Source organism: Manihot esculenta, chromosome 3, assembly GCF_001659605.2.
Source record: "Manihot esculenta cultivar AM560-2 chromosome 3, M.esculenta_v8, whole genome shotgun sequence".
NCBI lineage: Eukaryota > Viridiplantae > Streptophyta > Magnoliopsida > Malpighiales > Euphorbiaceae > Manihot > Manihot esculenta.
In genome coordinates, this window is record NC_035163.2 from 11,908,517 (window position 1) to 11,980,605 (window position 72,089).

Below are 72,089 nucleotides of genomic sequence, written 5' to 3' on the forward strand. Positions count from 1 at the left end.
TAAGGGATCCATCCTTCTTTCTTACGAATAAAACTGGTGCACCCCAAGGTGAAGTGCTCGGTCGGATGAAGCCCTTTTCTACCAACTCTTGCAACTGTTCTTTCAACTCCTTCAACTCTGCTGGGGCCATCCTGTAGGGAGGGATAGAGATCGGTCTAGCTCCAGGCACCAACTCTATCTCGAACTCTATCTCCCTAGCAGGTGGTAAACCTGGAAGCTCATCAGGAAAGACATCCTGAAACTCTCTGACAACTGACACCGAGGCTGGCTCCCTGACCTGCCTGTCTAGCTCTCTCACGTGAGCTAAGTACCCCTGACATCCCTTCCTAAGCAACCTACGAGCCTGAAGAGCTGATATCAGACCTCTAGGTGTGCCCCTCTTGTCTCCTCTGAAGACGACCTCTGACCCGTTCTGATCTCTGAACCTGACTACCTTGTCCCTGCAGTCCAAGGTAGCACCATGGGTAGATAGCCAATCCTTCCCTAGAATGACGTCAAAGTCTGTCAAATCTAGAACCACAAGGTCGGCGGAGAGACATCTTCCCTCAACAAAAACTGGACTGTACTGGCAGACTGACACTGTCACTGACGGGTCACACTTGGGTCCACTTACCCATAGGGGACACTCTAACCCAGAGACTATCAGACCCAACCTCTCAACGGCTCTCGGAGCAATAAATGAATGAGATGCACCCGGGTCCATTAGTGCATACACATCAGAACACCCAATGACGAGATTAGCTGACACCACGGTGTTGGATGTGTTAGCCTCCTGCTGAGTCATGGTGAAGATCCTGGCTGGAGCTGATGGACCTTCACCTCGGGAACCAGAAGAAGAGGCTGCCCCTCTCCCTCTACCTCTGCCACTGCCCTGAGTTGTGGCTGGAGCTGCTGGCTGTGCCACACTACCAGAAGCTGTCTGCTGGGGCTGGCCCATAAAAGGCGCTCTAGGACACTCCCGAGCTATGTGTCCCTCCTGTCCACATCTGAAACATGTGTTAGTCCCAGCTCGACACACTCCCCTGTGCGGTCTTCCACATCTCTGGCATTCTGTACCATCTGAGCCTGAGCTCGAGCCACCGCCAAATCCCAGACCGGATTTCAACTTGTTCCAAAACTTATTCTTCTTCGGCTTCCTGGTGGTGTTATCCCACCTCTTCTTACCTAAGCTCTGAGAAGAGAAACCTGGTCCTCCTCTGATTGGGGTCTTAACCCTTGAAGACTGGGTCACTGACTGCTTCACTGACCCCTCAACTATAGCACTTGCTTCCATTCTTCGAGCCATATTCACCACAGTGTGGAAACTTTCTCTCTCAGCTGACTGAATCAACGAGGAGTACCTGGAATGCAGTTTCATAACATACCTCTTGGCTTTCTTCGTATCTGTATCTAGAGCTTGCCCTGAAAAAGGCAATAGCTCCAAGAATTTATCTGTGAACTCCTCTACACCCATGTGCTCTGACTGCCTCAGCTGCTCAAACTCAATCATTTTCAGTTCTCTGGAACTGTCTGGAAAAGCCCATCCAGCGAACTCATTCGCAAATTCCTCCCATGTCATACCTTCTAGTCTTGGGTCCACATAACACTTGAACCATTCCCGTGCCTTTTTGCACTTTAAAGTGAACCCTGCCATCTGAATGGCCCTGCTGTCACTTGCCCCTAGCTCATCAATGATTGTCTTCACCACTCTCAGATACTCAAAGGGGTCATCCCCTGACTTGTATTTGGGAGCATCTAGCTTGAGGTAATCTGTCATCTTTACCTTGCTCCCACCGGCTGAGCTAGGTCTGGAAGGTTGAGTAACTGGGGCTGCTGGTTCTGTAGGTGGTGGAGGTGGGGGTGCAGCATTCCCCGAGGTGGGGTTTGCCGGGTTTGGATAGAAGGGTGAGGGTGGATAAGCTGGGTACTGTGTGTAAGGTGGATAGAAAGGTGGATAAGGCATGTAGGTAGGGTAGGGGTTAAAGCTGGAGTAATCCGATGTGCCTCCCATCGGATACCCTGAACCCTGTGGGAAGGGTGGATAATGGGGTGGAAAACCATACCCCGAGGCCTGAACGCCTCCCTGAGACTCCCCTGTCCCTTCTTCCTCCATGCTGACATCCAGGTTCTCATCCTTCCTCTGATCCTCTTCCATAACCTCCCTCACATCTGAAGAACTTCCTCCTCTATCTGTCCCCCTTCTGCTAGCATCAAAAGACCTTCTAGGGTCCCTTGACACTCTCTCTCTGTTGGCTCTACAAGACATTGCCCTAGGCAATGTAGGAGGACAGGCGCTCGTGCCCTCATCCTCAGGTGGCACTCCAGTCAATCGTGCAGATCGACGAGTTTCTCTCATCCTGTTTTCTGAAAAACAGTACACATCATACAAACATTAGCATCATATGGTTCATGTGGGCACACAAGAACCCTCATCACATATATCACATAGCATAGCATATCATTAATGCACATGCATAAAGTCATGGCATTTCACATCATCATACAAGACAGGACTCCACATCCTATCCTAGTGGACATGATCTTTCCTATTGTGCTTGACCTTCTAGAACATCTATAAGCCCGACACTCTAGGTCCGATCCTATGAACCTAGGGCTCTGATACCATTCTGTAACGACCCGAAAATCGGACCGCTACCGGCGCTAGGATCCAGATCGGCTTAAGGCCGCCGAGACCCGTAGCAAGCCTGACATAAACCTGTAAACCTGTATAATCCCATACATGATCAACAACATGCATAAAAATTTAAACTTTTCTTTCATACATCCAACTCAACCTGAACATACATTACATAACCATAATCATGACACCTCTGTGGGATCTCAACAATGCCCCAATGAGCACTATAACATGAGATGAGTTGGCTTACATCTGTATCATCAAATATCTAAGATCATGCATCAACAAGGGATTACAATACTCATAGGGTCAAGCACATCTATAACCTCAAAATACCTCATTACATAACATATTGTAATCTCCTACATTACATCATAGTACAATTGTCATGTCCACAATCTAACTATTACATAGACATACTTCAAAACTCTGGCTAACCTCCTGGTCTACCCTGTACCTGCACATCTGGGGTTAGGGGAGAGGGGTGAGCTACAAAAGCCCAGTGAGCAGAATAATAGAAAATAATATTTAAAATCTCATGCCATTATGTAATGCAACACATCACAACTAATCACATCTCGGATGGTATTGTCACCAATAGTCCTCTACATAGTCCAACTGTGCCGGGACGTAGAATGGGTACAACCGGTCTTTCTCTTAACATAACATATCATACAGTCCAACTGTGCCAGGGACGTAGAATGGGTACAACCTGGACTTCCTCTTACATCGTGCCAGGGACGTAGAATGGGTACAACCTGGACTTCCATACCATATCATGCCATAACATCATCATATCATATGAGGACTAAAGGATCATCCAATGACCAATCCACATCAACATCATAAATGCAATGCAACATATTCGTGAATACTAATGCAAACAACCTACTATATCTCATGGCATTCATGATGCATGGATCATGCTCAAAATTCATACTTCATTTATTTTAAAACTTTAAGGTTTATTCCACTCACCTCTGGCTAGCTCTGACAAAATCTGTAGCAGCTGGCTCACTGCTGGGGTCCTCGGTTCCTCGGGTCCGAACCTACACAGGTGGACTCTAATGAGGGACCAAACATACATGAACATAACTCTAAAACATCCCCCAAAAACCCCCTAAAACATCATAAAACAACTACATAAAAACATGCAAGAAATGGCTGGACAGGGCACTTTCGGCGGCAGGTTCGGCGGCTGAAAGTCCCTCCAGAGCCGAAAGTCAGGCAGGTTCGGCGGCACCTTCGGCGGCCGAAACTCCCAGACAGAGGCGAAACTCATGCATGTTCGGCGGCACCTTCGGCGGCCGAAAGTCCCAGACAGAGACGAAAGTCTCTTTTCGGGGGCAACTTCGGCAGCCGAAAGGCCTGCCTCCCCAGCCATGTTCGGCGGCCGAAAGCTCCTTCAGCTGCCGAAAGCTCCTTCAGCTGCCGAAAGCTCCTTCGGCTGCCGAACCTGGTTTCTGCCAAAGGGCAGAAACTTGGCTCCCTTATGCATTTATGCCTCCAAAACTAACCAATCATGCATAAACCTATTCTACAACATTCCCAAGCAAACATACAAGCTCCTAGGGGCATTAAACCAACAAAAACCCCAACTACAACACACAAGCAACTCACATTGTTCAAAAACATAACATTTGCTTAAAAACTCATACAACCCTATACATGCCATTCTACCCCATAAAATCACTTAAAATTTACTTAAAACATACAATGAGCTTAAGATCGGCTCTTACCTCTTGAAGATCGAGAGAGAGAGACGTCCTAAACTCGGAGATCCAAGCAAATGAGCTCCTGAGTTTCCAAAGCTCCAAAACTTGTCTTAAATGCTCAAAACTTGCAATGAGAGGTGAAAACTCAAGAAAAATGGAGGAGATTTGGAGAAAGAACACAAGATCTGGGGAGAGGGAGGTCGGAAGCTAGCTGTGGCCGAAAATGGGAGAAAGCTCGCCCATTTCGGCTAAGTGACCCTTTTATAGGTGGCTGGCCAGGCCACGTTCGGGGGCCGAAAGTGCCTCCGCATGCATGCCATGTTCGGCGGCCGAACTTGACTTTCGGCGGCCGAACCTGGACTTCCCTCCCTTATGCTTTCAGGGGCCTAACGTGCCTCCAAAACGCATGCTTGTTCGGCGGCCGAACTTGACTTTCGGCGGCCGAACCTGGGTTTTCCTCCAAAGACTTTTTCATTCAAAACTCATTTAATTTTCTTACTTAAAACCATGAAATACCTTAAAACATTTTATGAAAACATGTTTCTACCCTACTAGAGGCTTCCGACATCCGAGATTCCACCGGACGGTAGGAATTCCGATACCGGAGTCTAGCCGGGTATTACAGGGACGAATTCTTTTTTGATTGTTCAATATCCTCTATATAATTTATATTATGCTCTATCATAACCTTTATGATTGTCCGATTAAAGATAATGTTTGGTTATGTCAAAACATAACAGTCCTTATATTGAAAACTATGACAATCTCAAGTCAAATGATTAAGACATAACTATTTTGAGATTCACTAATGACAATAACCCATGTAGTGATCTCAATGCGGGTCCATCCAATACTTTTTCTTCTAACAAGTATCTATGATTATTGAATTATATCAACATATACATAATCATCTCATGATTATTAATAAATAATTATACTAGTTATATTTTATTATTATCAACATAATAATAAGTAACCAGAAATGTTAATCATTATTATATAACATGCAAACAAATAATAATGATAATAAAATTTCTTTTATTAATAACTAAAATGACATATAAAAAGGTCTAAGATAATGACCTAGGGCAAATAGAACAAAGCTCTCCTTCAGTATTTTGAACAATGGTAATTCCGATTTTCTTTGGGACTACATGGATAGGGCTTACCCATTAGCTGTTAGAGATTGGGTAGATGAATCCGATGTCTAGAAGTTTGACTGTCTCTTTCTTAAAGACTTCCATCATTGGTGGATTTAACCTTCTTCAGGCATCATGGACAGGTTTGCATTCTTCTTCCATAAGAATTCTGTATGTAGGTTGATAGGGATATGCCTTTTATGTCTGTTATGGTCCACCCTATAGCTTCCTTGTGTTTCTTTAACACTTGTATGAGGCTTTCTTCCTCTTGGTGGCTTAGCTGGTTTGACACTATGACAGGTAGTTTTCTGTTTGTCCCTAAATAGACATATTTCAGATGACTTGGCAAAGGCTTCAGTTCAAGCTTCGGAGCTTTTTAGACTGATTGTGGCTGTTTGTCGTTTGATTTGGGCAAATCACTAAGCAAACGAGCATAGATTTGGTCTTTTGTAAACTCTAGGTTGCATGCTATCTCCCATATTTATGCTTCTGCAATGCTTCTTCTGCCTTCCTCACTCTCGAGATTGATGTTCCTGCATAAAATAATGTTGATCTTGTCATCTTGATTCATTTCAAAGACCTCTTGACTTAAGCAATCAATAACATCTAAACCATATTCATGAGATATATCATTAGGGAATTTCATTGAATCATAAACATTAAACTTGATTACTTTCCCTTCAAATTCCATGGCTAGTGTGCAATCGTGCACATATATCTTTGTCTTGGCAATGCTCAGAAAGGGTCTTCCAAGAAAAATGTCTAATTTGCATTGCTTTTGTCCTCCTCCATATCAATCACATAAAAGTTGGCTGGAAAAACCAGCTAATCCACCTGCACCAAAACGTCTTCTACGACACCTTTCAGATAGACAATGACCTGCAGGCCAACTGAATGACGATGCTGGTTCTTTTCAATGTTCTTGCATTCAATGAATCATAAATGGAGAGGGGTATAACGTTAATTGATGCCCCGAGGTCACACATGGCTTTCTTTATGCTAATGTTACTTATCTTGCATGAAACAACAAACATTCCTTGGTCTTTGAACTTGGCTGGAAGTTTTCTTTGCATAATAGCCGAGACACATTCTCCTATACTCACTTTTTCATGTTCAGCAAGTCTCCTATAGTTGGTGCATAGTTCTTTCAAAAATTTTGCATAGCGAAGTATTTGTTTGACGACATCCAATAAGGATATGTTTATTTCCACCTTGCGAAACGTCTCAAGCATTTCTTTCTCTTCCTTTTCCTTTTTGGATCTTGCTAGCCTTTCTGGAAATGGACGTAGAATTTTGAATTGGTTTGACAATCTTTCTTTTTCTGCTTTCTTCTATTTTGATGGAGCTTTCTCAGTCTGCTTCTCAGTGGTTTGCCCCGAGGTTTGGGCAAATCGCGACTCAAGGATGTCGCTCTGCAGCTCTTTTTCGACGGTTTGCCCAAAGGTTTAGGCAAATCGTTGTTTCAGTCTGTCATTATGTAGCTCTTTCTCACTTCTCAAAGTTATGGCACTGGCATTCTGTTTTTGGTTAATCTCGGTTTGGAAAAGTAATTTTTCTTGGCACTCTAGCTTACTCACCGATGTGGCAACTTGACTGATTTGCTACTATAGGTTTTGAATTGTGTTTGTTAGAGATTTCACGATCTCTTCTAGAGGTACACCTAATTTTTGAGGGGGCTATTTGGCCAGAATTCCTTTGCTGATAATTTTGAAATTGGTTTGCCGTAACATAGCTGAAATTTGGGTACCCCCTCCAACCTGGATTGTAGGTGTTAGAGTACAAAATTAGTCAGAAAAATATTCAATTTAATGCTAAGAATAGTATAAAAAATAAGTTGAAATTACGTTCGATCACGTGACTCTGATACTAATGTTGAAAATAACACCATGTAACCATAGTCTCATATATAATCATAATATCGAATCATACAATGTTAGTCACAATCTAAGAATTACCTCAAATACAGTGTAATTCCTCGAAAAGACAAATCTCACTCGTTGAGAATCCAAAGATGCCCCTGGATATCAATGATCGACACCCTTTTGTTCCTCACGGATACAGGAAATCGTCCGCATGTACCAGAGAAAAACTTGATTCCTACATAGGTGATAGCCCATAGATAAAATAATCAAGAACCAAAAAAATGTTTTAGAAAAAAATATTTTGATTTTTACTAGACTTTTTTAGAGAAAGTAAAATTCTCAATCAATATCGTCAAAAATAGTTCTAATCACTGCTTTAGAAAGTGAGAAAAAAATTTTAAATCTTAAAAGGGCCAGTGAGTAGTTACGTTCACCACTCACTATATGCAGTTGCATGAATGCAATATAATTTTTATTAAAATTAATTTAACTTTTTCAATTTATTTTAATATCTAGGGATGAATGCAAAATTGAATGTGTAAGGGGCTCATATTTCAATTGAAAATTTACATACTAATTAATAAAAATTAAACCAAGTAAACTTTAAAAGTAAATTTAATTGATGAAAAAAATTTAAAATTACCTGGAGAAAAGTTAAGAACAAAGAAGTCGATGCGTCGTGCCTATTAAGGTTTTTTTTTTCACTCTTTAATGGGATTTATTCCCATTTATTATCAAGTACTCTTGTTTTTAAAATTTTTTTTATTTTATATATAATAAAAGTTGGCTATTAAAATATTTTTAAATTTGAGAACCTTCAATAGAAATTGGATATTCAGATTTTTAAATTTGACAATTGGATCAAATTTAAAAAAGTTATTACTGAAATTCATTAAATCTTAATTTTTAATGGGATGGATCAATCTTCATACTAAAATTTCTTTTAATAGAATATAAAATTAATTTTTTTAAAAAATTAAAAATTTGAGAGGCTATGGTCACTCCAGTATCTATGTGGATTTGCCCCTGCTTATAAAGTAAAATAAAAATTGAACTACTATAAATAAGAAATTGAATTTTATTACAAGTCTTTATTTATTTATTTATTTTTTGAACAGATTAATAACATAAACTTTATTTACAACAAATGCTTGAAGAATGTAGTGATAAACAATGTGAACTAGATTGCTTAATTTAGCATTAATTTAATACTTTCGTACTAATTTGCCAAGAAAAGAAAATTTTGCGTTTATTTTGGCCATGAACAAATGGTACAAAGATTTATTTGGAAGGGACTCAGTAAAAAAATACAGTGATGACCATGTGATTTAGATGGCTTAATATGACATTTTTTTTTTAAAAATAAAAGAAATATTATTAACTCAAAAGGTATATGAACCCAAATTTATTGACCTAACTCAGAATGGGCCGATATTGCTAAAACATGAGCAATATCATTCGCAGACCTATGAATAAAAGCACGTCTTGCATCCTCATAACTTGATAGAAGTAATTTACATTCATTACTATCGTATTTATTTGATAAAAAAAATGATTTTGCGCTTATTTGTCTAGGAGAAATAATATAAGGATTTTTTTGGACCTTTTCCTTTGGCATGTAAACGGGAGTGCAAGCAAGCATGTAGAAAGAGCAATTGAAGTCAAAAACTATAAAAGGCCTAAATCTGTCCGCCACTCACCGCTCCACACCTCTCACAACACACACCTAGTTTCTTTACCTTGACGATTCTCTTTCAATTTTGGGTGCTCTCTGCCTCTCTCTACTACTTCCAACTCTTCTACGCTTCTTCGCTTGCTGGCGATGCGTCTGCCCTTTGGTAATTGCATCCCCAATTTTATGATATTTTTCTTCATGTCCAAGTTTGGTGCCTTGTCGTCTTCTTGATATGCTCACTCTCTTTTTCTTTTCTTTTTTCTTTGTTGTTCTATTGACGGATTGATTCTCTTTTTCTCTTCTCTTTGCATCTTTTCGTTGTTGATGCTGATATTATTTACATAATTGTAAAATGGGAATCATAGCGCTTGTTCGTGCATTCTGTGTATTGCTATGCCGTAAATCAGTTTTATTGGAATTAGCTTTAATTTTTAGGTTAGAAGGATCCAAGAATTGATTATGGTATTCGATCTCTGTTCAATTCAATTGGTTGTTTTTCTTTTTCTTTTTTTTTAACTCCTCTAAGATTCAGTTCTCTGTTTTCCCTATAGATGGAGCCCGTGACCAGATTCAATCCAGATATGAAAGACTTGGCACAGGGCAATGCTGATCCTAATGTCTCAGAATTGGAAGGGTTTAGCCATCACATTGATGAATTATTAGCAAAAGTTAATGAGGTGAGTTATACACACATAAAACTTTGTCTACTTTCTCTTGTTAAAAATTTTAATTTCAGCATTTTACTCTCAAATTCACATTAATAGACACGGGTATGCTGTATAGAAAAATTTACTCTCAACTCAAATTAATAGAAAAATTTTAATTTCAGCATTTTACTCCCGATTCACATTACTCTCAAGACCTGTAGTTATTTCTATGCAGTAAATTTGCTGGGTTATGGAGTTTTGTCTACTATTTCATTTTAGTTCCGAATCTGATACCAAAATATGTGACTGGTGTGGTTTAGATGGGAATTTGTAGATGAAGACACTTGCATCATGTGCAAAGAAAAATTGTTCATATCTTGTGGAATGTAATTGATCCTATTATTTTTGTTCAGATCCTGATTTTAACAACTTTTTAATTATGTAGAAATGTTGTCTGTGTTTCCCTTATCCCACTCCCATGAGCCTGATGGACGTGCATGTGGAATTTATACTGAAGATATCTGTTTTGCTTGCAGCTTGAACAAGGTGTCAATGTAGTCGAACAGTTCTACATGACTGCAGATAACAAACAACACAACACTGATAAGTATAACTCAGTTGTGAAGGACAAAATCAGGGAAAAATATTTAACCAAAATTGAGAATCAAGAGCAACATGCTTCACAGAGGGAAGCAGCTGCTGAAAAGAGGATGCGAGAACTTATGCGCCAGTTTGCAGGAATATTTCATCAGGCAAATATCAACACTTTTCTTTGTCTATTTGAAATTCTATTGTGTGGTAGGTAAAGGTTGCATCTACTTATTCTTTGAATGCATCACGAAACATGCATAATTTTCAAATTTAGCTTTTGGAGCATTCAAGTTGGTAACCCGACAGAAACCTCACACTTGAACTGAAATTTTGGTATCTTTTAATTCTTTGCTTCTTGTTCTGTTCCCTTTTTAATCAAGTGATTGTTGATATCTGTCAGGATAGTAGCAAATAGATACCTATATTCACTGGCTTTTGGGATTCCAATACTTTTAAAAAAAAATTTGAAGCTAATGATTGAACTTTCAAACTGTTTCACTTATATTGCCAATTTTGGAGCCTGAGAGCTGTTGTGGCTGACCAGAGTATTTTGTTTATGACACATTAGCAATTGTTAAGGGAAAAAAGGGAAAATTCTCCAAATGCTATTGCTACACTTTTCACCTTGAACTTGAATGGGCTTAGTGTTATTAAAGGTGTTGGGCTGGGCGGGACGAGGCGAGATGAGGTGAGGCCTCTTGCAAGAGGTGAGCGCCTTTCTCGCCTGGCTCGAGGCGTGAGGCTCACGTCACCTCTGAAAAATAACATGCATGGTCCTTTTCTTTTTCTTTCCTTTTAAAAACTAAACCTTAATACATATTTCCTTTTATTGGAGAACTAAATTTTAGGTGTTAATGAGATGATATATTCCCATAATTGTGCTAATTAATTAGGGATTTGTATATTATAATTAGTCTAATATAATCATGCTAACCAATTAGCATGGTTTTAATTGACGTAACGACGTTATTTCAAAGTTTTCAAAGGAGCTATGGCCGTTATATGACGGCGTTAAAAATTGCGTCAGTAACTGCCATTACTGGCCGACTTAACGGCCATAATAACGATCGTTACCGTCATTTGATGTGTAGAAATCTGTTGAATTTCTGCAGGAGACAACTCGCATGTAGTGTATGAACCATTGAAGGTAGAAAACACTTCTTTCATCACATTTTGAAATCTTCCACTTTCCATAAAAGCCAAAATTTACCCCTTTTTGATTTCTCTCAAGTTTCTCTAAATTTTCTCTCAACTTCAATACTCTTCAAGTGCTATTTATCAACTTCTCTACAAATTCTGGCATTGAAGATCTCAAATTATCCAAGATACTAAGTTGGTTTTGAAGTGCTATTGAGCAAAAGGTTAATTCTTCTTATTTTTCAATAATTTTTTTAGATTTTTTTAATCATTTTTTAGGGAATGCATAAATAAAAGTAGTTAGAAGTTAGAATATTAGATAACTTAGATTAGAAATTCAAAACATAAATTTTTATTTTTTTTCAACAATTTTTAGATATTTTTGAATCATTTTTTTGGTTTTTAGTAAATGCATAAATAAAAATAATTAGAAGTTTGAATAATGGATTAAAAATTTAGAATTTTAGAATTATAATCTAATATCATTAATTATTAAATGAGTTTTATGCTCTTATAAGTTATAGTAAACGATAACTTAACTATTAAGTATAAAACATAAATGTAGAATTTACAAGATTAAAAAATTATGAAAAATAGGTAGTAAGTATAAAAGAGACAATGCCCTTAAATTAAGACATAGTTTCTTCAAATAATTTAAATGATTTTGCATAATGTAAATGCTAAATGCTCATTCTAGTGGTAATTGAGGTTAATTATTATGTATGATGTTTAAAAATTATAGATTTTGTGTTTATTAGATATATTCGTACTTATTATTTAGTTGTATAACTTATTTTTGATTATATAATTAAATATTTCTAATTTCATGAATTTTGCAAATTTTTCAAAAAAATTTGCGTAACAAGTTGTTACCGTTATGTTATGACCATTATAAACCTATTTCTATTACCTGCAACTGCGATTTGAAACCATGCTAATAGGGATATTAGCATAATCATAAGGATATATATATATATATATAGCCTTAGGTGAGAGATGAGAAGCGAGGTGACACCTTTTGAAAGTGAGGCGCCATACTTATATATATACATATATGTGTGTGTATATATGTATGTATAATGTATAGATATATATGTATACATATATGTATATATATTGTATTAATTCCTTCTTAATTAGTTAATTAGTTAGCATAATTATAAGGATATATATTCCTTATTAGTTAGCAGAATTATAGGTATACTTATATATAAAATATGTCATCTTTTTCAATATTGGAATATACTTGAATATTGAAAGTCAACTATGTAGATATTATATTATTTCTTTTAATAATTAGTTCATATATTATATCTCTAGCCTTGATGACATTGAATGGGCCATGGATTTGCGAGTTTAGCTGCATGGTCAGATTGTTTTCTAGAGCATTTGAAATTTTTTTAAAGCATTGTTGGTTATGCTTCAAAGTGAGTTTTTGGCCAAAGTAGCCCAATCACCATGCATTGTCCTCCATTGTTTGATTCTTACACGAATGGTGCTAAGCTTTGAGACTATTAAAAAAGATGGCATATATCTTTTATTTTACTGTTTCAATGTTATATGCCATCTTTTCAATTGTTTTAGGCATTTGAGTTATTTTCTTGATTACATAGAGAAGGTTGTGAGCTTAACCTTCTTGTTTTTATTACAATTTAGAAGTTGCTAGTTGGTCTGGAGTGGGATGTGTTGCTTTATTGCATCCAAGCTTGCATTTATAAGCTTGGTCATGAGTCATGACTCTAATGCCCTTCTTTTGACTGCTTTAGTGATGCTTAGTCTGTTTTCTCTTACATTGACAGTGCAACAAAAGTTTTCATGCCATAGGTTTCCTTCTTGGATTGGGATTTTAGCTTTGCTATGCTGAAAATAGTTTTTGGCTCCCTCCCCATTTTTTCTTAACGATTGCTGATATATGATACATATTTTGGCCAGCCATATCAGCTCTTACATGACCAATTTAGCCAAAATGTGTGACTGCGATACAATCAAAACAAATTTGAAAGTTCAATAACTTATTTGGAAAAATTAAAAGATTGTGATAAAATCACAAGTAGACGTAAACTATATTTATTTATTCAGTTAGGCCTATTTGTTTTATTAGTTGGGCGTCTAACAGCTGAAGCTTTTTGTGCAACTGTTTAACAATTGCCAGTTTATGGCTTGATGCATTCTAGCGTGATAACTGACTAAATTGTAGAAGGCAAAGCAGTCTGGAGCTCATGTTCATTACATTATTTTCATCTGCAATCCCTCTAAGGCTGATGAGAAAGGATGTAATCATGTAATTGAACAGCCATGCAGACATCTGTAGAAAACGTCTGACAAGTTCATATGGTATGCATGTTCAGATGGGACACTTAGTAAGAACCTGAATCTGTCACAATAGGTACCAGTTTGTTTTCGTTTCAGTGTCAATCATTATCCCTCTTTTTCTTGAATACCAAAATTTCATCGACTTTATGCATCATCTTAAAATTTACGCCTATTTATCATATGAACCCTCACATTTATTTAAGCTTTCTCATTAGATAAGATTCACAGTGCAACCATATTCTGTTGCATTGTGATATCAGATTTCTAGACACTTGGACCTCATTAAAGAATACACTCTCTGAGCTTTTTTCATGGGTAAAAAGCTGGTTTATCATAGCCTTCTATTTCTATATTACAGTATACCAGCATGAAACTGCTATGGTTTACAAAGCTGGTTTGGGCAAAGATAATGATACAAATTTCCAATCTTAATAAAAATTTAGAAGTTCAAGCATTTTGAGAATTTGATTGGTGATCAAAGATTGTATTGTTGAGAAGTTAAGTGGGTTGCTATTGTATCATTGTGTACACCAGCAATTTTTTTTTTTTGCATCAGAATTTTGAACAATCTGCTCATTTTTAGGGGCTTAAAAAGATGTTTTCGTATTGGGTCTCTCTCATTATCTTTGATGAGGTTGTCTTACATATCAGACCTGTAATTCCTTGGAAACAGAGAAATAGGGAGAGAAAGAAATAGAAGTAGATTGGGTTGAGAAAAGAAATAGAAAAGGGAGAAGTAATAAAGAGAATTAGAGAAGAGGAGAGAGCAGAAATAGAGACAGAGTTTATCTTTGTTATCTTTGATTGCTTATGAGCTTGAATTTCTTTCTCTTTCTATTGATGGACTATTCCACTACTTTATTCCTTAGTCATAACATGGTGATGCTCAAGTCTTCAGTAGTCTTGTAGAGGGCTGGACCAGATTCATCAGAATTACAATTTGGGTTGTCGGGCATATAACTTGTGAAATTGTAGATCTCTTTTCCTCTTTGAATGAGTTTCATTTCCCTAGGATGAAGTGAGAGGGACACTTGTTTCGTTAACACAACGACAATCATTTTTCTTATTCATAATGTTGGAGATGTTTTGAATAACATTTTAAATTGTAAGTACCTTCATATGATATGCATTACTCACATTATTAACTTGGCTATGGTTGATGGATTGAAGGAAAATATTGTTTCAATTAAAAAGGTAGAAAAGCAGGGAAATATGTGAGGTAATCTCTTATTAGGTTGCAAAAATTCAAATCATGTTGTGAAATGAGGGATTCAAAATTAAAGTTTTTTATGCTTAGATGTGTGTACCAGGTAGAACTCCACTTATTCGATAGTAAGAACTGCTAAAAAGTTTTAAAATACATTTAATAGATATGCAACTGTTGATTCATGTTGTAAACTTGATGTTCCTTCAAAAGAATGTGATGGTGTGCTTTATAGTTTAGATTGAGAATATATTAGAAAAGTTATAGAATTCTTGGGGTGCTTTTATGATCTTATAATAAAGATTTTAGATTCTACATATGTCAGTTCCAATATATTTTTTTATGAGATAGATAAGTTTAGTTGATTATTTATTGCAAGAGTAAAAAATGAGTGATGACTTAGCTTTGGTAAGTATGGGTGAAAAGGATGAAATTGAAGATTTCTTTTTCTTTCTCATCCCCTCCATCCCTTGATCTTTAAAAGATACATGATCATTTCTCCTCTTTCAAATTATAGTTGTTTGACTTAGATATTTCACTTTAGGGGTCAAGCTTTCTTAGTTATCATTATTAGTCAAAATGATGGTCTTTTGGCAATATCAAACACATATTGATGTAATCTTATTTACATCAACTAAATTTTTATTTATCTCTTGATTAGATCACTCAGCACAGTTGGGCATGGCCTTTCTTGGAGCCTGTAGATGTTGTGGGACTTGGTTTGCACGACTATTATGAGGTAAAGCTTAGTGTTTTTATTAAAGTTCCAATTGCTAATTTTAGCTCTAAGAACAATTATTAACACATTTTGCTATTTCTAGTTTCCCCTTTATAGCTCTTTCTTATTTATAATTTTCTTTACTTTACACTTCATGGCTTTTATAGGAAAAATTTATGGAGACAATTCTAACTCTGGGTTGTTTAAGAACTAATGAATCTGTAAATTTACCTTTTCTTTAACCCTAAAAACGAAAAGGGTTTCAGCCAAGTCAATCATATTGTCATTATATGTGCAATAACTGTGATAGTTGGACAAGAAAATTAGGGGAAGAATGTGAGAAAAATTGCTTCATCATTCCTTCAAGCATCTATTAGTGTATATACAGTTCACACTCTAATAATTCACAGAAATAGAAGATTACATAATTATAATCTGAATTTACTATCAAGATTATAACTCATGTTAAATTTAGAATAATAAAAGAGAGAGGAGAAAATAACATAAGAAGATTTACGTGGTTCGGCTACGAAAGCTTACATCCCAATCTAAAAGGCCACATCTTTATTGAATTGGATTATTTTCTCATAATGCAAAGACTTTTCTATTTATAATGGAGGATCTAAGACATATATTTATGATACCATAAATTGAGGGATTCTCTGACTATAATAGAAATATATTAAATCCCCTTTTTAGGAATATATAAACATATATTATTCTATCTATATAGGAATACAAATCTTATATTAAATAGGAATAATTTTCCATAATACTCTCCCTTAATTGTAGTATAGAATCTCATCGATTTTAACACTTTCCCTTGATGAGCTTCTATGTCGAAGCCAAAAACTTCATCGTAACATTGTACAATTAGCAACTCATGAGCATATTCAAAAACACTTGTACAAAGGCACTAACAAAGTACCAAGATACAAAACAATCTTTAGAATTGCACTTCCCAATCCAAAGGCAACGTCGATGAGGAAATATCAACATAAAGTCTCTTTGCAAAGGCAATATCAACACAAAATCCCTCTACAAAGGTAATACCAAAAAGGAAACATCAACACAGAATCCTTCTCCAAAGACAATACCGACGAGGGAACATTAGCACAAAATAACTCATAGGATTGAACAAACCGCACCAATCGAAAACAGACGTAGGTGTGAACAATGCCCATACACAGTATTAATGAATAGTGCTTGTGAACGGTGTTGATGAACAGTATCATGAAGAATATTGATGAACAGTTCTTAAGCCTCAATTCTCATACCATGTCAACTTTAGAATAATAAAAAAGAGAAAAAAATAACACAAAAAATTTACGTGGTTCGGCTATGAGAGCCTACATTCATGGACACAACCTCAAAGGCTATATTTTTATTGAATTGGATTATTTTCTCATAATACAAAAGCTTTTTTATTTATAATGTATGATCCAAGACATATATGGTATGATATCTTAAATTAAGGAATTCTCCAACTATAATAGCCAATAGGAATACATCAAATCCCTTATTTTAGGAATACATTGACATATGTTATTCTACCTATTTAGGAATACAAATCTTATATTAAATAGGATTAACTTTCCATAACGCTCCTTAATTGTAGCATGGAATTTCATCAATTCTAACAGCTTATAGTCACTCACATAATTGCAATAATTATACAACTGGCTTGCTAACACTCTCCCTTAAGCTGGAGCTATATGTCATATGCTATCAGCTTGTTATGAATGTAATCGTCCAGACACTTATAACTGATTTAGTGAGAATGTTTGCTAAATGATCAACTGAATTGATGAAACTAGTAGTAATGCACCTTGATTCTATCTTTTCTATAATAAATTGACAATCCATCTCTGTATGTTTCATTCTTTCATTAAAAACTGAGACTTAAATCAAGATGCATTGTTGCTTGATTGTTATAAAGCGACTTCATTGGTTTGGTATTTCCATGTCTCAGCTCTTGAAGAAGTTATTTTAATTAGATAAATTCACAAGTTGCTAGGCAATAGCTTGGTCTTCTACCTTTGCACTTGATCTAGCCATTGTATCTTGCTTTTCTACCTTTTTTAGGTTATTATATTCCCTTGAACTAAGACACAATATCCTAAAGTAGACCGTTTGTCTAAGAGAGAATCTGCATACTTTGCATGAGAGTATCCAACAATCTACGTATAACCTTTGTCTTCATATAACAAGTTTTCTCTTAGGGCTTCTTTAATATATTTAAGAATTCACTTTATTGCATTCCAATGACTATCACACACGGGGCTTGGAGAGATATATTAACCATACTGATGACAAAAAAACATATGGTTATGTAATTGTGAGATAATTAAGTTTACAATTGACTTAATTACCAAGATCTTCCAAGGGTTTCTCTTGTTTGAAAACAAATTTAACATTTGGATCCACAGAGTATCTGTATACTTGCAATATATAAAATTGGTTGAGACAAAAAAAAATTGCAGGAAACTAACAAATTATTGAATCACAGTAAGCACAAGGAAAAATTAAAGAAGAAAAAATACTGATTTTCAATATTGAGTAGCAAAATTTCAGTATTTAGCCAATAATTTCCCATAAACAAACAAACAAACAAATACAATGTGATTTATAACTGTTAGAGCTACAAGGAAATCAAACGAAACAGAAAAGAAACAATATTTTTTATAAGCCAAGAAAAAATATCACAAAAGTAAATCATTCTTCAACAAGAATGGTGTTGATTCCTCGCCTCCTTCACCAAGAAACTCTCATGGTAGATTGTAGATGAGAAGGAGAAGAAAGAAGATTTATGTTGGGTTAGATGGGAGTTAGACTTCCAATTTTTGGTAGGAAGAAAAAAGTAAGTGAAATGGCAATGCTAAATGTGAATAGTGGAAGAGTGTTAGGTCTTGGAGTAGCATAAGAGAAACACGTGGAAATAAAAGAAGAGAGGAGAAAAAAGAGGAGAGGGCCAGCTAATTCTGAAGGAGGCTAGTGTTAAAGTTAAAGATATATACGCACTCAAATTGGATGGTGAAGATGATTTTAAATGAGATGGCCAGGATTAATTAAAGTTTGATATAAAAAAGCAAAGAGTTGGAGTTAAGGATTGAACAAAGTACCAAGAGTTCAAAAGTGGCACTCACTCACTAGACCCTATGTAATTAACATATAAGGTTTTCACACAATTTTTATTTATCGGTCAGTTCGGTTCATCTGAATTTTTTTAATCAACAACCTATCAGAACCAATCTAAGCGATTTTTAAAATAATCAAACCTGAATCAAACAGAATTTTATATTAAACTGAACCAAAATTAAAATTCAGTTTAATTTGGTTGGTTATTTTAGTTTAAAGTTTAATTTGAATTCTACTCACCCCTAGTGCCAAGAGTCTAGGTGCAAGGCACAAAGAAAAGAGTTTCATAAACTTAAATTATATATATTGTAGTTTTAATTAATGTAGTGTTGCCATTTATTCTATTAGTTTTAATATATCATTTATTCTATTAGTTATTTTTATTTTCTTGCACCACTTAAAATGCAGTATTGTGAATTTTATTTTTAAATAAATATAATATTAAAATGATAATTTTAAATTCTGTTGCATTGTAATTTTAATTTTTACTAAACATAATTGAAAATAACTAACATTGTTTATAAATCCATATGTATTTGGTTTAAGAATGTTTATAATTAGGCTAAATATATACTTGCGCCCGTTATTGAGGACCAACTCATTGAACATTTGAGCTAAAATGGTAACTTATTGATCAATTAAACTTATAAAATTCATAATAGTTAAACACAAATTAACAATGTCATTGATGATTTATCAAAAAAAAAAAAAAGTTACATGTAATTATTGCTTATTACACTCTAAATTTGTTTTATTGTACTCAAATTTTATCAAATGAGGAAATGACTTGTCTTATTGAGAGTAACTTTGTTATTTTGTAAACATTTATCTCTCAATATGCAATATTTAAAGTATAATTAGCAACATATTGTTTTTTTTTTTTTAATTTTTTGATAAGTGGTCACTGTTCGATTGTCTGATCGACTCAGTTGTTATTTCTTCTCGAATGTTAACTATATTGGGAGGGTTCTTTAGTTGCACCTCAAGCCAAATAATCTCAAACAATCTTGCAGTAAAAAAAAATCAACTTGTTGATTTGTTTAGACAGTTATCCCACTCACAAGTAAGGATTTAAATTGGTGCTAGTAAAACCATAACTAAGCCTCACAAGTAAGATGAAAGGCAGCTAAACTGACTTTATTTACTTTTGTTGTTCGTTGATTGTGAAAGAATTGTTCGCAATGATTAAGTAACCCAAGCAAATCGTTGGAGTCATTAAACAAGGGGAAGTCTAGTCTTGCATATCTAGGCACTACGTGCCTCTTAGAATGATTATTGTTTGATGTTACAAATACAAATAGACCAATAATATTATTCAATAGAGTTTAAATATTGAATAAATCTATCAACTATAGTAGATTATATTAGACTTGCAAGACTGCAACAAACAAATTGTAGTTATCTGGTAGTTTTTTACTAGATTCCAATGATCTTATCTTAGTAGTTTCTTGTATAATGATTGCTTGTATTAGATTGCTACTTTAATTAGTAGTTTCTTATCTTATCATTGTATGAGTTTCCACTATATAAGGGATTTATTTTTATTCAATAAAATAAGTAGATTAATTAATGAGATTTAAGACTCTCATATTAATGAGTCTTAGGTGTTAAGAATTCCCTCTGATGAACCTCTTCCCTATCAATCGTTCCGCGACACAATTTGTGACAAAGTATCATAACAACTTAGTGTTAGAGCCCTTCATCATGGATAATCCAACAAATTTAAAAGAGAATGCTAAATTATTTTGTACAATGATTTGATTCACATTTGAATGACATATCTCGCCTAATTTTTTTTTTGAACCTTCAGTAGAAGGGTGAACCATAGCCAAGATTGAATGAATAGTAGCTAATAAAATTTTAGTCAATAAGCTATTGATAGGATAGAAGGGCATGTGGTGCCTCGATATGCCAAACTCGACTTTTCCTCATGTGTTGACGTAGATGACCCATTATTTTCTTATATTCTGGGATTTGCATGTAACAAGACAAGGGACAATTGGGCAATTTTTATATGTTTTCTCTATTGAAGGAAGTGTGTTTATATACAAATTACAAGGCCTTATTAAGGCAACTCATAAGAATCCCCTATCAATCAATTAGTATCAATTAGCTTATGATTATGTAATCTCCTTTAATTATGTACAGATTATGTTCACACTCTAATACTTCTCCTTAAGTTGGAGTATAAATGTTTATCATATCCAACTTGTTAAAAAAATATTCTATTCGAGACTAATTTAAAGCTTTGGTGAGTAAATCACCCAGTTACTCTCATGTTTTCACATAACTAGTGGACATTAAATTTTCTTGAATCTTTTCACGGATGAGATGACAATCAACTTCAATATGCTTAGTCCGTTTATGGTATACTGGATTGGAAGGAATGTGAAGAGCAGCATGATTATCACACCAAAGTTTTGCGGGTGATGCAACATCCATACCAACTTCTTTTGGCAGATGATTTATCCAAAGAATCTCACAAGTGGATTGAGCCATAGCCCTGTATTCTGACTCGACTCTGGATATGGACATCACATTTTGCTTTTTACTTTTCTAAGACATTAGGTTTCCTCCAACAAATACATAGTAGTTTGTAGTCGACCTTCTATCACTTTTGGATCCTGCCCAATCAGCATAAGAAAAACACTCAAGTGCAGTATGCTCATGATCACTGTAGAGTATAGCGAGTCCAGGGAGTCCCTTTTATATAATATAGAAAACATGAATTGGCTTACAACACTTATTGCAAAAGCAATATCTGGCTGAGTCATCACCATAAGATAGTTCAGCTTTTCAACCAACTTCTTGTACCTCTCTGGATCATCATAAGGTCTCCGTCATCCTTTCTAAGACATATATTAGAAATCATTGGTGTGTTATAGATTTAGCTCACATCTTTCCAGTTTCTGCAAGTAAGTCAAGGATATACTTCCTTTGAGACAGGAAAAATTTTCCTTTTACTCAACAAGACTTCGGCTCCGAAAAAGTACTTAAGCTGACCTAAGCCTTTGGTATGAAAACTCGCATTTAACTAGTTTTTGAGAGAAGAGATCCCTCCACTATCATTCCTTGTAATGACAATATCATCAGCATACACAACAAGTAGAATAATATCAATATCTTAATTTCTATAGAAGGCTGAGTGGTCACACTTGCCGTTTTTCAACTCAAATTCTTGAATAACTTCACTGAACTTGCCAAATCATGCACGATGACTCTGCTTCAAACCATATAAACATTTCATCAAACGGCAGACTTTCCCATACTCTCCCTAAGCAACAAACTCTAGCGGTTGCTCCATATATACCTCCTCTTAGAGGTCATAATGTAAAAATACATTCTTGATATCCAACTGGTGTAAAGGCCAATGCTGAGAAATAGTCAGGGAGATGAACAAGCGAACCGAGGTCATTTTTGTCACATGAGAAAAAGTGTCTATGTTGAAAACTCAACTAAAAGATCTCTCCATATATTGTAGCTGTTAGTGAAGCAAAAAATGACTATGTTGCTCTCACCTATTGAGCTTAATCCCCAAATCACCCAAATCCCTATCCCACTGTCCATTTCTACCTCTTCAACTGCGTTGCCATCATAATGAACTTCAATTTTTCTTCCCTTTAGCAGCTTCTGCATCCAATTAACTCGCTTCTACTCCCAGCTTGTCAGGCTCCATCTCAATCAAATTTGCATCCACATCCTTACCCATTTCTATCGAAACCTCCTTTCCTTTATTATCCACAACCTCAATTCCATTATTATCCAATGAAACCTGAGCCTAGCTCATCTCTAAACCCTTACCTTCATCCCTAACCAATTCACCCCTCTCTAGTTTTCCAACTTTCTGCTGTTCTACAACATATATCATCAGCATCATTTATTGATACTGTCAATATTGGCTCTTCAATTTTCAGTGTTGGAAATTTTATGGGGTCAATAGAAGTGGAACCAACAGCACTCTTTTCAAAGGGAGAATGTGGGTTTTCCTAGAGGGCATTTGGATTTTGTGTCTTGATTTCAAAATCGTCTTCCCCGCTCATGAACCCCATTGCTATTTCCACCACTAATGTTATTGTTACCATTACTAGCAACCTCTAAAGCATAATTCTCAATTGCATCATCAATAACAAAATGGTTTGGAGAAGGCAAAGATGATGAGGAAGAGTAAGGGGAACCTGATGAGTTGGAGACATGCGATGGCTCTTCTGCCACAGAGGGCTTGGAAAATTAGAATCCATGACATTAAGAAGCGGAGAAGCAAATGGTGTAGAGTTATGGAAGCACGTAATTGTGATACCAAGCAGTGAGAATATAGGAACTTCATGCAGAGAGGAAGATAGATTGAGAGCAAGATAAATGGAGGCAGGGAATCGGGTTATAGAGAAGTAAAAGGAGCGCAGAGAGTGGTTTCTTAGGGATCTCTCAAAGAGGGGAGTTGTTTATACACTAACAGAAAGGGTAATTTTGGAATAAAAAATTTCTCACCTTTTGCTGCATAGGCTAACAGTAACAGTACTAAAGCTTAATGAGAGGGACCTTTTAATTAAGTTTTCAAATCCATAGGAATTATTTGATGTATTTTTGAAAACACAGGAACTATTTCATTAGTTTAGCTACACCACTGGGACTAAATAGTAATTTTTCTTATAGAATAATTCAAGCATATATAAAATGTTAATACATAACTTAGGCTTGGCTGTCGACCGGTTCCTTTCCGGTTGGGGGCTGGAACCGCTGGTTTGTAGAAGTTTCGATTTGAAATGATTCTAGTTCCAAATTGTTTCAATTCAAAAATGGTTTTGGTTCAAAGCGGTTCTGGTTTGGTTTTGATTACAGTTTGACTCTGATTTGAAATTTTTTTAAACTACAAGAATATTAATATTTTACACATTCGAATTCATAAGTTTATAAAATTTAGACTTATGATACTTCACTTATTTATGTATAGTACAAAAATTAGAGGGAACCAAATCAACCAATATAATTTTTTTTAAAAAAAAAGGGAAGAAAACCAAAATTTTCAAATTAAATTGGCCAGTTCTGTTCTAATTCAAGGAGAGGGGAACTAGAACCTGCCGCCCTAGTAGGCAGTTTCAGTCTAGTTTAGGAACAGGAACTGATTGACCAATCCAATCCTGGGTTTGACCGGACCAGTTTTGGTCTGGGTTCAGACTATGGCCAGGACTACATATACTAATACAGTTCAATCCAAACACAAACTTTAAACATACTTCATAATATAGTTGAATCAATCAATTTATTCTCAATTCAAATGGCAATATCCAAACACATACCTACAAACAACAAGCTGTATGAAAATACATACCATATCGATACTATTGAATAGTTTGTCATTAAACAGAGCCAGTGTGAGTAAAACCCAAAAATTGAGCAGCAGTATATTAGCAAACTCATAAACCCTAAACCCCTAAACTCAACTGAAATATATACTTGCATTTGGCAAACCCATAAACTAAACTGAATAGCAATATATTAGCAAACCCATAAGTCAATTAGCAAATACTGATAAATCATTAAACAAACCTCCAAAACCCCGCTTTTCAATCCACCAAATGAGTTGGTTGGTGGAGTTTAATTCCTTAATTTATCTTTCTTTAGAAAGCCTCCATACACTCTATTCAAACATATTGCAAGGCTCTAATACCACGTGAAAGTAGATGAAGAAGATAGAGAAGGAAAATAATGTGAGAAAAATTGCTTGATCTTTCCTTTAAGCATCTAGTAATTTATAAACACTTCTGTGATACACTTGAAGGTTACATAATTAGAGCCTGATTTTATTCTTAAGATTATGGCTCGCAATTGCTTACACGATCATAATAATCATACAGCTAACATTTTAACAATAACAATCATCAATCATGCTACAATAAAAAATAAAAGATTGAAACTTTTTAAACTAAAAGAAAAGGAACTGTGGAAGGACAAGGACTTGATTCTCTACCTCTTTCTTTCACATGCTTTTGGGCCTAATATGTTTCAATGCGAAAAACTTAAGCAGTTTGGGATTGTGGGTGAACACAATCACAATTCTTATGCCTTAACCAGATAGGCCAACTTATTTCCTCTCGGAGACCATAATTGATCACCTTAACAACCTTTGCTGTGTTAATGGGTATTAATATCATCTGCCAGGTGCCGGCATACAGTGATGCCATGAAGCTGTAAGTGAAAGTTCGTTGATTGGTTTCATGTGATTGGTAAAAGTGGAAATTTTGGTTTCAAGGTTTCAAAAGCTGTGTTTTGTGTAGAAGGTGTTTTAGTATTTTGGCTCCTATGCTCACTTGCATTTAGATTATCACTAAAATTTTCCCCCTTCTTTTATAATATTACACTTGCAAATTTGATAAAATAGTTTCTCCTAACATTTCAAACAACTTTTTATAAACCTAATGGAAATTACAGAAATTAGGATAGAGATCTTCATCTACTAGTCAAGATCTGCAAAGATGCAAATATAAAATTTAGTTTATCGTTCTATTTATGAAAGCCTGTGGTTGGCAGTCTCCATAGATTTTTTCTGTCATAGTCATAGTAGATCATGAAAATGTTAAAAGCTTTATCAGCATGCTCTAAGGTTCTATCAGATTCTTTTACTCAAGAAAGAAAGAAGGATAGAAGAAAAAAATAGTTGGGTTAAAATTGTCTATAATCTGATTCTTGTTTATTTTCTTTTAATCTTTACATGCTGCAGCCTTGTTTTCATGATCCAGCATTATTAACTTTTTATTTTCCTTTTTGGTGCATGACTTTAATTAACATGTTTGTTTTGTATCCACCAGGTAATTGAAAAGCCAATGGACTTCGGTACAATAAAAAATAAAATGGAAGCTAAGGATAGCACTGGGTACAAGAATGTCCGGGAAATATATGCTGATGTTAGGCTGGTTTTTAAGAATGCCATGAAATACAATAATGAAAGGGATGATGTTCACATAATGGCCAAAACTTTGCTGGAAAAATTTGAAGAGAAATGGCTTCAACTTTTGCCTAAGGTTGTTGAAGAAGTAAGTAATTACCCCAGTTAGATTGTAGTCTACTATCATCAGGAATTAGCTTGATTATTTTTCTGGGACTCCTTTGGCATTTGTTAAGCCTTTATTTTAGCTTTGTATATTCCTTGAATTGTTGGTTAAATTCAACTTTTGAATGCTAACATCAGATCTTATCTTACCCTACCCTGCTCTCACCCTCTTATTTATACACAGCTTTGATAATCATTGCCACATCATTTGGCAGGAGATTCCATTCCATGATTCTCTCTAACTAGCCTCAGCTGTCTATTCCAGAACCATCTTGCTGTCTCCTTTCTGTTGCTTCTTCAGCCTCTTTCTATAACAAACTTTTAAAACATTAGGCCCCTGGCCCATGGTCCCTTTCCTTGGGCTACTGCTATCAGTTAAGCCTTTATTTTAGCTTTGTATATTCTTTGAATTATTGGTTAAACTCCGCTTCTGAATGCCTGCAGGAAAGAAGACAAACAAAGGAGCAAGTATCAGTGCAGGCAGGCGCAAGACTAGCTCAAGAGGCTTCATATGCCAATATGTCTAGGGATTTAAGCAGAGAAGTATGTGGAAACTTAAAGAGCTTTCAATAAACAAACTATAAGATTAAAAAATAAAGATTCATCAAGTTCTATAACCTTTTGCTAGTATTCTTTTCTTTCAAATACAGATTATGCCATCTTTTTAAGAAGTGGAAGATTGTATGCACCATAGTAACCTGTCAATTGTTTTGAATTGCTTTGATGTTTTCAGCTTTCTAAGGTTGATGTGCAACTGGAGAAACTCAGAAAAACAGTAGTTCAAAAATGCAGGTCAGTGTCACTTTGGATTTCGTATTTGTTGATTTGGATGTTTGTGGTGTAGGATTTTACCATTATATGCAAGTTACTGATGTGGTCCTCTTGATCCTTGGAGCATATGTTTTTGTAGTAACAAATCTTAATAATTCTTTATACTGGCTGTTGTTGTGATTGCATATATGAAGCCAATATTGTTGGACATGCCAATATATGAGGTTAATATCATTGTGCTCGGTGTCAATGCACACTTAAATAATATAGCGTTGTTCTGTTTGTGCTTGTAGATTCCTGAATAATTGTTGTTGCAACCATGTTTCATTATTCTGTTTTCTCTTACTATTGCAAAAATTGATCCAGAAAAATGACTGTTGAAGAGAAAAAGAAACTAGGGACGGCTCTCACTCGCTTATCCCCTGAAGATCTGACTAGGGCACTGGAGATAGTTGCTGATGATAATCCGAGTTTCCAAGCAACAGCTGAGGTGGTGGACCTTGACATGGATGCTCAGGTTGCAATCTCGATTCTCACGTTTGCAAATAGTCTTAAGAATATCATCTTGTTGTATAGTTGGTTTATTAATTATATTTGGTCAACAATGCTTTTAAGAATAACATTAGTCTCTTATTCTATTTTATTTATTTTTTTAATTAAATGTTTCTCCTCGTAGAGTGAATTGACATTGTGGAGGCTAAAGGTTTTTGTGAAGAATGCTTTAAAAGGTATGGGCAGGAATTCTGCTGGTGTGGATGGCAACAACAGCAATGAAAAAAAGGACAACACCAACATCAATAACAAGAGGAGCAAAAATTCTATCCCCACTGCTACTGCTGCAACCACCACCAACAAACGAAGAAGAGAGATGCGTGATGCTATTAACAGGACATCTACGAAGAAGACTAGGCGAATCTCCCTCATTTCATGAATTCACCAATTCTGGAAGTTCCAACTTCCCTTTGGTTATCATGTGAAGTTGACGGTGTGAATGTAAAGTTGTTGGAAAACTATAACCAACCCCCCCATCCCCCCCCCCCCCCCCCCCCCCCCCCCCCCCCCCAAAAAAAAAAAAAAAAAAAGAAAAAAAAAAAGAAAAAAGAAGAGCAAGTACATATGATAAAATTACAACATACAGCTCATTCACTCAACTGTGGAGTTGATATTGCCTCGTGATAATTTTAATCTTATGGCGGAATAAGAACGTCGTCAGAAGATTCAACTAAAAGCATTTCTAGTGAGAGTTTTAGAAAGGGTTTAGATGCGACAAGTTTCTATGCTTAATGGTAAGACTTCCGAACTTGTACATGCATGTGCAGGCAGGTGAGCTCCTGCCTTGCCTGATACATATGAAACCTCATGAATTTAATTGATCTCATTGTAGGAGCAATTGTGTGCGGAGACGGCTTTTTAGGCAATTTAGAATTTTAAGCAACTTGGAATTCGAGCATGCATTCCTTCAGGAAAGGGAGGGAAAATCATGCATGCATCACATATCTATACTAAACGTTCAAAGTGTCGCATCACAATATAATGATGGTCGCAACTCTTGTCACCTTAATTGGTCTTTTAGTTCGTTTTTCCCTATGTTTGGAATTTAATCCAGAATTTTAGTTCAAATGATTTCTTTTTTAACAATTATTTTATTGGAATGAAATTTAATTCTTTCTAGTTTTAAAAAAATTTCATTTTAAAAAATAAAAAATTTTTCACAAAAATTTATTTGAATTTTTTTTATTAAATGAATTATGCTAAAAGAGGAGTTTGAGATCATCAAACATATTGAAGAGGGCGGTTGTTTTAACTTTTAAATACAATTAATAGTTATAAGAAATGATGGATAACATACAAATATTATACATAGTAATCAAATTAATTATAATGACTTACAATTATATAATTAAAAGTTGGTGTATTGAAGCTACAACAAATTTGAAAAACCGAAAACTCAGCAAGACAATTACAAAAGAAAGAGAAGAGAAAAATAGAGGAACTAGAAAGTAGAGGGTTATCTCCACCGAAAGATGCGTGTTCTATTCTGAAATATGGAACAATGTATTTATAAACGTGATGGATTGCATTCCTGTATTTGTAAATTTATGGTCTTTTTAAAAAATATGCTTGTCTTGTTGTGTTTTTGTGAAAATTCTTTGAACTGGGATTTTATTTATCCGCCATTTGGTTTCTAATTGAGATTCTTCCTACCGTTATTTCGATTCTATCTGTTTGCCATTATGTTTATTGCAATCTTCACATGGCTTTAGATTTTGGCCACGAATGTTTTACTCTAGAGCTTGTTATTTTAATTGGGTTGGTCTAATGGGGTTTATAATATTACTAAGTCAATAAAGATTATTTAGACACTTTATTTTGACATAACAACATAAAAAGGTCCATTTAAAAAAAAAACATAAAAAGGTACTTTTGGATAGATGGATGTCATTTATTATTAATGGAATCAACTTACAGGACGTTTTAATATAGTATATAAAATATAAGAATAATTTAATTAATTAGATAAAACTATAAGGATAAAGTAGTAATTACTTCTAAATTCAATTCAAAGTTGTGTGAAAACCAAACAAGAAAGTTAGCAACTTCAGTAGGATGAGAAACCATAGATCTATAGGTATAAATGTGGTTCTTAAGCACGACCGAGACGAGAGCTAAGGGAGGACCATTTGACAAGTCTTGACAAAAAAGAATAAAAGGCAAAGCTCCGAGACCAGAGCAACATAGCAAAGGACCATCGTGAGCATCACTGAGATAACCAATTGGACTTTGTCACCAACCTGCAATATAAAGAAGAGAGCACTAACAATGGAGAAAATACAACCAAAAGAAGTAGCTCCAGAAAAAACCATCTTTCGATACCGTCATCGCTACTTTTAACCATAACAATAAAAATATTTACAACTCATCATAGATGAAAGAGAGTAAACCCCATATGAGCTGAGGAAGGAGTGACATTCCTTGCCAGGGAACAAAGGAAGATTGACCGACGACCAGGAAGAGGAGGGATGAAGTCTTAGCACATAAACAATAAAAAGAGAGGAATCCCTCTCTCTAAAACGACTAGAGAGAGTAACTTGATCAGGCATATGCTCTAATTTTTAAGGATTAAATAGTTACACTTTACATGATTTAAGAGTTTAATAGTTGTATTTTATAAAAAAAAAATACTATTTAGTTTATGTGATATAGAAAAACTTATTGGTTGGTCCATTGATTTTAAAATCGTAGGCGCATGAGTTCTCTATAACTAATTAATTATGGTCTCGTCTTCTCATAACACTACCATAGAATCAAGATATTTTAATACTCGGTGAAAAGTAAAGGAAAACAGTTGCCATTGTAATAAAAGTAAGAAACAAACAAAAGGACGTGATTGCGCGACCTATCCTTAGTAAGAGTTCACTATTTTTTTTAATCCATAATCCAATGGTCTAGGTTTAAGATAGTGGGTACGAGAAGGGAAGGTGTTAGACACCCTTCTTGCCTAGACTTTACTTGAAATCTAGTAGCAGCCGCTATATTGATTCTTATATTCCGTCTTTGAGCATTTAATTTGAAATTTATTTCGATTAATATGCAATCTAATTATTATAGGTGTATCAATCATGCACATCTACAAGCCCAAGCATGTCAAGTCTTTTACTTTAGTTTAATGTGAATGAATTACCAAGTTGCCCTAATTTATCAAGTTCCTATGCTCATTTCATGCTATTGGCCAATTCACACCAAAGAGGAAAACCTATTCTGCATAATTTTTAAGTTCATATTTAACACATAGCAAATAGGTCTCACTAAGTTTCTAGCACGTATCTTTAAAATTTAATTTTATAGTCATCTTACCCTAAGATCATTACTCTTAGTCAGTTTCATGCCAAAGTATAAATCACTCTCTAAGCATGCAAAATCATATTTCTATCATGCCAAAATTGCTTTTAAATTACTAAATGAGTTATCTAACTTACTAATTTAATTATATGCATATTAAGTGAGGTACATAAAACTATCCAAAGAAAGGGAATGAGAAATGAATTAATCAAATCTTAAGCTAAAGAAAGAGGGGGAGAATATAATTACTACCAATGGCCATAAGAAAGGAGGGAGAGAAAAGAATTAATTTACATACTCAAGAAATAAAAACCAATTAAGAAAAAATTAGAAAACTATTTTTAAACTATCACAAGGCTTCACGTCATTACCTTTTGTAGATGGCTTTCAAAATACTTTAACGGGTCTATATGTTTAAATGGCTTCTAATGCTGTGAAATCCAGAGAAAATAGGTTTACAGTAAATGAGTAAGTTTGATCTGAGAGGAGGATGCTCCTCTCTTTTTATTCTTTTTTTCTTTTATCTGCTAGTGACGTCTAACGGCCTTACAGTTACTGAGCCACCTGTCTCTGTCATACGGATATATACGTACGAAAATGTCAGACGTCTACTCCATGCAAAACGGCCATTTAATTCCCCCCAGGCACACGTGTAAACAGGAATGCTAGGTGGCTGGGCCGGTTGTTCCTCCTCCTGCTGAGTCTCATGGCCGAGTTTGGGGTAAAGAGACTGAGGCCCAAGGGAGGCTCGATCTCGAGGCCGGACGGTCTAGGCCGGCCCGCTTGAGAGGCTTCGTGGATTTTGGGCTAGCGCTGTCACTGTGGGCCCCGCCTCATATCGGGGTAGTGAAACCCAGTGATCATCAGCTTCCACCATATTCTCCATAGTTCCAACAAAAAAAAACCCTTGCTAACTAATAGACGAAGTATTATTTGGCTAAGGTAGAAAAATTAAGAGACGGAGATCTTCTTTCTCCTTTTTTTTTTTTAAGTTTTCTCACCATAATCTATTTTATTGTAATTGAAAAAAAATAGAATATAAATAAAAAAAGTTAGAAAATAACTCCAATAAATAAAAAAAACTCAAATAAGATAAGAAAATAATACAGCAGACTGAAAGAAAATAATGCAAATATAGAAAAAAATAAATTAAACATAGAAAGGAATAAATTAATTATGAAAATAAATATTTTTAATGAAAGAAAGGAATAAATAAAGAAAATAAGAATTATTTTTTATTTTTTTTTCTAAATTTATTCTAATATAGTAAGCAATAAAATTAAATAAGAAAAGAAATTATGTAAGAATGTAAAGAAAATAAATTAAATATGGTATATAAAAAAATAAAATATGGTAAAAAATAAATTATAATTTGATAAAATAAATTAAAGGATGCAAGAAATATTTAAAAAAAAACTACAATAATTAAATAACTTGTTCGAATCTAGAATTTAAAGAAAATAAATCTAAGAAAATAAAAAAGAAAACAAATCAAATCTTGCAATTATGGGCGAAACCTCCAGCGCCTTCTACCGCATGTTTTAATAGTCAAACACAAATTAATGATGTGAGTTAAAAGATCAAAACACAAAAAAATAAAACTAAATAATAAAAAATATAAAAAATACAAAGATTGGATCTATCAAATATTCCTATATGATTGTTATCAATTCTAGCACCAAAAAATAAAATTCAAAGAAAAAAACTAAATATATTCATATAATTATGAAATTTTATAAATCGAACGGAAAAAAAATATGAAAAAAATATATATTTTTTGAGTTATTTTAATCGTAAAAAGTTATCATAGTAAAAATTATACTCTACCCACTAATTTTATTTGATATATGATACTATATTAAAGATAAAAACGTAAAAAATTTAAAATATAAAATTTATAGTACACTTTTCAAAATTAATTTTAGAATCAAGAAACACTTTATTTAATATTAAGTTATTAACCATTAAAGTTTAGGTACTCCTCTAACTTACTAAAATTCAATATAAATGATAAAACTATAAATAATATATAAAAATTAAAGAGATTTTCGTGAAAAATATGAGAAAAATATTTAGAGAGTCATAATCTCACCCAAACAGAATGTAAAATTTATATAAATTTGATTGCTCACATAATTTCATATATAAAATTTGTGTTATCCTCAAATTTCACATTAAAATTAATATAGAGATATTCAACATACTCCAATCAATTTAAAAATAAATAAAAAAGGAACAAAAAAAAAAAAATCTAAGAGAGTGGTTGAAAACTTGAAGAGCAACATTTTTTTAAAAATTTTTTTGAAATAAAATTGAGAAAATTTAGTGAGTTAGAGATGAGGGGTGACTGCTACAAGAAAAATGAAAAAGAAAATTAATTATTAGTTAACTTTTTGAAAAGGAAGAAAGTAGTAGTAGTTTAAAACAGAAAGTCTAATTAATGAATTTTTTTATGATAATAAAAAATTTTCTTTTAATCTTTTGGTTGTTAATTTTTGACATCTTAACCTACATAAAAGTATAGTTATTTAACTACTTTGTAAAGTATAATATTTAAATCCACATATTTTATGAAATATACTATTTAAGCTCTTAATTTTATAAAAAAATATTTATAAAATAGAGAAATCAATTAATAAGTTTTTTCATAGTGGAAGGATTAAATAGTAAATATTTTTTTATAAAATTAGGAGTTTTTTTTTTTGAAATGGTATAAAATTAGAAGCTTAAATAGTATATTTTATAAAATCTGTGGGTTTAAAATTATACTTTACAAAGTAGTTAAATAACTATACTTTTATGTAGGATAAAATGTCAACAACTAAAAGACTAAAAAAAAAAAATATTATTTAACTTCTATATTATAAAAAAAATTCATTAATTATATTTTTTATTTTAAAAAATATATTAAAATATTTATATTTTTTATAAAAATCGACTAATTAATTTCTCTATTAATTTTAACTTGTTAAGTATTACATACAGATTTAAAATGATTTTAGTATATAAATATTGAGAATTTTTTTTTGAAGAGCCACATTTATTATTTAATTCTTCCAATATAAAAAAATTTATTAATTGATTTCTCTATTTTAAAAAAATTAATTAATTAATTTTTTCATAATTAAATAGTAAATGTTTCTTTTATAAAATTAGGAGCTTAAATAGTATATTTCATAAAATATGTGGGTTTAAAATTATACTTTACAAAGTAGTTAAATAACTATACTTTTATGTAGGTTAAGATGTAAACAACCAAAAGATTAAAAAAAAAATTATTTAACTTTTATATTATAAAAAAATTCATTAATTAGATTTTTTATTTTAAAAAATATATTAAGATATTTATATTTTTTAAAAGTTGATTAGTTAGTATTTATTAATTTTAACTTATTAAGTATTATATAAAAATTTAAAATGATTTTAGTATATAAATATTTATTAATAAATTATTTACGAACTTAAAAGGATGAATTAGTAAATTTTTCGATTTATAATTATTAAATAATAAAATATTTGACGATTGAAATTAATGAAAATACTAATTAATATATTTTTTTATAATATTATCTAATGGGGACGAGATAGTAATTTCTCCAATATTAAATTGTTAATTGAAATTTGTGTGTGTGTATGTGTAGAACTAAGTGTAAGTGTGACATTGTGCATTTGGCATAATTTTTGTTATATTAAAATTGATTGAGGCCGTCTCCTATCATGCTTCGCGGGTTGCTATCGTAAAGGCATTTAGTTTCGAAGGCATTTGAAGGACTGTCAAAGGCTAACGACCCGAAAATCAAAACGCAGCTGTGGGTCTTTCCGTTTTATCCCAAAAAAAGGGAAAAAAGACAACTGTAGGATGGCTCTGCAATCCTGGCAGTTGCCATTAGCTTCCTCGTTATCTTCTTCTTCTTCTCCTTCTTCTTCTTTACCATCCCTATCTTCTGTAGATACCCATTCTTTCCTTTTGTACCACCACCAATGTTCACCTTCTTCAAGAACAAAATTAGGTGGTCTTTTCCCGAACCGCAGTACAAGCTACAGTAGCTGGAGAAGAAGGAAGACTACTGGCTTCTTGGTTGGCAGAGAGAACTTTGAGCTGCGTGTCCAAGATGAAGAACTAGAGGAAGAGGAAGAGGAAGAGGAAGAGGGGCCACCCCCCAGTCCTCAAGACCTCCAATACATTCAAGAAGTCAAAAGGGTCTGTTTTTATTTATGCTTTTTATTTCTTGTCATTTGGTATTATCACCAGCTGCACAATATCTTCTTTTTCTTGATTTTATTAGGTCGTGGACCTTCTGAAGAAAAATAGAGATATGCTTTTTAATGAGGTATTGTCACTTTTTTTTTTGTTTATTTCTTAGTTTTTGTTCCAATTATGTCTAAATTATTCCACAGGTTCTGGAATTCATATCATAATTATTATTATAAACAGAAGCTAATAACTCATCTGCATTAAATCCATTGCTGTAAACTCAATTGCTCAAGTTAGCTGAATTATGGTGTTTGGGATTTTCCTTATCAATTTCTCTTTTATTTGGCTACTTTGATTTTATTTCCTAAACTAATTAACTGTGCAAATAGGTTAGCTGCTCCAGTTGCAAAAACTGTTTGTCTGTTTTTCAATTTATTTTCAGGTGAAGTTGACAATAATGATTGAGGACCCAAGAGAAGTTGAAAGAAGGAGGCTACTTGGCATTGAAGATCTTGATTCCCCAACCAGGGATGACTTGGCTGAAGCTTTAGAACAAGTAAGACCTTCTTTCTACAATTTATCTTGACTATAGAATTTAAAAGTGCTTATATAGCGTGGATAAACCTACATCTCAATTCAAGTTCTATACCTAGCAACACTGAGGTTACTATTAATTCATACACATGCGATTAAAAAGAGCAACTGAGGATCAGAATTCAGAGGTACCTATGTGCTGGCTTTAATGTTTAACCATTTTTAGATAACTTTTAGTATTTTAATAGAGTGACGAATAAATTTCCTCTTCAAAGCAATACCATCTGCTATTTTGGTAGTAAATGTTTGGTCCCCTGTCATCATTCAATAACATAGACACAGAGAGTCTGTCATATAGCAGAATTCTCAATTACAGAAATGAGGGAGGAAATACAAAAAGATTAGGAAGAAGGAATAGACGAAGATAGAAAGAAAGAAAATCTGCATTGATGTTGATTATTGAATGAGGAATATGGGTGTCTTCCCTTCATTTTATACCCAATCCACTATTGTTAATGGTCACAAACATACTGATTACAATAGATACCATTATAGTTCTATAACTACTTCCCCCTTTCTATTGATACTTATATTTCCCTTCACTAATTCATTAACTACTCTACTCCTATGATACTCCGACTCTTCAGTTTACCATGCCATATCCTTGTCGACACGACATGTCATGGATACAACATAGAATATGTGTTTGACACGTATTCATGTAGTTGCACACTCGAGTTATAATAAAGCATTATTTCTCTTCTTAGATTGAAAATAGTTAGTTAGTTGTATTTAGATAATCTAATTTAGAATATAATTTCCATTACATTTTTTTTTTTATTTTTGTTCTATTTTATTTTATATAACATATAGTTTTTAAACACCTATGTCTAAGTTTAAATCTGTATCCCTATGTTTTCTGTTTAAAAAGTTGACCAGTTAGATATGGGGATATGTACCTATTTCTGACACTTGTACCTGAGTCTAAGTAACATAGCTCTACGCCCTAGTTATAACAGAGTCATGAAGTTGAATCCTCCAATAGCAATAAGGAACCTGAATCTATGAGAATTTGGATAACAAAGAACCAGGATATTCTAATGGAATGAGGATTATTTCAAATGACTGTTAAGTGTTCTATCTTAAAAGAACCTTGAAATTGATTGATCCTTCAAAAGGATTTTGGCAATTACTTCAGTAGGCCCTCAGCAAATTTGGTACCCTTGATCAAGCATTATCCCAACCAGAATTATCTTATGAGGCTTGAAAGCACACTCTACTAAAATATGATCTCTAGCAAGGATAACGAAACTATTGTTTATATTTATTTAATTTTTATAAAGGAATATAATTTATGCATACAATAGAATCCTAATTAAGCCGGAAATGGGCACAAAATCAGGAAGAGATTACATCAAGATTAAAGGATATTCACAACCACATCTGGGCTAAATGATAGCAGAAAATATTGAATTCTAGCACTCTCCTCCAGCTGATGAATTGTTGCCAATTTTTCCCAGCTTGCTTGGTAGTTCTTGGAATCTCTGTAGGAAGTTCTTTTGTGAATACATCAGAAACTTGTCCCTTGAATGCTATTTGTTCATTATCCCTGCCTCATTCTCCTCTTTAATGAAGTATTGATCAATCTCCACATGCTTTGTCCTGTCATGCTGCATGAGATTGTGAGCAAAAAGTTGACTTGTCTTAAAATAGCTTTATATTGTTGTTCCTTTTTATCTTCAAGTTTTCTAGGATTATCTTTAGCCATACTGGTTCACAAATACCAAGTGCCATGGTCCTAAACTCAGCTTTTGCACTTGATCTAGATACATTCCTTACTTGTTTACTTTTCCAAGAAACACGATTCTTGCCCAAGAAAATACTGTAAGTTTGTAACCCAAAGTTGAACGAATGTCTTGCATTGACCTAACATAATCAGCATATATATATATATATATATATATATATATATATATGCCTCAATAGATAAATCCTGACCACTCCAAAACGAAATATATCTCCTTAACTTTGACTTCAAGTTTGTAGGATTTTCTTTTTCTAACTCTTTGCATGTGTTCCTCTCTTAGATCATGCGTAAATTTACTAACTACATTGAAGTGAAGGCTATGCCGGACCTTGTATGGGATAAATAAAATGTGTCGACTCACATCACAAATCTCTGATATATTCCTTCCCTAACTATATATTTTTTTCACCTTTTTTATCAACTTGTATTGTGATTTTGATTCATAGGAGTAGTAGATTCTTTCCTCCTAGAACTTCAGTTCCATTCGAAAGATCAAGAATGTACATTATTAAAAACAAATAAATAAATAAAATCAAGGACATACTTCCTTTGAGGTAGAAATATCCTTTCCTCGAAACAAGGTACTTAATGTCGATAAGATACTTCAATCTTACAATATCCTTGATTTCAAATTCCTAAGTGTTGGAACCTCACAATTTGAGCAAACACAAAATGAGAAAAATTAAAGATAACAAGACATTGAGAGACTTAGTTAATTGTTTAATAGAAGTAACAATGTTTGGAAGTCTGTGGACATGCAGAACATTTTTCAAGGAGAAAGAAGATGTAAGGTTAGCGTGATCAAATTCTGTAACTTCTATTAGCTTACCAACAAAAACAATAATACTTTGGCTTTTGCAGCACGGATGATATGAACCAAGCGAGCTTCACCACAAGTTATATGGTTGGTTTAATTGCTTTACAGTTGACAGCCCATAAGTTTGGCCAAGATGTATATTGAGCATTAAGAGTAACAGATTTTGGTTACATACCTGATTAAGCAAGAGAACAAGGTCTGAGGAAAGAGTATCAAGGAGACCTCTCAGTTTCTTGGTCTCATCATTGTTGAACCCTTTGATTTCAGCATTACTGTAACAGCCCGGCCTTCCTCTGGGTCCGGCACTGTTACCGCTCACGGCCCAGGGCTATCCCTCGCCTGGCCTCTTGCCACCTCGGGCTTTCCACTGGCGTCGTGAGCAGCTCTTAACATCCCTTCACCCTCACGGGTTCCAGGCAGGATTTGTCCCTCGGGGGAGCCATTACGGCCCGCCCTAGCCCGAGTGGATTTGGCCCAATTCCTTCCTCTGGGAATTAGGTCGCCTCCCCCACTGCTCGAACCCTTGGAACAATTGGTACTCACTCTCACCAGACTATTCCCTTAAAGTGGGAGGTCAAGGGTTCGAGCAGTGGGGGAGGCGACCTAATTCCCAGAGGAAGGAATTGGGCCAAATCCACTCGGGCTAGGGCGGGCCGTAATGGCTCCCCCGAGGGACAAATCCTGCCTGGAACCCGTGAGGGTGAAGGGATGTTAAGAGCTGCTCACGACGCCAGTGGAAAGCCCGAGGTGGCAAGAGGCCAGGCGAGGGATAGCCCTAGGCCGTGAGCGGTAACAGTGCCGGACCCAGAGGAAGGCCGGGCTGTTACATAAAAAGGCGCCTTTTTATGTAACAGCCCGGCCCCTTTCGACCGGCCCTGTTACCGCTCATAGCCCGTGACCTTCCTCTGGGCCCAGCCACTGTGAGCAGCTCTTAACATCCCTTCACCCTCACGGGTTCCAGGCAGGATTTGTCCCCTTGGTTCGCGGGACTTTAACCCGTTCTTCCCAAGTGGATTTGGCCCAATTCCTTCCTCTGGGAATTAGGTCGCCTCCCCCACTGCTCGAACCCTTGACCTCCCACTTTAAGGGAATAGTCTGGTGAGAGTGAGTACCAATTGTTCCAATTGGAACAATTGGTACTCACTCTCACCAGACTATTCCCTTAAAGTGGGAGGTCAAGGGTTCGAGCAGTGGGGGAGGCGACCTAATTCCCAGAGGAAGGAATTGGGCCAAATCCACTCGGGCTAGGGCGGGCCGTAATGGCTCCCCCGAGGGACAAATCCTGCCTGGAACCCGTGAGGGTGAAGGGATGTTAAGAGCTGCTCACAGTGGCTGGGCCCAGAGGAAGGTCACGGGCTGTGAGCGGTAACAGTGCCGGGGTTCACGTCCGGGCTGTTACATAAAAAGGCGCCTTTTTATGTAACAGCCCGGCCCCGTACGACCGACCCTGTTACCGCTCACAGCCCGTGACCTTCCTCTGGGCCCAGCCACTGTGAGCAGCTCTTAACATCCCTTCACCCTCACGGGTTCCAGGCAGGATTTGTCCCTCGGGGGAGCCATTACGGCCCGCCCTAGCCCGAGTGGATTTGGCCCAATTCCTTCCTCTGGGAATTAGGTCGCCTCCCCCACTGCTCGAACCCTTGACCTCCCACTTTAAGGGAATAGTCTGGTGAGAGTGAGTACCAATTGTTCCATCTCTCACCAGACTATTCCCTTAAAGTGGGAGGTCAAGGGTTCGACCAGTGGGGGATGGAACAACTGGTACTCACTCTCACCAGACTATTCCCTTAAAGTGGGAGGTCAAGGGTTCGAGCAGTGGGGGAGGCGACCTAATTCCCAGAGGAAGGAATTGGGCCAAATCCACTCGGGCTAGGGCGGGCCGTAATGGCTCCCCTTGGGACAAATCCTGCCTGGAACCCATGAGGGTGAAGGGATGTTAAGAGCTGCTCACAGTGGCTGGGCCCAGAGGAAGGTCACGGGCTGTGAGCGGTAACAGGGCCGGTCGTACGGGGCCGGGCTGTTACAATTACGTTCTCGAAGCTTTGATGGCTACTTTCTTCCTTAGTAGTACAATTTGCTTGGCTGCTTTGGCTCAAGACCTGCTCTTTTCCATGTTGTTTAAAGCATGTGCCTTTGGTGAGATGCGGCTTTTACAATAGTTGCAAAAGGGTCCATCTTTGCTAAGGGCCTAAGTGGATTCCTACTTTGGTTAATTCAACCCTTGGTGTTGTTTCCTTCTCTCATGGTTTCTATGGAAAACATTGTGGAGCTAGACATGGGAGCAACCCATCATTGTCCAATGGGATTCTTCTTTTTGGATAAATCCTTATTTAAGCTTCAATTCTAGACTATGAAAGATGCTTTAATATCTTCACAAGAAACAATTCAATAAAGCTGAAGCTTGGAATTGACAGCCCAATAATGGTTTATATTACTGTCAATGGCAATGTGAAAAAGGCTAGTAAATACCAATACTCTAAATTTTTTGACTTACTGTCCTTTAAGTAAGTTTGTTTGTTCAACCCTTGATTACATTAATTTAAAACTGACACTCAGACCAGTTGTAGACTGGTATTTTGATCGGGTAGATTTTAATCTTCATGTGCAAGTTTTTGTCGAGTCCAGTCTGATTAATAGTTGCACCATTCGTGAATTCACATGTTTCTTGATATTCTACTTATCCAAAAGCACATGAAGATTGTGGTTATGTAGATAGATATTTCTGCCTGTATGATTTCTAAAGCATTAAAATATTAGTCCATCAAATATTTCTACTTTGAACATTTGATGAATTGTCTTACCATAGAAAGAGAAGATATTTCTTCTTTCATATAATGTAAATCCAAATCTCTTTTATTCTAATATCCTTTAATTATTTTTTTACTAGGTAAATGAAGGTAAAGTCCCAAAAAATCGTCTTGCACTCAAAATGCTAGCAGAGGAAATGATGAATTGGCCTAATTTAGAGGTAAATTTTTAACATTTCTATATGCATTACTATATTTGGTCAGCTTTATGTTCATACTATATGCATTTCCATCAATTTCCTTTGTATTTATTTATTTTATTTTAGAAAATAACTTGCTTTGCCTTTTGTGCAAAATACTAGATCCAGCTCTAATTTTTTTTGAACTATTTCCGCTGATATTGGAATATCTATAAGAAAGTGAAGAAAAAGATAAGCATAAGGTTAATTTCCTGTGGTTTGCCAATGAATATAATTCTGATCAACAATGTGATAAGAAGATTTACCTGTCAACTAGACTATCCTTTTGGTTAATTATTCATTTTCTTTGTTTAGGAAAAGAGATTATTTAGGACTTACTCGTGTGTTGATGATTTAACAGGATTAATTGATTGCATTGCAGAAGATGAAACCTATAGTTACTGGAGGACTAAAGCTAGGGCATTTTATTTTGGGGCATGGCCTTATGTTTCAAGATTATATAAATAAATTGGCGGAGTACCACTTTAATAGTGCAAGCAAAATTGAATTATCAATAAAATAAAATAGGGAAAATTACTTTTTAGTCCCTGAGGTTTAACGTAATTAACACTTCTGTCCCTCTATTTTGGCGACCTAACACTTAAGTCCCTCACTTTCTCTTCCGTCCAAATTCGTAGTCCTTCCGTCCATTTAAACCGTTTGGTCAAAGAGTCAAAGGTGAGATGTGATAATTTTTTCCAAAAATACCCTTCTTTCAATGTGAAATTCCAGAAGAAGAAGAAGAAGGTAATTAACAGTGAAAACCATGGTTTTAAACCGTGGTTAGCCTCGTTCTCGAGTAATGGAAACAGGTCTATAACAATTGAAACATAACAACTGAAACATAACATTAACAACTAGGTGTTATGCAAATTTTTCAAAACGATTTGCAGTGAAAACTAAAAAATTAAGTGATATTAATAGATGTAATTCAAAATAATGTATATAAGTATATAATTGATATAAATACATTAAATATAAACTGTATAATTCGAGTTAATATAGCAAATTACTAACCTCACTACAACTAAAAAATATGTCTTGCAAGTTGAATTTTGGGAGGAATTTTTAATTCTATTCCAATTACAAGGTTTGAGTATTTATATAAAAAAAATAACATAAATTAAGAATATTTATTTATAACAAGAATAAAATTCTTATAATCAAACCCTATAATCAGGCTTAATTAGGATCCCAAAAATCTAAATCCTTCTAATTAGAAACTTTCTATATTGGTTAATACTCCCCTCAAATTGGTGCATAGATATTGCACATGCTCAACTTACAAATCAAGGTGTGATAGGTCTTGTTATTGAGCCCATTGGTAAACACATCAACTAGCTGATCATCGAAAGTCACATTATTTAACCTTAAGACACCATTTATTAACTTCTCTTTAATGAAGTGTCTATCAATCTCTATGTGTTTCATTCGGTCATATTGAACTGAATTGTGAGTTATAGTGATGGTAGCTTTATTGTCACAGTACAAGAGGAGTTTGTCCCTCTCCAATAACACTTTATTTTTTGCTTCTCTAAGTGACAAGATTTCCTCCCACAAGTGTGTAGTAATCACTAGTCAACCTTTTATCATCAAGGGACAATCTGCATCTGTGAATGCATGTATGCGAAGATGACCGTGTTTAAAGTGTTAAATTTGGGTTAGGCCTAACTCAACCCAAAAGCTAGCTCAAGGGGGAGGAGTGCCTATGGCTCATATAAGGGGCACATTACCCCTTTCCACAACCGATGTGGGATTCAACACACCCCCTCACGTCCATAATTTTTACTGGTGCATGAAATATTTATGGGAGGCCCAATATCGGATGGGGAGGCTCTGATATCATGTTAAATTTGGGCCAGGTCTAACTCACCTCAAAAGCTAACTTAAGGGGGAGGAATGCCTATGGCCCATATAAGGGGTACATTACCCCTTTCCACAACCGATGTGGGATTCAACATAGAGAATAAGAGACATTTTCCAGGAGCAGACTTCAAGTATCACAAAATGTAAAAAACAGCTTGCATGTGAGACTCACGATGATCATGCATAAACAGACTGACTAAGCTAACTGCATATACTATGTCTGGTCAAATATGTGAAAGATAAATCAGTTTGCCTACCAACCTCTGATATCTACCAATATCCACTGATTTATCAATCCCTGCTTGTAGCTTGTGATTGCTCTCAATGGGAGTTTTTGCTGGTTTGCAGCCTAACATACCAGTTTCTTTCAAAAGATTCTGAATGTATTTTCTCTAAGAAATAGAGATTCCCTTCTTTGATCTGGCAATCTTGATTCCTAGCAAATATTGAAGTTTTCTAGATCTTTAATTTCGAACTCCTGAGCCAAAAGCTTTTTCAGCCGAGTCATCTCTTCAATGTCATTCTCCTGTCATTACTATGTCATCAACATAGACTATGAGGAGGAGAGTAATTTTACTCTTGTGTTGTCTGATAAATAGAGTATGGTTAGCATTGCTCTGTTGATAGCTAAAGAAAATCATAACTCTGCTGAATCAATCAAATCAAGTTGTGGGTGACTGCTTCAACTCATACAAAATTTTTTTTAACCCGCACAACTTTTCTTGTGTTTTTTCATCAGTAAATCTAAGAGGGATTTTCATATACACTTCTTCATCCAAGTTTTCGTAGAGAAATGCATTTTTCATATCAAATTGTTGTAAGTCCAGTCAAGATTGGCAGCGCAAGATAGTAATACTCTGATTGAGTTCATTTTAGCAACAAGAGCAAATGTCTCCTGATAATCTACTCTATAAGTTTGGGTGTATCCCTTGACAATTAGTCTGGCCTAGCCTTGAATTTTTCAATTGATCCATTTGCTTTGTATTTCACAATGAACACCCATTTGTAGTCAACTTTTTTTTTTTCCTAGGTGGAAGAGATATCAACTCCCAGGTCTCATTTTTAGTCGAGACTTTTATTTCTTCAATCATTACTCCCTTCTAATCCTGTGGGATAGACGAAGAGGAAATAGACAAGGTAAAGACTTTATAGGATGGAGACAAAGAATTATAAGAGAGAAAGTTAGAAATAGAGTGCTTTGTGCAAGATTTAACTCATTTACTTTGAGCAATTAGTTTATTTAGATCATCAATGGGCTCAAGGTTTAGGGATGACTTACCAAATGGAGAAGAGGAAGAGTCATGACACTGAGTAGGCTGCATAATGATTTTTTCTGCTTTTGTTGTCTCTTTTTAAATATCTCTTTAAATTTGATTTATCCAAATGCCTAATTATCTTTTTCTAATCACCAATAATGTAGTCTCCTTTAGAGTAAAATGCTCTAGAGCTATAGGACTAGGAATTATTTCTTCTTTCTCATTGTTTTTCCCTTAAAGAGGTGATGGGGTAGTATTGAAGTAAAGTTCATATTTTGTAAATGTAACATTCATACTGACAAAGTATTTTCCAGATATAGAGTGGTAGCACTTGTAACCTTTCTATGTGGGAGAGTACCCAACAAACATACATTTAAGAGCTCTCGGATTGAGCTTTTCGCCTGTTTTAGTATAAAAAAAACGTGCATCCAAACACCTTTGGTGGAACAGTACAAGTATTTTTCTGTTGTAGCACTTCTAAAGGGCTTTCAAGGTAAGAGCTTTGAGAGACATTCTATTAATGAGATAAGCTGCGGCTAAGATTGCATCTCCCCAATAGGTTTTTGGAAGGTTCATGATGAAAAGGAGAGATCGGGCTACTTCCAATATATGCTTATTTTTTCTTTCAGCAACACCATTTTGGACACTAGTGTAAGGACAACTAGTTTAATGCAGTATCCCATTAGACTCCAGATAAACTGAAAAACGACCATCCATGTATTCTGTACTATTATCAGTTCTCAAAATTTTTATCTTAGTATCAAATGAGTACAAATCAACTTGTGAAAGAATTGAAAGTAAGAAACCACATTACTCTTTGCATTTATCAAATAAATCCAAATCATGAGAGTGCAATAATCAATATAAAAGTAACAAACCAATGATTACCAAGTAGTGAGACCGTTTGAGAAAGTCCCCAAACTTCAGAATGAATGGTCACAAAAGGGATCATACTCTTATTGTTACCGGAGAGATAACAGGTTTTTGTATGCTTAGCATATTCACAAGCATCACAAACTAAAGAACCATATTCCCTTTCAACATATATAAACTATCGTACAGTCTACCATAGCCGGTCCTCTTTCTAGTTTGAAGGTCCTGAGTAACACAATGGTAAAAAAAAACTCAATTTTACAGTTAAGAGTTGACAAATAAAAGATTAATAGGAAAATGAGGAATATGGAGAACAGAGGATAGCTTAATATTGCAAGTACAAACAATCGATTTGGTTCCAGAGACAGGAATAAAAAAAAACCATCTGCTATTCTGAATGTGTCTTTTTGTAGACATGGAAGGTAATTAAGTAAGCTTTTAGAGGAACCCGTCATGTGTCTATTTGCACCAGAATCAATAAAATATGGAGCAGTATTAAAAACACGTACATCACCTCCTTTAGTGCCTTTCTTATCTAACCTTTTAAAGGCAAAAAAGGGTTAGTAACACAAAGAGGCAGGGATGACCAAGTTACTGTTAAAACACCTTGAAAACTCAAAGGAGAATCTGATCACAAAACACGGTCGATCAGAGGCGTGACATGCCGAAAAGGAGCGCCGACGGTAAAGGACGCCAGAGAAAGGTTCACGCTCCAGCGCGTGAAAGGAGACGCAAAATGCCGTGGCGGCGCGTGTGGACATGCGCATGCTCGGAGCAAGGTCCCATCGCCGGGGATCGGTTGGAAATTTGATGGGCTTTCCTTTGGTACAAGTGGTGTCAAATAACTCTCTTGATATAGTCGCCTAGAAGCTTGACCTATTAGTTAACCCTAACTTTTTGTGATTGCCGATTAAAATTGTAAGACTTTGATATCATGAAGAATTTTGGGAGGAATTTTTAATTTTATTTAAATTGAATTGATCTTTACAAGGTTTAAGCATTTATACACAAAAAATTATTTATACATAAAAAATTAACGTGAATTAGAAATATTTACAATAAGAATAAAATCTCTATAATAAAGTCTAATTAGGAACTCTGTATGCTTGTCAACACAAGATGTTGATGGTTTTGGCTTTGAATATCAGAGCTTTGATTATACAGGTGATGCTGGTATTCATAATACTGTTGTGGATTGAAACTGAACAAGAAATTGCGCATATCATTTGGATCATTGTAATTTAGTTGTTGAGAGTATGATGATGTTTCTGCTTTTGATGAGGGATAATATGAATATGTAGAAGGATAATTTGTTGGATATGGATTTGTGGGAGGTATTGACATACCATAGAACCCATAATTAGGTGAAAAATTAGCTTCATTTGATGAGCGACCATCAATATATATTAGATTTGGAGGATGTGTACCATAACCATATCCATATTCAGACAAATCAATTGAACACTCCTCATATACAACACCTTTACCCCTTGTTCGAAATGTTTTAATACCACCAGAACTATGAGAAGAGCCACATGATCTTTGATATGTACGTTGTGTTGGTGGAGATGATTATGCAGCAATTCTAATTCCACATTGTCTTTTAACTAGATGGACCTTGTGGACTACTAACATCTCCACCCCTTTCACCTATAGTTCCTCCACATTGATCACTATCGTCACCACTAGAGTTGGATTAAATAAAAAAATCTATCACTAGCACCACCTTGTTGTTCTTGACTTTGAGTGGCGGATTTAATTTGTGATGGAGCATTTTTATCAATGTTGTCATTTTCATCCTCCAACCATGGATTTGATTACCCATCAAGTATGAGAAATTCCCCTTCCTTTAATCAAGAGTTCAATAGATTATTTTTTTAAAAAAATATAATCCAAATTAATTGGACTATAGCTTATATCTATCTCTTATTGGGTTTTCCTTGTTAAATTTCAAATTTTCAACCTAATGTTATATGCACACAAGACAAATGCATGCAAGTTTTGTTTCTTCAATCTATATTGGATAAGAGAAAATGTACTCCAATCTCTCTCACAGTTGGAAGCTGAAATTGTTTGGCTCATTATTTTAATGGTGATTCTTGTTAATTTAAGAGCACTTTTTCTATAATTTATCTATCACTCGGTTACAAAATATTTTAATGAACAATACTTTAAATATTAATAATAATGTATAAATTAACTAATCAATAATGTACACTTATTAAATATTAATTACACTTGAATTAGTAAACTCGATTTCTTCTAAAGCTTTCTATTTTGTCCCGAAAAATTAGGGCATACCCACATCCCAATTCAAATACTTTTTAATATTTTTTTAAGATAATATGTTAATATCACTAAAATACCTTTGCCCCATTTTTTAACTTTAAAAAGCCTCCTTGATTTGCAAGGGTAATAGTAGTTCCGTAAGCCGCATTACCAATTTTTAAAGTCCTCTAAATCAGTCCTCTGCTACCCTATTCTCATTTTTTCCTTCTTCTCACATGTAACAGCAGCTCCAAAGGTAGAGTTATTCAAACTTTCTCATCCATTCCACTCTAATATCTCAATCTTGCCTACATTTTTCTCAGACAAGGGTTAGATCTATCATAAACTACTACATTTGTTAGCTTCTTTTTTTTTTTTTAAGGTGAATTTACTTTTTTGTATTTTTTTTAGTTGTTGTTTTTCCCTTTTTCTTATTTTTATTAATTAAAGATTATTTTTATGTTAGTTTTTAGTTCAAATTATGTTTTGAGCTATTAATTTTCCCAATCTATAAAGATCGTGTGATTTTTCTTATTTTAAACTATGTTTCAGAAATTTATTTTATTAAATCAGATTATTCAATTAATTATAAAATAACTTATGTAAAATTGTATGTTTAAGTTTTATTTGTTATTGTTAATGCTAATTGTAGTTTAATAGTTATAATTTATAAATTTAATATCTATGTTAAATTATAAATAGAAATTAACATATAAATTAGGGTTAAAAAGATGAAAAAAAAAAATCTTTTCAAGAAAGCAATGAACAGACATCTCATGTTTTCCTAATTAGCAAATGATCTATCATGAAGATATGCTTATTCATGCATGATATGTTTGTTGAGTAGGTTGAAGCACCAAAAGAAAGGCCGAAGAAATCCCTATATGCAAAAGCCACTGACACTGGTATAGATCCTAAAGAGGCTGCTAAGAGACTTAAAATTGATTGGGATTCAGCCGCTGATATTGAAGATGTTGAAAACAGTGATGATGCAGACGTTCCTCCAGCTGTGGTTTGTTCTTCTCTCTGATTAGTTTAACATGTGTCTTCTATGAGTGAACCATTGATCTTGTTGAGTTTCATATTGATTTGGGACAGGGGTAATGTGCTCTTGTATGGGCTAAAGGCTCTCCTCCCCTTGAGTTAGTTTTTGGGTGAGTTAGGGTTATCCAAATTTAATATGGTATCAAAACCTTTTCATCGATGTTGGACCTCCCATAAATATGTTATGTTTCAGTGTAGCCTTGTGCACGAGGGGTGCGTAGAATCTTACATCGGTTTAGGACAGGATAATGTGCACTGCTCTCCTTAGTTAGCTTTTGCGGTTCAACTTCACTGTTGAGAATGTTTTTTGACTCCATTTTAGTGTTCATGGATTTTCCTAATTCAGTGAAATTTTTTTATTCGAAGGACATTATTACTGAAATTAATGATTATCTAATGATTACAGTTTTATGAGGGCAGCTTAAAATGATCCCCTATTCAAAATTAAGTTTATTCTCTGCATTTGCCAATCTTTGAGGTTATAACTAAGGAAGCTAATTCTCTTGCAGGGTTATGGAGCATTATACTTGGTCACAGCTTTCCCAGTTATTATTGGTATTTCAGTAGTATTAATATTATTCTACAATTCCCTTCGGTAGAAAATTCTCATGTGCCATTTTAATTACATTGCTATTCACATCCAAACAAAGTAAATGCCATGTTGATAAAGCAAAGTGATTAAACACAGGCCAATTTGGACAATTTAATATGCTCATGAATGTCACTTTTTATTGGCCCAAAAATTCTTTCACAAAATAATCCATCTTTTTCAGGTTTATTAGTTTTGTAATCAAAAGTAAAGCGCTTTGTGCTCCAACAATCTGTCCGTTAGGTAGGATTTTATTGGTCCAAGCACTTGTATGTTGATGTTTCTTTTGTTATATTGAGCTGAAAGCCATAGAAACAATCTCTCTGCAAACTTAGGGGTAAGGCTACATATATCAATCCTCCAATGTGGGGCTGGTTCTTGCATTGGTCCTTTTTACTTTCTTTCTTCTATTTGAATATTATGATTTCCCTTGCTTTAGTAATTTTACTTTGCATCCAACACTTGAGACAGTTTGACATTGTTTAATAGCCTATACTTTACTCTTGTATTCTTTCATTGTATTTGTTCGGAAGCACATCAACCACTATTCTGCTCTCTGGAAATTAAATTACGGAAAATGCCTCGTGTAGTGTAGCAAATATGCCAATCATTATTGATGGCGCTTGGGTTATTAGTCATGCCTTCTATAGGTAGCTCAATTCCTTTCGATTCATCCTCAGAGATTGAGTTTTAATCGGATTCAAAAAAATGATATTGGGTTTTAAAAGGATTGGATGCAGCAAGAAAATAAAAAAAGATAAAAATTTTTCAACCAATATGGATATGTTTAAATAAATAACATTTATTTTATTTTCTTTGCCGAAATTATTTTTCTGGATTAGTTATTCCAATTCATAAACTGTTTAAGTGTATGGTTTTTAATAATATCCAACAGAATAACACTTGAAAATTTTAAAATAATTATAAGAGTTAATAGGGAGAATTTTCAAATAATTGTACGAGTTAAGAGGGAGAAAAAATTTTGAGTGCTACCTCACTACTTGTTCCTAGAAATTATGGAAGCTCTCTTAAGTATATAAACTGAATTTGTACTTTTATATTAAAATTTTAAGATTTTAGTATAATAATATTAATTTATTAATTTAACTAATTAAATAAATAAATTATAATTATGAATTAAAACTTTAATAAATAAACTATATAAATTTTAGATAATTTTAATTAAGTCCATAGTAAAATTTAATGTTATAATTTTATCTTAATGTTCTAAAATTTAATAAAACTAAAATGTGCAGCAAATTAATAACAAATTAATAAGGAGATGACAATTAAACTAATTAATCTTATACTTAGGAGGAGAAATCAACTAGTAATCGAAAGCAATTAAACTAAGCAATGGCAAATTAACCCAGAATTAACTAAATTATCTAGTATTAAGATTAAGAATCAAATATAAAAAGACAATTTTAGAAATTTGGGATTCACTGTAATTAATTTGGATTTTCTCCATACCTTAATTAAACCAATTTTTACTTTCGTGGCTATTGATTTAATAAAAATCTATTAGGTTCTTTAATTAATTTTGAAATTCTCAAGATACCCTTAATCAATTTCTAAGAATATAAATTATAATTCTACTATTTATTTTCATCTTTCAATATATCAATTAATGATTAAAACAATACATTGATTGACAAAACACAAAGCAAGAAGCACAAGGAAAAGAATGAATATCAAATATCCAACTCAAAAATAAAAGTTAGTTCAAACTCATTAACTGAAATTAGTTCAAATCTAATATTAAAATAAAGTATTACATATCCAATCTCTAAAATCTAAAAATCTACTCTAGTATTTATAAAAGAAATCTCAAAATAAAGAAAATATGAAACTAATAAAGGAAAAGAAAAACCCAAATGGAGAACTCTTAGGAGCCTACATTAGTGACGTTACAGCTGCTTCCTCCTTTTCTCTAAGACATTTTCGATAATGGTGTAGAGAAAAGGGTGAAAATTGAGAGAAAGGTAGGTGACTACTCTTTTCTTTATTTTAGGGTCTTCTCCCCTCTTTTAAACGTAAGAAAAAGACTATTTGTATGCTCTAAAAGGTTGCCCTAACATAATAAAAGGCTGCCTGTATTGTTGCTTATATAACTTTCTGCTCTTTTTTGAATTAATGGTCTTCAAGATCCAACGGCATGTCTTTTTCTTACAAAATAAGGCTAAAATATCTATAAAACGCTAATTTATAAAAATTAACTAAAATTATTAAAAATTTTAAATAAATAAGTAAAAATGGTTATTTAAATGAGCAGATGTAAAATGTATTTAAAAAGTACATAAAAATTGAGGTTAACAAATAAACCAAGCTCAAACATTTGCTTGTCCCAGAAAAATCAAGATAAAAAATGAAAAACAAAGATCTTGTCTCAAGAATTATAAAATTATTTATTCAAATTCTCAATCTTGCTCCTTGCAATCAACATATCAATATCTCTCCTAAGATAACAAGAAATCAAGTAATTACCTTAATAATCACCACTTAGCTAAATATTAAGATAATTAACCCAAAATATGTGATCATTAATAAGAGCAAGAGATAATTGTACCCAAATAGACTCATAAACAATAAATGATTAAAATGTCTCAAAATAAATGATGGATGAAAATAAAGTAGATGGAATTACAAACCCATATGCAAATCTCATATCCTTATATCCACGCAAACACTATCAAGAGATCATTAGGACTTCAAGGATTAAGAAATTTGATATGGTTAACAATAAAAGGAAATGGATTTGAGTATAGGAGCATTAACTTATAAATTTTTTTAATATATTTTTTTTATAAACTAATACTCTCGTAAGGCTAAATAAGTGTTTATTTTATGAGTTAGGTGATAATATGATTCCAAATAAATAAGCATAAATTAAAGCTTAAAATGGTTATAAGAGAATTAGAAAAGAATAAGTAAGGCTTTTTAAGTGAGTTTAAACAAAAAAGCCTAAATCCTACCTCTTTTCAAATGTAAGCTAAAAATTTCGGCTTAATAAATTTATAAGTTTTGTTCTAGGAACGATGAGACATCAATGAATCAAATCTTGCCTAAGAGTATTCAAAATAACTTGTAACTCGTTAATGAATGCATATCTAGATCAATTTATTAACCTTTAATTATGAAGCAAAAATTAAAACAACTATTCGACATCCTTTCACCTATTAGATACAATCAATCCAACTAACCCTCTAAGAGTAAGAAAGATTAATTTTCAAAGCAATTATACTCTTTTAGAGAGAATAAAAACAAGAAAATCTATCATGAAATGTATGTCTAAAAAAATGCAAAATTAGAATATATAGGTCCTATATGCATGTATGTGTAAAAGTATATGAATGTATGAATATATGTATGTGTATGGAAATGTAACTATATACAATACCTATTCATATAATGTATATATATCCTATATGATGCATGTGATTTTTTTCTTTTTTTGCAAAAATTTAACTCAATACCCCAAATTCAAATCAAACATTATCCTCAATGTCCAAAAGCAGAATGTAAATGATAAGAATATGACAAAATTAGCATAAATATGAATTAAAATAGAATCAAGTTATAAAGTTGCTCACCAATACGTACAAAGCTAATGAACATAAGAATTGGAAGAATTATACCTATTCATGCTTTAAAATATTTACAATCTATAACCTGATTTCTGTTGAGCCCTGTAACAATTAGAAGTTGTACAACCAAAAAGATCATGGACAATTGAAAAGCAAACAAATTAAGTTCATCAGTCAAAAATAAATATCAACATTTCATCTCAATTATCCATTCACAAAAGCACAAGATCTCAGCTATAAATGAAGACATGAAATATGTATTAAAAATGATTCTCAGTCAATACAACCATCAAAATTCAATATTATATAAAAAAAAATAATATAACAGCAACAATAGTATCACTTTTTTAAAAATTTATATTTCTGATTTTTTAGATTTTAATTATTAAAAAAATGTATCTTGAATGGAGGAGGAATGAAGCAAACAACTTGTTGCCACCGGTCAGGGATGAATCGGCGTCGGTCGGAGTTGCGAGAGGAAGGATGCGCGACGGCTGAATCTGCTCGGAGAGGACGCGACCTGAAATGGGAGAGTTGGACGCAATATGAAATGGGAGATGGACGTGATGCGATCTGGTTCATGGAGGAGGACAACACGCTGCTGCGATGGAGGGCTCAACGGCGCTAGGGTCTTGTTGGCTGCTGTCGCATGCGATGGGAAGGTTGCCGACGTTGCGATTTGGTAGAAGTGAGGCTGACGGCGCGGGCGATTCGGAATCTAGAATGGAGCATGTGGTGCTTTGCAGGATATTCTGCTCGTGGAGGAGCAAAGCTGGTCCGTCACCGATCTGGAAATGGATGAGGCTAGGTGACACGATCTGTTCGGAGGTGGAGCTGTGGTTCGGCGCTGCAGTCATCGCGATAGAGAAGCGAGCTGATGCGTCGTGATCTGAAGCGAGGAAGAAAGGATGAAACGCTACTGCAATGGGGATTGATGGCACATGATCTGGTTCGGTTGTGGAGAAGATGGCCGGCGGAGCGATCCGGCTTGTGGAAAGAGCTGACCGAGTATGGAGATGGAAATGGTGGCAGGCGGTAGAGGATGGGAGGCAGAGAGGAAGGGAGAGAAGGGAAGAGAGAGATGGGGTGTTTTAAAACTCATTTGAAAGGTTAGAAGGTGCATAAGACATGATACAACTGTGTTACAGCTCATGCAAGTTATGAGCTAATGGGGCAGCAAAGTTACTGGCCTGATTCTCCATTTTGTGGTAAAAATTTTTTTTAAGGAGCTTAGAAGGTTGCATAAGACATGATATAATTGTGCCATTGCTTATGCAATCTATTAACCTTAAAATTTCTACTCTTTAAAATGAAAGCAAAAACTTATCATAAGTGCACCAAATGTATTTGAATTTTAACTTTTTTTTTCCATTGCATATAAAGACATCTTTTATTTTATCAAGAACTTCTATCACACCTTGAAGAGTAAACTATCATTGTCATCTTGAAGAGCTTCATCCCCTCTTCCAAATTTTACTCTTGAGAATGTAAAATATCATTGTTATTTTCAAACAACCTTATAAATATAGCAAAAATTTTATCATTTTCTAGCACATCCACTTTAAGATAAGAACTTAATGTAGCTAAAGTGTTGGGAGCTTTAGGTTCAGACAAATTAAACTCAACATCTTCTTTTCCAACCTTCAATTTAACCATTCCATTCTTGACATCAATAATTTCTCCTACAGTAGCTAGGAAGTCTCCCAAGGATAATAGAAATATTAACATCTTCTTTCATTTTCAATACCCCAAATGAAAATTTTGCCCACTTTTAAAGGCACATCCTCTAAAATTCCTATGAGATACTTGATTAACCTATCCGCTAGTTGCAATGAGATAGTAGTAGGCTTGAGCTCACCAATTTTCAACTTCTCAAAGATAGATAGAGGCAAAAGACTTACACTTGCTCCCAAGTTACATAAAGCTTTTCCAATGTTGGTGTCACCAATTTGGCATGGGATTGAGAAACTTTCTAGGTCTTTTAGCTTTGGAATTAACTTGTTTTACAACAAAGCACTACACTCCTCCGTTAATGCTCCGTCTCATACTCCTCTAATCTCCTCTTATTAGATAGGATATCCTTTAAGAACTTGGCATATGATGGCATTTGAGAAAATGCATCAATGAAGGGTATATTGACATATAGTTTCTTCAAAACCTCAAGGAACTTACTAAATTGCATATCTAGTTTAGCCTTTTGACATCTTTGTGGAAAAGGCAAAGGTAACTTGTAAAGCTTCGATGGGATATATCTTGCCTCTTCTTCTTTTTCTCCTCCTTGTTTTTTCTCAATCTCTTATTTTTCATTAACTCTTTCTTTCTTTTCACTCAAATCATCTTTATTTTCTTCTTTTGAATCGTCTTTTCTCTGACATTTTTCTCTCTCAACACACTTTTTTATCTCATAATTTTTTTCTTTCTTCTCAACCTTATTTTTCTTTTCACTCTCATCCCCAACAACTTTCCCACTTCTCAAATGAACTGCCTTGCGTTCTCTTGGATTCTCAGGTTGGCTAGGTAGCTTCCCTTGAGCTTTGCTAAAATAGCTTGCTTATTGTGCAATTTGATTTTCAAGCATCATATTGTGAGTTGACAATTGCTCCATCTTAGAAGTGAGATGCTTGATCAATTCCTCTTATTATTGTTGTTGGAGTAGAAACTTCTCCATCATTGAATCCAAGGAAGTCTTTTGCTCATAAATGGGTTGAGATTGCTGAAAATTCATGTCTTGATTTTTTTCAACTTCGAACCCAGGTGATCCCCTATTTTGTGGTGGAGAAAAGTGCTGCTGTGGAGGAGGAAATTACTACTGAAAATTCTGATTTTGCTTCGGTTGTTCAGACCAAGAGAAGTTAGGATGATTCTTCTACCCTTGGTTGTAAGTGCTTGAGTATGGATTACCCATGCTTCTTTGCCCATAGTTGTTGATATAATTGATTTGCTCAGTTGAAAAATCTTATCCCCAACTTTGATTGTCATACCCAAAGCTTGCTCTATAGCTCATGTCATTCAAAGCATTCACATTTTTAGCGTCCATTCCTATGGTCATCTTATCCATCCTCCTAGCTAAGGCATCAAACTTGGCATTGATCATTGACATAGCATTAATCTCAAACATCCTAGCAGGTTTCTTAGCTTCACTCTTCACATTGGCTCTTTCACTATTTCATTGGTAGTTATCATAAGCTATCTTGTCCAAAAAAGCATAAGCATCATCTTCTGTTTTTCCCATTAAATCACCTTCTGCTGTTGCATCAATGCACTTCTTAAATTTTGAGAAATGGTATTGTAAAAGTGTTGCATTATCATCCACTTCAATATACCATGGTGAGGACACTTCCTTTGAAGTTCCTTGTATCGCTCCCAAGCTTCATACAAAGACTCATCCTCTCTTAGTGTGAAAGAAGTAAGCTCAATTCTCAACTTAGCCATCTTGCTTGGAGATAGATATTGCTCAATAAAAGCTTGTGACAACTACTCCCAAGTGGTAATAGATCTAGGTGGCAAAGCATTGAGCCACTCTCTAGCTCTATCTCTTAGTGAAAATGGAAAAAGCCTCAATCTGATTGCACCTTTAGAAACTCCATTAAGCTTGACCATATCACTTATCTCCATGACATTGCTCAAGTGTAGATATGGGTTTTCAATATGTTGCCCATTAAACAGAGATTGTTGCACCATTTGAACCAAAGATGGCTCAAACTCAAAATTATTTGCATCAACCCTCGATCTCACTACACTAGGCCGAAAATCACCAAAACTAGGATAAGCATGATTTCGAATTGTTCTATTATTCTGTTGAGCCATAGCTTCTACTTCTTGAGTACCCTCTTCTTAATGAAACACTTCCTTAATATAAACTTAAGAAATATCTTCCTCTTGTGGTGGTAGGCTACTAGACTCTCCTTGTTGCTTTTTCTTCAGCTTTCCTTCTTTTTACTTCTTTTCGATGTGCCTTTGTTGTCTTTTCAATTTCAAGATCGTAAAGTAGAAATTCGTTCTCATTCCTTGATCTTCTCATATAAAAAAAGTACCTGGAAAATTTAAAAATAAAACAAGCAAGTAAAAAGATAATAAAAGAAAAAATTAAAGAAAAATGTCCAAATCAACCAAACAACCAATCACCTAAATATCAAACAAAACTGATTCCTCAGCAATGACACCAAAAACGTATTGTGATACCTCAAGTATACGGGTCACATAAGTAATATAATCATAGAGTAGAGTATCATTCCCACAGAGAATTAGTATTTAAGTACTAGATTATGGTTGTAGCAATTGTTTGAACTAATCAATTTAATGCTAAAATTAACTAATAAAAGTAAAATGTGTAGCAAATTAATCACAAATTAATAAGGAGATGGCAATAAACTAATTAATCCTATAGTTAGAAAGATAAATCAACTAGTAATTGAAAGCAATTAAACTAAGAAATGGAAAATTAACCCAAAATTAACTAAAATTATCTATTAATTAAGAATAAAATATGGAAAGGCGATTTTAGAGATTTGGGATTCACACTCTACTTAATTCAGATTTTCCCCAATTACTATCAATTCATGGATATTCAATTGCTTGAAGGGATTTATTCTAAAATCACCTTAATTCTCTTTCAAGATATCAAGGTTGTGCCTTAATTAAATCAATTCCTACTTTTGTGGTTCTTGATTTAATAAAAACCCATTAGGTCCTTTAATTAATTTTTAAATTCTCTCATACCCTTAGTCAATTTCTTGAATCTCAAAATATAAGTTCTAATATTAGGTTTTCCACTATTGATCTTCATATTTTAATATATCAATTAATGATTAAAACAATACTTTGGTTGGCCAAACACAAAGCAAGAGATTAAAGCATAAGAAAAAGAATAAAGATCAAATACCCAACTCAAAATTAGAAATTAGCTTAAACCCATCAATAGAAATTAGTTCAAATCCAATATTAAAATAGAGTGTTACATACCCAATATCTAAAATCTAAAAATCTACTCACTAATCATGGTATTTACAAAGGAAATCACAAGATAAAATAAAGATGCTCTTAGTGACTATGATTGCAAAATTTAATATCATCTGAGTAAAGCAAATATAGTGGCAGATGCTTTTAGCTGAAGAACACTTGGCAATTTATCCCATATCTAACTAGAAAGGAGACTAGTGTGAAAGAGTTTTACAGGCTAGTCAATGAAGGCTTATAACTAGAGTTGTTTGGTACATGTGCTTTAGTGGCATAGATAAAAGTGACACATGTTTTTGGAACAAGTGACATAGAAACAACACAAGGACCTAGATTTAGTGAAAATAGCAAGAGCAATTTAGCAAGGTAAGAATAATGAATTCAGGTATGACACTAGAGAGATCCTTCATTATGGTAATAGATTATGTGTACCAGATGACGTAGGCCTGAAAGGAGACATTATGAGAGAAGCTCATAATACTAGGTACAGTGTCTATCCTAGAGCTACCAAGATGTATTAGGATCTAAAGAAGATGTATCGATAGCCTTCTATAAAGAGAGAAGTGGCTCAATTTGTGTTTGATTGTGAGGTGTGTTAGAGGGTGAAGTTGGAGCATAAGAAGCCAGCTGGAATACTCAACACAATACCAATTCTAGAATGAAAATGAGAACACGTGGCAATAGATTTCATAGTGGGATTATCAGTAACATTTGACAGACAAGACTCTATATGGGTAATAGCTGACAAATTGACCAAATCTACTCACTTTATCCATGTTAGAAGTGGTTACTCTGTGGACAAGCTGGTATAGATCTATGTGGAGGAGATCATTAGGTTGCATGGGGCTCCAATTTCTATAGTGTCAGATAGGGAACCCTAGTTTACCTCTAGGTTTTGGTGGAGTTTACAGAATGCTATAGGCATAAGGTTAGATTTTAGCGCTACTTTCTATCCACAAACTGATGGACAATCAGAAAGGACAATCCATATCGTAAAAGACATGTTGGATGTGTGTGCTAGACTTTGGTGGTTCTTGGAAGTAATATCTACCGTTGATGGAGTTTTCTTACAATAACAATTACCATGCTAGCATTTGGATGGCTCCTTATGAGGCTTTGCATGGGAAAGTGCAGATCACCTGTTTATTAGGAAAAGTAGGAGAAAGAGCTTTCACAGAGCTAGAATTAGTCCCATTACCAGAGAAATAATCAGAACAGCTGTGAGTATGTATAAGAGCTATGTAGACATTCGTAAGAAGCAAGTTATCTTTTAAAAGGGAGATATGGTATTGCTTAAGGTGTCTCCTATGAAAGGGGTGATTCATTTTGAAAAGAAAAGTAAACTAGCTCTAAGGTACATCAGACCCTTCAAAATCTTGTAAACAATTGGAATGTATCTTACAAGTTAGATTTACTTATTTCCATGGAAAGAATCCATCCAGTTTTCCATATTTCTATGTTATAAAAATTCGTGTATGATTCAGGTAAGGTTCTTAGTGAGTCTGATGTAGAGATCCTAGGAGATCTCACCTATATTGAGCAGCCATTATGGATTGTAGACATGCAGATCAAAAAGCTAAGAAATAAGAAAATTACGATAGTAAAGGTTTTATGGAATCACCACAATATGGAAGAATATACCTATGAGACCAGAGAGCCGATGCTTAAGCAGTATCCTCATCTCTTTTAAAATAAGTTGTTAGTTGTATATGTTCTTCTTTAATGTGTATGCTATGTGTTTTATATGTATGATTAAACATTCGAGGATGAATGTTCTTAAAGGGGGAAGAATGTAATATTTAGCTAAATTTTATTGTCAGAATCCTAAATTTCCAAAGGAATTTTTCGTTGGGATCCAAAATCTCGGAATTAGAAATCTTAGAAGGGTAAAATGGGTCTTATAAAATGAATTTTAAGTATTTTTAAAAAATATGTTTAATAAATAAATAATTTTTTTTAAAGAGTTTTAAGGTTTAGCTGCCGAAAGTGATTTTTCCAGCCCACCTATAATTAGTCTCCAACCCGAAAGAGGGAGAAAATTTCCTATCTTTTCGGACAGAGGTAAGGTTGGGCTTTCTTCCTCAACTTTCTGGCCATTCTAAGTAAAAAAGACAACTAATTTTAAAGGCTTTTATGTAGATTAAAGATTCTTTCAAGCTTTGATCTAAGTTGGTCAAGTTTTTAATGGTTTTTTCCCCAAAGTCTCTCCTTGAAGGAATCTTCGGTCAAAACATTCTTAGTTTTACCTCTCCTTCTATTTTTCTTGAATTTTCAATGTATGATTATGTATTGAAGCCTGCATGCAAAGAGGATCTTAAGTTGCTTTGCAATTTTGAGTTTTAGCTTTTGTTTCAATCTTGAGATTCTTGGGTAAAATTCCTTATTTTGTTGTTGCATGTGGTAGCTAGTGGGCTTTCTGAGTTGTTTTGGACCTTGCAATGTTGTTTCTTTTCGCCTTTTGAAGTTATGCTATGTTTTGGTTGAGTTTGGGAGGTTGATTCTTTAAGGCAAAATCAGGTTCTTCTTATAGAAGAACCTAGGTTCAGCTATCGAACCTACCAGGGAAGATTGCCACCTTTGGCAGCCTAACCTGCCCTTGAAGGATTGGACTTTTAGGTCTGTAAGGGACTTTAGACCGCTAAACCATCCATCGAAAGTCAATGTCCAGCCGATCTCAATCCATTTTTTACATGTTTTCTTATATGCTTTTAGGGGTCTCTTGGGGTAGTTTTAAGAGATGTAAAAATTAAGTTTGGTATCTCATTTAAGTCTATCTGTATAGGATCAAACTTGGGAGACTATAGAGGCCAATAGTGAGATAACTGCTTCAGAGCTAGGCTTGCATCTGCAAGAAGTGAGTAGAACTAAACTAAACTATTATTTTAATTGAATTAAAAGTTTTTAAGCATGCTCATACATCACAAATGTCATGTATATATGAGTAGGTTATTTTGCATTAGAATTCACGAATATGATGCATTCATAATTGATTGTTATTGTGGATGGATGTTGGATGACCCACTAGTCTTGGAGCATGATATGATATGTTACATATGATGGATATGGAAGTCCAGATCGAGACCCATTCTGTGCTCCTGACATTATGTAAAAGAAATACTAGGATGTCCATTCTATGCTCCTAGCACTATGGATATTTTATGTTATATTTAAGAGGAAGTTCTGAGTAGCACCCATTATGGGTCAGGCATTATTAGATTTATGGAGGGTTACTTGTGATAAGTCCATATTGATGTGAATTATTTGTGTTATGATGCATACATTGAGTATTTATTTTATTAAACTGCTTTATATCATGTTTTTACTCACTAGGGTCTAGTAGAATATCCTTTTCCCCTAACCTTATATTTGTAGGACGAAAATGAGCTAGGGAGGTCAACAATGTTATTTGGTATAGCTCTATATGTAATAGTTTAGTTGTGGACATATAATATTTTATGGTTTAGAATTGTGTTTTACCCGATTTTTCTTTTATGATCCCATTCTTAATGACCTTATCATGTGAAAGTTTTAAGTTAAATTATGTTTGAACTAAGCTATGGTATATTTGATGACCATACTGGAACATTTGATGAGAGCTCTAGTATGGGTTCATATTTTCAGTTATGTATGTATGCACATGTCGAGTTTTAGTTCATGCTATGAAAATATTTTATATACGTTTAAAATCATATTTAAAATTATATCAGGTGTAATGAAATGTATAGTAGATTTGTTACGGGCTCTGATGACCTTAAGTCGATTTAAACCCTAGCATCGGTAGTGGTTCGATTTTCGAGTCATTACATAAATAAAATCACGAACAATCTGAATCTTAACTATCAAATCAATATAATAATTTAAATTTGAATTATTTGATTTAGCATATCTTTTAACGATATCAATTTGCAATTTATTGAGTCAAATATTTGATACTTCTCATTAGCTTAGGAACCATAAACTTTGAATATTGTAAAGTGACTTATCTGACTATACATTGGTTGCATTTTTGCATTTGGTCTCCATCAAATATTTTATTGTGATTGCTCTTTTCTACAATACATGCAAGGTGAATAATCTCCATTCCTATTATTGGTTGAGAATGTGAATATAAATGTGAATATGATTGTGAATGTGATTATAAAATTAAATATGGTTGTGAATGTAAACGTGAACATAAATGAAAATAGAAACGTAAATGTGAATTGGAATGGAGAAATCCTTTTCCTGTCGTTAGCTTTGAATGTGAATGGAGAAATCCTTTTCTCCCATCATTAGCTTTGAATGTGGATATGATTGTGAATGAAAAAAATCGTCTCTTTTTGGCATTGTTTTGTTTCTTCAGGAGAAGTTCGGCATTGGCCTTTTTAAGAAGCGAAAATACTTACTTGAACTCGATTCACTATGGACCAAAACATTTCCAAGTACAAACAAGTGGTTCTCTTTGTAAAAAAAAATAGATGGACCGCTTAAATATTTCTTAGGCCTATGGTACCTAAGTATTTCTCTTTAAGGACTCTTTCTTGTTCTTCTCTTGACTTAGCTTGATTTTTTTCTTCATGTGCATTTTTTCTATCTTCATCTTCTTTCCTTTATTTTATTTTAGGGAAATTTACTTTTTAGTCCCTGAGGTTTAACGTAATTAACACTTCTGTCCCTCTATTTTGGCGACCCAACACTTAAGTCCCTCACTTTCTCTTCCGTCCAAATTCGTAGTCCTTCCGTCCATTTAAACCGTTTGGTCAAAGAGTCAAAAGTGAGAAGTGATAATTTTTTCCAGAAATACCCTTCTCTTAATGTGAAATTCCTTTTTTTTTTTCTCTTTCATGCTTTCTCTCTCCAGTTGAAGAAGAAGAAGAAGAAGAAGAAGAAGCTGTAGAAGAAGAAGAAGAAGAAGAAGAAGAAGAAGAAGAAGAAAGAAGAAGAAGAAGAAGGAAGAAGAAAGAAGAAGAAGAAGAAGGAAGAAGAAAGAAGAAGAAGAAGAAGAAAGAAGAAGAAGAAGAAGGAAGAAGAAAGAAGAAGAAGAAGAAGAAAGAAGAAGAAGAAGAAGAAGAAGTTGCAGAAAAAGGAGGAAGAAGAAGAAGAAGAAGGTTAATTTTGTCAATTCACGTGTCCCAAACGGCTATTTTGGACGGAAGGACTACGAAGTTGGACAGAAAAGAAAGTGAGGGACTTAAGTGTTGGGTCGCCAAAATAGAGGGACATAAGTGTTAATTACGTTAAATCTCAAGGACTATAAAGTAATTTTCCCTTTATTTTATTTTACTTTTTCATGCTCTCTCAAAATTATATGCTTTTAATAAATTAATTCTGAAACCAACTGTTTGTGATCATAATCCAGTATTTTTTGGATCGTCTCAGACTTTTTGGTTGACTTTTATCTTAAAAAAAAATATCGAAACTAGCTTTAAGAGGAAGAAAAAACAAGAGATGTGATTAAAATCAAATAGTCTTATGAATTTATCTATAATACTACTATTTATACATTTAAAATATAACTAAAAAAGCTAAACAAATTGAAATAATAATTTATATTTGACTTACTTGATTTAATATATTTTAGGGTGTTTATTGAGTCAAATATTCATTAAAATATGTGGTGGGATTTCTTGGTGTGAAATATTTGTGATGGATATAGTTGATCCAAAAGGACCATGTTAAGTTCTAAAAACAAGGAGATAAAAAGGGATTCCTTAAAAAGAAAAGGGACACTTGTGAGAAACTAAGGCAATCGAAACTGAAAAGCTGGGAAAATCCCATCGCCATTAAGCCCCATTTGGCATTAGCTGCATGTTCTCATTTCACTCTATGGACGATATCTGGCAATGCAAAAACACAAAAGTTATGGTTACAGAAACTGATAGAAAGTGAAGCCAGTAAGGATGCAGTCAAAGTTAGCCGTTTCAAACCACACACAACAACTCTCACCTCTTTCTCTCTCTTCACTTGTGCTTTCCAAAATAAGGCCACTTGTTTAAAGTTTAATTAAGAAACCAACAAAAGCAGAAGCAATTCACAGACTACCTTTCTCTTTCTGGCTTCTCTTATCCTCTCAATATGGTTAATCATTAATTACGTACCTAATTCTCATTATTATTACCTTTAAGTGTACTATAGTAATTTGCTTATTGGTAGTACAATGAACATTCTAGTCCACCATCGGACGGTGGAAATAAATCCATATATATAGGTGGATGATGCAAGATCACAAAGGCACTGATATTCATCACCATTGGATGCTCGTATTTGGATTTTGTCTACAAGCCAATTTCATGTTCATATGTTTAAGCTCAAAACCTAATATAGGACCCACCGCTGAATGTTCATATGTTCGTCCTTCTTTATTTTTAAGTGCAGACAGTATGTAAAATTTCAAATTTTAATATTTTTAACTATTTATTTTGAGAAATTAATTTATTTTTATAATGAGAAGAGAGAAAATTATTTTTTATTGTCTTTTTTAAATAAAAAATAAATATATAAAACTTATTGCGATATGTCGCAATAATTTTAACGTAATAAATAACTTATATAAAAGATGTTATTATATCTAATTCCCAACTTAAATCAGTTGGCCTCTTAACATCTCCAAGCCTCAAAAGGCATTCACCCACCCACATCAGTGAGATAGAGTGTCGTCTCCTTTGTTTCAACTCCTTTTTAATGGATTTGTTTGTAGAAGCCCCATCTGAAAATCCTCCCAAAAACAACCTAACACACTCTCCCACTCTCCACAGTATTCATCAAGAACTGCAGCTGCACCAAGAAGCATCACTAGGGATCATGAGCAACAATATTAACCCAATTGCCCAAATTCAAGAAGCTGATCAGAAGCCCAAGACTACCAAGAGGTATATGCTTCTTTTGGTGATCAACTACTTGTGCTTGTTTGTGGGTTCAGTCTCTTCTAGCTTGCTGTCTAAGTTCTATTTCATCCACAAAGGTTCAAGCAGATGGGTCTCTACTTGGGTCCAATCTGCTGGTTTTCCTCTTCTTCTCTTCCCCATTTACCTTCCTTATTATCTCTTTAAATGCACTGAGAGAAAACCCTTTGATAAGTTCACTCAAAGAAAATTGATCTTGTCAATCTTTGTAGGCCTCATGTTAGGCTTAAACAATCTTCTCTTCTCATGGGGCAATTCCTATCTCCCAGTATCAACCTCGTCTCTGCTTTTATCATCACAACTCGTCTTTAATCTCATTCTCTCAGTCATCATAGTAAAACAAAGGATCACCTTTCAAAATCTCAATTGTGTAATCCTTCTGACACTTAGCTCAGTCCTTCTAGCCTTAGGTTCAAGCCACGACAGGCCTCAAGGCTTAACCCCAACCAAATATTTCATAGGGTTCTTCTCCACAATAGGAGCAGGCTTGTTATTTGCCCTGTACTTACCAGTGATGGAAAAGATATATAAGAATGTCCAGTGTTACGAAATGGTGATGGAAATGCAGCTAGTCATGGAAATCGCAGCCACCGCTCTAGCCACCGTAGGGATGGCAATAGACGGAGGATTCAGAGACATTAAAAGAGAAAGCAAGAGTGAATTCGATAAAGGAGAGACGTGGTATTGGATAACAGTAATAGGGAACGTAGTAACATGGCAGATGTGCTTCATGGGGACGGCGGGGATGGTGTTCTTGACGTCGTCGCTGACCGGAGGGATATGCATGACGGCGCTTTTGGGCATGAACGTGGTGGGAGGAGTATTAGTGTATGGGGATGAGTTTGGTGGAGTGAAGGTGGTGTCCACTTTGCTTTGTGGGTGGGGATTTTGCTCTTATGTGTATGGAATGTACCTTAAAATGAAGGACCAGAAACGGCTTCAGGAAAGGGAGAATAAAAATCTTGGGATGGAGATGGTTCATGTTGTGCATTGATGGTTATCATCAAATTTTATTTGCTTTGTCTTTTCTTTTTGTTTTTAGCTTTTTTCTTTTAGTGCTGTTCCATCTGCTAAACTTTGTTTTCTTTTAGCAAATATATGTAAAAGAATTAAAAAAAAAAGTGATGGAAATATATTTCTGGGAGTTGGAGAGAAGATGAGTTGAGGACAGTGACGGAGCCAGGAGCTTCCCTTTGGTAGGGCACCACCGGCTGCAACAGCACTGCTGCGGCACCACCGGCTGCGCCGCTGCGACACCTTCATCCCCTTCAAAGCATTTTCCGGTCGCCGATACGGCACGTACCCCTATCGTACTTTCACTCTGCTCCTGGTTGGGGATATAAGACTGCAATACTATTTAACTAAATTTCATTGATATTCTCAGTAACACATTTATCTTTTTCATTAATTAAATATTCAATCAGTCACATTGAAAAAAAAAAAACTAAAATAAGTGGACGTTATTTCTATTATTAGGCATAATGGTAAAAAAATTTCAAAATTTCTATTTTTAATAATTTTACTTGAATTTATTTTAAAATAAATTTACTCTAAATAATGCCATTTTAACTTTACTGGATACCACTATTGATTTTTCTTTTCTTAAATTTAGCATCTTTGCCAGATTTCAATATATAAGTCCCTGATAAATCAATTAAATACTAATTTACTATAACCTGCAAATTAAACGTTGTAATCCCTCACAATAAACATTTATATTTTGAAAATCCTTCAACACAGTAGAAAGAGTAAAACTCAGATATAATATTTCATGATCATTTCTCTAACAGCTGAATTATTCTCAAATATTTATAAATTAAAAAAAATTATTTAAATCTGCTCTATATAAATTCATAATATATAATATATGAGTTTCATATGGGTTCACATGGATTGAGATTAAATAAAAGTTTTTCTAAATTAAAATAAAAATTATAAAATTATAAATATTTCTGAGCAAGAAAAAATAAGAAGAAATCAATACAATATAGAATTATAGTATTTAATTTTAGTTAAAATATATTACCGTTTGATATTTAGAAGACTTAGCTCTGTGTTTTAAGAAAAATATTTTTCAATAAAATATTTTATACATTTTTCATGTGTTTATAACACTTAGTAAAAATTAATAAATAGAAAAATATTTTATTAGTGAAAAAGAAATTAAGTCATTTAAAAAAAATTAAATCATTAAAGCCTTTATATATAAATTTGTTAATTCAATTTATTTTTTTAAATTAAAATTAAATTATGAAAAAATTATTTTTAAAGATCTTCAATGGTTGGTTTTTTATATTCAAACCAACCTCATCCATCAAGTATATTTTTTTGGATTTGCAACTAAAGGTGTAATACCCGGCTAGACTCTGGTATCGGAATTCCTACCGTCCGGTGGAATCTCGGATGTCGGAGGCCTCTAGTAAGGTAGAAACATGTTTTCATAAAATGTTTTAAGTTATTTCATGGTTTTAAGTATGAAAATTAAATGAGTGTTTGCATGAAAAGTCTTTGGAGGAAAACCCAGGTTCGGCCGCCGAAAGTCAAGTTCGGCCGCCGAACATGCATACATTTTGGAGGCACGTTAGGCCCCCGAAAGCATGAGTGAGGGAAGTTCAGGTTCGGCCGCCGAAACCCAAGTTCGGCCGCCGAACATGGCATGCATGCGGAGGCACTTTCGGCCCCCGAACGTGGCCTGGCCAGCCACCTATAAAAGGGTCCCTTAGGTCCGCACGGGCGAGCTTTTCCTCCCCCGTTGTCGGCCAAGGTGAGTCTCCGTCACCCCTCCCTCGATCTTGAGTGTTTTCCTTAGATCTTCCATGATTTTCACGGGTTTTAACTTCTGTTTTGAAGATCTGTGAGTAAAGAGCAAGTTTTGGGTACTTGGAGGTTCAAAGAGCTCAATCTCTCCATCTCCAAGCTAGGATCGTCTTTCCTCTCGTTTCTTCAAGAGGTAAGCTCGGATCCACCCTTATTACGTGTTTTAAACAAGCATTTAGTGGTTTTATGGGTAGAGATGCATGTTTAGGCTTGTTGATGAGTTCATGGGTTTTGATGTTTTGGATGAACAATGTATGTTGATTTTGTGTGTTTGAAGTGTTGTAGTTGGGGTATTTGATAGTTTGAGACCCCTAGGTGTGATGTATGATATGTATGCATGTTTTAGAACAAGTTTATGCATGATTGGTGAGTTTGGAGGCAAAAATGCATAAGGGAGCCAAGTTTCTGCCCTTTGGCAGAAATCAGGTTCGGCAGCCGAAGGAACTTTCGGCCGCCGAACATGGCTGGTGAGGCAGGCCTTTCGGCTGCCGAAGTTGCCCCCGAAAGGAGACTTTCGTCTCTGTCTGGGATTTTCGGCTGCCGAAGGTGCCGCCGAACATGCATGAGTTTTGCCTCTGTCTGGGAGTTTCGGCCGCCGAAGGTGCCGCCGAACCTGCCTGACTTTCGGCTCTGGAGGGACATTCGGCCGCCGAACCTGCCGCCGAAAGTGCCCTGATCAGCCATTTCTTGCATGTTTTTCTATGATTGTTTCTTGATGTTTTAGGGGGTTTTTGGGGAGTATACTAGAGTTATGTTATGTATGTTTGGTCCCTCATTGGAGTCCACCCGTGTAGGTTCGGACCCGAGGAACCGAGGACCCCAGCAGTGAGCCAGCTGCTACAGAGTTTGTCAGAGCTAGCCAGAGGTGAGTGGAATAAACCTTAAGTTTTAAATTAAATGAAATATGAATTTTGAGCATGATCCATGCATCATGAATGCCATGAGATATAGTAGGTTGTTTGCATTAGTATTCACGAATATGTTGCATTGCATTTATGATGTTGATGTGGATTGGTTATTGGATGACCCTTTAGTCCTCATATGGCATGATGATGCTACGGCATGATACGGTATGGAAGTCCAGGTTGTACCCATTCTACGTCCCTGGCACGATGTAAGAGAAAGTCCAGGTTGTACCCATTCTACGTCCCTGGCACAGTTGGACTGTATGATATGTTATGTTAAGGGAAAGACCGGTTGTACCCATTCTACGTCCCGGCACAGTTGGACTATGTAGAGGACTATTGGTGACAATACCATCCGAGATGTGATTTGTTGTGATGTGTTGCATTCCACGAAAGCATGAAATTTTAATATATTGTTTTCTACTATTCTGCTCACTAGGCTTGTTAGCTCACCCCTCTCCCCTAACCCCAGATGTGCAGGTACAGGGTAGACCAGAAGGTTAGCCAGAGTTTTTGAAGTATGTTGATGTAATAGTTAGATTGTGGACATGACAATTGTATTATGATGTAATGTAAGAGATTACAGTATGTTATGTAATGAGGTATATTGAGGTTATAGACGTGCTTGACCCTATGAGTATTGTTATCCCTTTTGATACATGATCTATAGAAATGTTTTATTATGTTCATGAAAGCCAACTCATCTCATGTTGTATCGCCCGTTGGGGCATTGATGGGATCCCACAGAGGGATCATGATTATGATCATGACTATGTACATGTATGTTCAGGTTGAGTTGGATGTTAAAGGAAAAGTTTAAATTTTTATGTATGATTGTTGATCATGTATGGGATTATACAGGTTTACAGGTTCTATGTCAGGCTTGCTACGGGTCCCGGCGGCCTTAAGCCGATTTGGATCCTAGCGCCGGTAGCGGTCCGATTTTCGGGTCGTTACAAAAGGTCAATTCAATTTAATATATTTCATTCATTCATTAACTATTAATTTATAATTACAAACCATCTAATTGCCTTAGATATTATCAATTATCAAAATTAATTTTATCTATTTAACTTCATACTAACTGATGTTGAGGAGATTACGTTGATGATGTGGCCGAAACGACACTGTACTGTGGTAGGTTGAAACCTGTAAAAAAGGAAATACGAGGTGGTGGTGGATGCACACGGCAGCTGCTTCTATGCTCAAGGCAGTACCTTAAGGAATAGAGAGAATACTACTAAGAGTTTTAATAGTATTAGAGATAGCGTACATTTGTCTCTGTGATCGTTTCTCTTTTATACTGTAAGAAAATGGAGATAAATATAGCATTTTTTGAAAATTCGGCGATGATGTGGCCGAACATCACCAGCTAATAGGTCGGTGATCCCGTGATCACAAAGGAAATGGAAATGTGCCTGATAATGGTAACTTTGTACCAAGACTCGGCCTATCAAGAGAGGGCGAGTCTTGAAGATAAAATCGAGTGTTAAAGTGTCCGGATCTCCCTTTTTTCGAGCGGGACCGCATTTTTCACTTGTTAGATCCTTGCTATGTGGCCTCTGTTTTGTGGTGACAACTCATAACTTATTTTGCGCGGATGTTATGTAACATCAGAGGTGCCCCCAATGGTCTTCGACTCTTTAGGTTCAAAGGTGGCCGTTTGCCTTTTCAGTTTAGGATACATGGTGTGAGCTCAATTGTGAGTGTTGTTTTGCATACCTGTGGTCGCCTTATCTTCTGCTCCGCATTCAAAGCTTTGTCGATTATTTTACAGTATAAGAATTATTCTTTCTTCTTTTTGGCTCACAATAGTTTCTCATGGGAGAGAGGAATGGAGGTCCTTCTTCTTCTATTCCTGAGGGTAAACAAATCTATGTAGAGGATATCATCATGGTCCTCAAAGAGCAACTGAAGCCGGATCTTCATGAAGGTTCAAGCATATTGCTTTGTCATGAGGATTACAATCAGTCTGACTATAGCGTCTTTATGGCGCTGTGACCCCTAGGGCAGAGGCTAGTTTGTGCAAGATTGATTCTAAGGACAAGGTCAAGAAGGTAGTTGGCGAGACCGCTCTTCTTGTGGCCTTTTAGACGGCTCCCTTCCATAGGGTGGGATAGATTTTGAGGATTCTGATGTAATAGAGACTTTTGATGTAATAGAGACGTTATTCAAGTCTTTTTGACTCCTTGTAATATTTTGTAATGAAAATATATATTTTATATGGTTTTATGTGTTTCCTAAGTTGCCACCATTTTTACCGAATGAAGAGGGCTAAAGCTCCCGTTTAGTCATAAAATAATTTTAGAGGATTTACTGAAAAATAGGATTAATACTTAGGCCTAACAGACTGCAGTCTTTCTATCGTAAAATGCCTTAGAGGGATTTAGTAATTAGAAACTTTCATCCGATCTAGTTCTTTATTTGACACCTTTTCATTCTTTGTCTTTTGGGGGGTTGTTATATTCGTCTTTCTAGCTGTCTAACGCAGACGACTTGATTAATGGGACCAACGCCTAAATTCGTAGTTTGGCGATAGTTGCCTCGTGGCCTGACCCGGCGAAAACTGCCTTGTGACTTTGCTTAGTATGATCAACACCTGAATGGTCTAGCGAAAACTGCCTTATAACCTAACCTGGCAAAAATTGCCTTGTGACCTAACTTGGTAAAGATTGCTTTGTGGCCTTGCTTTGTGGGACCAACGCCTGAATGGTCTGACTGATATCGCCCTATGATCTTGTTTAGTGGGACCAACGTCCGAATGGTCTGACAAAAATTGTCTTGTGACTTGGTCTAGCGAAAACAGCCTTGTGGCCTTGCTTTATGGGACCAATGCCCGAATGGTCTGTCTGATATCACCTTGCGACCTTATTTAGTGTGACCAACGCTCGAATAGTCTGGTAAAAACTGTCTTGTCGCCTTGTTTTGTGGGATCAACGCATGAATGATCTGGATGATATCGCCTTGCGATCTTGTTTAGTGGGATCAATACCCGAATGGTCTGGCGAAAACTACCTTGTTACCTAACCTGGTGAAAACCGCCTTGTGGCCTTACATAGTGGGACTAATGCCCAAATGGTTTGGCAAAAATCGCCTTATGACTTTATTTAGTGGGACCAACGCCTGAATAGCCTAGCAAACACTGCCTTGTGACATGACCTAGCGAAAATTGCCTTGTGGCCTTGCGTAGTGGGACCAATGCCCGAGTTGTAATACCCGGCTAGAATCCGGCATCGGGATTCCTGCCTTCCGGCGGAATCTAGGGTGTTGGATCTCTCTAGAAGGGTAAAATGTGTTTTCTAAAATGTTTTTACTGATTTCATGGTTTTAAATGAAAAAGAATTTAGTTTTGAAAGGAAAAAGACCAAGGAGGCAATTGCCAGGTTCGGCCGCCGAAAGTGAAGTTCGGCCGCCGAACATGGGAAGGCTTCGGGAGCGCCTTTGGCCTCCGAAAGTCTTGTTTAAACGAGCTAAGGTTCGGCCGCCGAAAGTCAAGTTCGGCCGCCGAACATGCATGAGTTTAGGGGGCACGTTAGGCTGCCGAAGGTCTTCGACCAGGCCACCTATAAAAGGCCCTCAGATCGGAAATGGGTGAGTTTTCTCCCCATTCTCGAGCTCAGGTGAGTTTATGCCTTCCTTTGGTCGTTTTCGTGTTTTCTCTACCCATCTCTCAAGTTTTTCATGATTTCTACCTTTGTGTTTGAAGATTTAAAGCTTAAAAGGAGTTTTGGGAGCTTGGAGCTTTTGGAGCTTGAATTCTCCACACCTCCGAGTTAGGGGTCACACCACCCTCGATCTTCAAGAGGTAAGTGTAGATCCTTGTTTCCCTAGTGTTTTCATGAAGTTTTATGAAGATGTTTGATGGTTAAGTATGGGTAGATATGCATGTTTAGGTTTATGTGGGTTTTATACCCAATGTATGTTATGTGATGTTTGTGTTGAGGAGTTTATGTTAGTTTATGCTCCTTTATGCTTGTGGGAGTGAGTATGCACGATTGGGAGAGAGTATGAGAGGATTTGGGTATATTTGAGTTTGGTTTTTGGCTTGGCAGAATCGGACCTGTCGTCCAGAGGGGACCAGGTTCGGCCGCAGAAAGGAGTTTCGGCCGCCGAACCTGCATGGGAGGCAGTCTTTAGGCTGCCGAATGTGCCCCCGAAGGAGGGACTTTCGTTTCTGTCCTAGGGTTTCGGCCGCCAAACCTGCCGCCGAACCTACCCGAGTTTCGTCTCTGGAAGGGACTTTCGGCCGCCGAAGGTGCCGCCGAAAGTGCCCTGTCCAGCCGTTTCTTGGGTGTT

General features: G+C 35.0%; 3 protein-coding genes and 1 non-coding gene across 5 annotated transcripts; all 4 read left to right on the top strand.

Moving 5' to 3' along the window:
- Positions 1-9,009: 9,009 nt before the first annotated feature.
- On the top strand, positions 9,010-27,962 carry LOC110611518 (transcription factor GTE1). Of its 2 annotated transcripts, none has more exons than XM_021751903.2 (9): positions 9,010-9,171; positions 9,541-9,685; positions 10,192-10,407; positions 15,562-15,639; positions 25,560-25,784; positions 26,246-26,344; positions 26,535-26,593; positions 26,939-27,089; positions 27,249-27,962. In XM_021751903.2, the coding sequence occupies exons 2-9, from the start codon at positions 9,560-9,562 to the stop codon at positions 27,501-27,503; spliced, it is 1,209 nt and encodes a 402-aa protein (XP_021607595.2). In that variant the 5' UTR covers positions 9,010-9,171; positions 9,541-9,559; the 3' UTR covers positions 27,504-27,962. The 2 variants fall into 2 exon arrangements, with proteins under 2 accessions (XP_021607595.2, XP_043810841.1); XM_043954906.1 differs by having other exon boundaries at positions 9,011-9,171; positions 9,560-9,685.
- Positions 27,963-34,138: 6,176 nt separating this feature from the next.
- On the top strand, positions 34,139-48,836 carry LOC110612311 (ycf3-interacting protein 1, chloroplastic). Its single transcript, XM_021753065.2, has 6 exons — positions 34,139-34,613; positions 34,699-34,743; positions 35,050-35,163; positions 40,653-40,733; positions 47,862-48,026; positions 48,568-48,836. The coding sequence occupies exons 1-6, from the start codon at positions 34,272-34,274 to the stop codon at positions 48,655-48,657; spliced, it is 837 nt and encodes a 278-aa protein (XP_021608757.1). The 5' UTR covers positions 34,139-34,271; the 3' UTR covers positions 48,658-48,836.
- Positions 48,837-55,553: 6,717 nt separating this feature from the next.
- On the top strand, positions 55,554-55,660 carry LOC122723412. The gene has a single exon (XR_006350361.1). It is a non-coding gene; the product is annotated as a small nucleolar RNA R71 (small nucleolar RNA).
- Positions 55,661-63,772: 8,112 nt separating this feature from the next.
- On the top strand, positions 63,773-65,095 carry LOC110612280 (probable purine permease 4). The gene has a single exon (XM_021753021.2). It carries the CDS (start codon positions 63,851-63,853, stop codon positions 65,063-65,065), a length of 1,215 nt encoding a protein of 404 aa, XP_021608713.1. The 5' UTR covers positions 63,773-63,850; the 3' UTR covers positions 65,066-65,095.
- Positions 65,096-72,089: the final 6,994 nt, after the last annotated feature.

What these genes read in the sequence shown, in the direction of transcription:
- LOC110611518 (XM_021751903.2), top strand. Translation starts at nt 9,560, where the DNA reads ATGGAGCCCGTGACCAGATTCAATCCAGATATGAAAGACTTGGCACAG. An exon ending in TGCCTAAGGTTGTTGAAGAA is followed by an intron (nt 25,785 to 26,245) that starts GTAAGTAATTAC and finishes GAATGCCTGCAG; the next exon opens with GAAAGAAGACAAACAAAGGA. An exon ending in ACAGTAGTTCAAAAATGCAG is followed by an intron (nt 26,594 to 26,938) that starts GTCAGTGTCACT and finishes AAATTGATCCAG; the next exon opens with AAAAATGACTGTTGAAGAGA.
- LOC110612311 (XM_021753065.2), top strand. Translation starts at nt 34,272, where the DNA reads ATGGCTCTGCAATCCTGGCAGTTGCCATTAGCTTCCTCGTTATCTTCT. An exon ending in ACATTCAAGAAGTCAAAAGG is followed by an intron (nt 34,614 to 34,698) that starts GTCTGTTTTTAT and finishes TGATTTTATTAG; the next exon opens with GTCGTGGACCTTCTGAAGAA. An exon ending in TGGCTGAAGCTTTAGAACAA is followed by an intron (nt 35,164 to 40,652) that starts GTAAGACCTTCT and finishes TTTTTTTACTAG; the next exon opens with GTAAATGAAGGTAAAGTCCC.
- LOC110612280 (XM_021753021.2), top strand. Translation starts at nt 63,851, where the DNA reads ATGGATTTGTTTGTAGAAGCCCCATCTGAAAATCCTCCCAAAAACAAC.